General features: G+C 38.8%; 1 protein-coding gene, 1 long non-coding RNA gene and 3 other non-coding genes across 11 annotated transcripts in view; all 5 read left to right on the top strand.

The window, feature by feature from the left end:
- Window positions 1–8,152: 8,152 nt before the first annotated feature.
- Window positions 8,153–8,260, top strand: LOC131244910 (small nucleolar RNA R71). Its single transcript, XR_009170679.1, has one exon. It is a non-coding gene; the product is annotated as a small nucleolar RNA R71 (small nucleolar RNA).
- A 19,435-nt stretch (window positions 8,261–27,695) lies between these two features.
- On the top strand, window positions 27,696–55,004 carry LOC131243428 (barley B recombinant-like protein D). 4 transcript variants are annotated; one of them, XM_058242790.1, is made up of 4 exons: window positions 27,696–27,958; window positions 28,077–28,218; window positions 52,373–52,546; window positions 53,503–55,004. In XM_058242790.1, the coding sequence occupies exons 3-4, from the start codon at window positions 52,478–52,480 to the stop codon at window positions 54,436–54,438; spliced, it is 1,005 nt and encodes a 334-aa protein (XP_058098773.1). In that variant the 5' UTR covers window positions 27,696–27,958; window positions 28,077–28,218; window positions 52,373–52,477; the 3' UTR covers window positions 54,439–55,004. The 4 variants fall into 4 exon arrangements, with proteins under 4 accessions (XP_058098773.1, XP_058098775.1, XP_058098772.1 ...); XM_058242792.1 differs by having other exon boundaries at window positions 52,381–52,546; XM_058242789.1 differs by having other exon boundaries at window positions 28,077–28,188.
- A 13,254-nt stretch (window positions 55,005–68,258) lies between these two features.
- LOC131243429 (uncharacterized) overlaps window positions 68,259–72,089 on the top strand; it is an 8,237-nt gene continuing 4,406 nt past the window's right edge. For 2 of the 4 annotated variants that reach the window (XR_009170055.1, XR_009170054.1), the window contains exon 1: window positions 68,259–68,422. This is a non-coding gene — a long non-coding RNA (uncharacterized LOC131243429). Of the gene's footprint in view, window positions 68,423–70,492; window positions 71,252–72,089 lie in introns of all 4 variants that reach the window. The other 2 variants (XR_009170053.1, XR_009170052.1) reach the window with 2 other exon arrangements.
- On the top strand, window positions 70,132–70,213 carry LOC131244942 (small nucleolar RNA R38). Its single transcript, XR_009170710.1, has one exon. It is a non-coding gene; the product is annotated as a small nucleolar RNA R38 (small nucleolar RNA).
- Window positions 70,923–71,005, top strand: LOC131244941 (small nucleolar RNA R38). Its single transcript, XR_009170709.1, has one exon. It is a non-coding gene; the product is annotated as a small nucleolar RNA R38 (small nucleolar RNA).

A 72,089-nucleotide genomic window follows, 5' to 3' on the forward strand; every position in this document is an offset into this window, starting at 1 on the left:
CGTGTTGGGATCACGAGTGACTCACCTTACACATCATCATCTGGGGGCCCTCAATCTATCCATCTAGACCATTTAGTACAATCTTTATTCATATATCGAGTCATCTAACCGTTGATTCTCAAGAACGAATAATCATCTCGTTCCAAAAGTGTCATTGATCTTTATGAACCTACTATATTACTATAATCTAAATGGTGAAGGAAGTTTGACCCTACTTTACCAGACAGATTGAGTCATACGTTATCATTCGTAGGCCTTAGATCATCAGATCCACCATTCGTTGGATCCACAAAGTCCAACTTAAAGGCCCGCAACCTGGTCATCACAATCAAACCATCGGACCACCAATTCAACCATGGATCTTTGTCTAAACAAACCTTATGACCCTTAGGATCGTTAGAAGAGATCTCCATCCTTAAATCAAATGATTCGCCTGTTAGTTTTAAAGATGGACCATTACACCTTAGTGAAATCGATGAAAAACTTCAAAAGGCCTAGTTATGGGAATTTGATTGCGATGAAATTTCACTTACTACTCTATTGGAACAATTGAACCATACATCGTTAATTTCGGGACCCAGTTCAACAAATCCACCATTCATCGGATCCACAAATCAAATTTAATGGTTTATCACCTGAGTGCCACATTTAGGTGATCAGCCCATTAATCCAACCTCTTGATTTTATATAGGCAGACCCTAAGGTCCTTGTAGCTGCTGATTATTAGATTGAACGTGATATGGCCGTAGGATCGAGGCAAGACTACACATAAAGGATATAAATCTAAATGTATGGCCCACTCGGGCTTTCACCCTGCCTGATCTATGGTCAGGGGTCCTACTTGGACCCATGGAATCGGATGAACGGATATGATTTGGCGACACATCAATGTGGACCCCACTTTTAGTACTGTGAGTGCACTAGGGGGCGTGCACCGGCTGTGCACTGTACGTAATTTCCAAAGAAGGAAATATTCCTTCTTCCTCCTTTTGTCGCTAGCGTCCATTTCAAACAGACGGACGCTTTTGCTCGATCAATGGCCCACCATATGGCCTCTTTAACATGGTCTGAACCGTCCATCATGGAGTCCATGAAAATTTGATCAAAACTCAAGCGTTTCGTAGGCTGGAGAGCTCGTGCGTACACACGGCGTCGATCGCAAGAAGGCTGGAGTGGAGGCAAGTTGTGTTTCCAGGCCTCTTAAAACCAACCGTTTGTGATCTATATGGGCCACCTTGAGCCAATCTAAACCGTTAAGGTTGTAGGACTCTCAAATCCATCCAGGATGGTGGACCCAACGTAAATGCATGCATGCGTGTGTGTGCTGAAATTCGGCCCAAAAACACCCTCACACAACCCGTTCCTAAAATGGAAAACTATCCCCACCGTTTTCTCCAGCCAGCTGCTGTGATCTGTGTAAGGATCCCTCCTCCAATCATAGTTCTCTATTTTAGACCATTCCAAACTATCCTAGGGTTTCCTCCTTTAGCTAGAAAAGGTGGAAAGAGCCTTTCTGTGTCATGCGTTGGCACAAATCTCACCCGTTAAAGGGCTTCTAGAAGCCATGTTGAAACAAATCTAGACCGTCCGAGCTAGGATATACCATCCTAGAAATACCCTAAAACCTAGCCATATGAAGAGAAATCGTAGCCGCAATGACTCCCAGTTTTTTTTTTTTCCAAAAATCGAGCCGAGAGCTTCCAAGCACTAACCCACCAGGAAATCTTCGTTGGACCTTCGAAATCCTTCTTCCACAAGCTCCTGTGGACCAATACGAAGTGTCCAACAGAAGTAGAATGGAGAAAAACTCACTGGTTGGAGATTCGCCATTGGAGCCGCACCATCTTCTTCGCCGCATCTGCCGGGTTCGGGGCAGGTCGTGGATTAAGTTGCTCGAGTCCAGATCCTCCTGGATGTCTCAGAAGGAAGAAGGAGGGTTCAATGAGAAGAACAAGAGAGAGAGAGAGAGATGAAGAGAAGTGGGAGAGAGAGGGTGCATTGTTGCACCAGCTCGAATCGGGCCGAGTCGCGATTGTGACTCCGGTCGAAAACGGACTGAGTCCGCTGATTTGGGCTGCGCCTGAGATGAGTCCAGCCACCTCGGTACTTTCCAGAAGTAGAAAAGAAGAAGAAAAAGGGTGAAAGAAGGGGTGCATGGCTGCACCCGCTCGAACCAAACCAAGTTGTTGGGTCGAGTTGTGTGAGTCGGGGCTAATGTCCATCCGAGTTGGGTGTGGGTTGGTCTAGTCTAGACTTTTGGGAAGTCTAGGGAGAGAAGAGAAGAAGGAATATTCCCTTCTTTGGAAATCATCGGGTCAAACTCGGTTTGACCCCATTTTACGTACAGTGCACAGCCGGTGCACGCCCCCAAGTGCACTCACAGTACTAAAAGTGGGGTCCACATTGATGTGTCGCCAAATCATATCCGTTCATCCGATTCCATGGGTCCAAGTAGGACCCCTGATCATAGATCAGGTAAGTTGAAAGCCCGAGTGGGCCGTACATTTAGATTTATATCCTTTATGTGTAGTCTTGACTCGATCCTACGGCCATATTACGTTCAACCTAATAATCAGCGGCTATAAGGACCCTAGGGTCTGCCTATATGAAATCAAGAGGTTGGATTAATGGGCTGATCACCTAAATGTGGCACTCAGGTGATAAATCATTAAATTGGATTTGTGGATTCGATGGATGGTGGATTTGCTGAGCTGGGTCCCGAAATTAACGATGTATGGTTCAATTGTTCTAATAGAGTAGTAAGTGAAATTTCATTGCGATCAAATTCCCATAACTAGGCCTTTTGAAGTTTGACATCGATTTCACCAAGGTGTGATGGTCCATCTTTAAAACTAACGGGCGAATCATTTGATTTAAGGATGGAGATCTCTTCTAACGGTCCTAAAGGTCATAAGGTTTGTCTAAACGAAGATCCATCGTTGAATTGGTGGTCTGATGGTTTGATTGTGATGACCAGGTGGCGGACCTTTAAGTTAGACTTTATGGTTCCAATGAATGGTGGATCTGATGATCTAAGGCCTACGAATGATAACGTATGGCTTAATCTGTCTGGTAAAGTAGGGTCAAACTTCCTTCACCATTTAGATTATAGCAATATAGTAGGTTCATAAAGATCAATGACACTTTTAGAACGAGATAATTATTCGTTCTTGAGAATCAACGGTCAGATGACTCGATATATGAATAAAGATTGTACTAGATGGTCTAGATGGATAGATTGAGGGCCACTGGATGATAATGTGTAAGGTGAGTCACGCGTGATCCCACGCACGTGAAATTAATTTAGATCCTCAAGGTAACACCCGAGTACTTAAAAGTACGGGTGTTACACATTGCCATTTGTCAGATTCTTTATCTCGACGGCCCCTTGAGGATAGATATTAGTAACAATGAAAGGACCGGTCCAATGAGATCGAAGTTTTTCTAGAAAAAGATGTAATTGAGAATTGTATAGAAGGAATTTGTGGCTAGATGTGAATGATTTCCAAAGGATGTTCCGGTCATGAAACACCTTCAGATTCTTTATCTCGACGGCCCCTTGAGGATAGACATTAGTAACAGTAAAAGGGTCGGTCCAATGAGATTAAAGTTTTCTCAGAAAAAGATGTAATTGAGAATTGTATAGAAGGAATTTTTAGCTAGATGTGAATGATTTTCAAAGGATGTTCTAATCATGAAACACCTTCATCTTGTCCTTGTAAATTCTCAAGTTCTCGTGTGCAACATTTCGAATTTCTTCGAGTTGATTCAATTGAAGTTTGTGTAGCGAGTCAGCATTGTCCAAGTTAAAATTTACATTTTTGATAGCCCAGTAGGCTCTATGTTTCAACTCTACAGGCAAGTGGCAAGCTTTCCCATAGATGAGTCTAAAAAGAGACATTCCGATGGGGGTCTTAAAAGCTGTACGATAAGCCCATAAAGCGTTGGTTAAGCGGATTGACCAATCCTTATAGTCAAGGTTAACCTTTTTTTTCAGAATTTGCTTAATTTTCCTATTGGAAATCTCAGCTGGCCCGCTTGTCTGTGAGTGGTATGGAGTGCTTACCTTATGAGAAATGATATATTTTTTCATTAAGTTCTCAAATGGCCTATTACAAAAGTGTGAACCTCCATCACTAATGATGGCCCGAAGCGTTCCGAACCAGAAAAGGATGTTTTCTTTTAAGAATCTAATAACCATTTCGTGATCATTATTTCGGCACGAGATCACTTCAACCCACTTAGTGACATAGTTTACTGCCAATAAAATGTAAATATTTCCAAAGGATTGGGGGAATGGCCCTATGAAATCGATGCCCGTACAATTGAATGCTTTAATGATAAAAATTGGGTTTAGCGGCATCATATTTCTACGGGACAATCCTCTCAATTTCTGAAAATGCTCACAAGCTTTACAAAACTCATGAGTATCTTTGAACATAGTGGGCTAGAAAAAGACACACTGTATAATTTTGGTCGTGGTCTTTTTAGCAAAAAAGTGACCACCGTAGGCCTGAGAGTGACAAAAAGAGGTGACACTTTGATGTTCATTGTCTAGCATATATCTTCTTAGAATTTGGTCTATGTAATATTTAAACAAATAAGGATCATCCCAGAAGAACTTGTGTGCCTCGGCGAAGAATTTCTTCTTATCTTGGGCAATCCAGTATGTCGGTGTGAAACCTGTGGTAAGATAATTCACAATGTCAGCAAACCAAGGTAATTGGGAAAGTTTAAACAATTCTTTGTCATGGAACATGTCATTTATCAATGTCGGTTCAGGAAATTAGGAAGATCAAGCCTAGAGAGATGGTCAACCACTACGTTCTTTACTCCCTTTTTATCTCGTATTTCTATGTCGATCTCTTAGAGTAAAAGGATTCATCTTATCAAGCGGGGCTTGGCATCATTCTTAAAAGAAGGTACTTTAGTGCCGCATGATCAGTGTAAATGATGATTTTGGATCCAATCAAGTAGGACCTAAATTTATCTAAAGCGAACACTACGGCTAAGAATTCCTTCTCCGTAGTAGAGTAGTTCACTTAGGCCGAATCTAGAGTTCTACTTGCATAATTAATCACATAGGGCTTCTTCTCTTTTCCCTGGCCTAACACCGCCCCAATAGCATAGTCAAACTCATCACACATAATCTCAAAATGTATACTCCTGTCGAGTGACTGCATGATAGGAGAGATAGTCAACATGCCCTTGAGCTTAGAAAAAGCTCCTTAGCATTCTTCACTCCACTCGAATGGTGTATCCTTTTGAAGTAGATTACATAAAGGATGAGAGAGATAACTAAAGTCCTTTATGAATCATCTGTAAAATCTAGCGTGTCCTAAGAAGGATCACACATTACGTATGCTCTTGGGTGGAGGTAGGTTAGAGATAAGATCAATTTTTGCCTTATCTACCTCAATTCCTTTGGAAGAAATTATATGTCCAAGAACAATTCCCTTGGGAACCATGAAATGACACTTCTCCCAATTCAAAACCAAATTCTTCTCATCGCGTCGCTTCAGCACATTTTTAAGATTTTTCAGACACTCGCTGAAGGATGGACCAAAGACAGAGAAGTCGTTCATGAAGACCTCTAAATATTGCCCCACCATATCAAAAAAATACTCAACATGCATCCCTAAAAAGTAGTGGGGGCATTACACAGTTCTAATGGCATCCTTCGATAAGCAAACGTGCCAAATGGACATGTGAACGTTGTCTTTTCTTGATCTTTAAGGGTTATTTCCATCTGGTTGTAGCCCGAATATCCGTCAAGGAAGCAATAGTGAGAGTGAACAGCTAGCCTTTACAAAATTTGATCAATGAAGGACAAAGGAAAGTGGTCATTCCTTTGACGATATTCAACTTCTTGTAGTCAATGCACATTCTCCTACTAGTAGTAACTCTAGTTAGCATGAGTTCATTATCGGCATTGGCTACGATGGTGATTCTAAACTTCTTAGGAACCACCTGAGTTGGACTCACCCATTGACTGTCGGATATAAGGTATATGATACCCACATCTAACAACTTAAGTACCTCAGCCTTAACTACTTCTGTCATATTTAAATTGAGTTGACGTTGTGGTTGCCGGGAGGTTTTCGCATTATCCTCAGGATGACTGCAGTGAGTAGAAATCAAAGGATTAATTCCCTTGATATCCGTAATCGACCATCCAATAGCTCCTTTATGCTCAATGAGAGTAGAAATAAGTATACTCTCTTGTTCCTTCTCAAAGTGGGAAGAGATTACCACCGGGTATGCCTCAGGTTGACCTAAGTAGATATATTTAAGATAAATGGGCAAAGGTCTTAGGTCAAGCTTCAGTGCCTCGAGGCTAGACGGTAAATGCACTACATCTATTTGGGGAAATTTCTAAAATTGTTGCCTCCACCAATTAACTTCATGTACTAGCGTAGTATCAAGCAAGGCATTCATCTCCTTAATCATGTCATCGTTTAAATCAGGAGAGTAGGCCAGACACATATCTAGAGTGTCAGAGTATAGAGTCAGGAGTGCTCTATCTTCCACGAAAAAATCGATCACGTTAATATCGTGGGTATCGTCATCCTCTGGCTGTTTGTTCTTGTTGAAAAATATGTTGAGCTCTAATGTCATATTTCCAAAAGATAAGTTCATAATTCCACTTCTACAATTAATTATGGCATTTGATGTAGTAAGGAATGGGCGACCAAGAATGATGAAAATTTGAGTTCTTACATCTATGATGGGTTGAATATCCAGGACAATAAAATCTACTGCTTAGTATAATTTATCAACTTAGACCAACACATCCTCAATTATCCCTCTCGATACACGAATTGAGCGACCGGCAAGTTGTAATGTGGTCCGTGTGGGTTTTAATTCACCCAGACCCAATTGTTCGTAAACCGAGTAAGGGATTAGATTTACACTTGCCCTTAAGTCAAGAAGTGCATGCTCAATCCGGTAGTTCCCAATTACACAAGTGATGGTTGGGCTACCAGGATCTTTATATTTTTATGGCATATCTTGCTTGAGGATGACACTCACTTTTTCTGCGAAAAAGATTTTCTTTTGTATGTTTTGCTGTCTTTTGGTCATACATAAATATTTCATAAATTTGGCATATGAAGGAATTTGTTTAACGGCATCCAGTAGAGGGATGCTCCCCTTCACTTGCTTAAGCACCTCTAGAATATCTTGAGAGTTAGAGAGAGGTTTTGGTGCAATCAACCGTTGAGGGAATGATGCAATCGGCTTACTTTAAGGTTCTGGTTCTAACCCATGTGGAGCATTGCTAGGTCTATCATTCTCATCTATTTCCGGGTCCTTAGGCTTTTCAGCCCTCACCAAAATAGATTTGTCAGTTGTCTTCCCACTCCTAAGAGTGGTGATAGACTTTGTCTGCTCTATCTATTTTGAAGATCTTGGGTCACTAATTTCATATTGTTGTTTTGGGTTGGGGAGAGGTTGAGCCGAAAGAATCCCTTTCTCCCCAATCGAAATTTTTATTTCAAGCCCTTGTATGGCCTTTGTAAAGTCTTGAAAGGCTTGCAGCATACCCTGATTAAAAAGATCTTAGTTTTGTATATGTTTTAAGACCGGATCCTCTTAAGGTTTCCTTTAATTCAAAAATTGGTTAAGGATCCCTTAAGGATTTGTCATTTATCTGTTCCTCCAACTGAAGTTTGGATGGTTCCTCCAGCTTGAGTTATATATATTTGAGGTGGGTCCACTGAAAGGTTTTTGGTAGTTGTTTACAGCATTTGATTGCTTATTCAATATCTCTTGAAAAACAGGAATTGTTGGGAAATTCTTAGTTATATGTATGTTACAAGCACAAATACCACAAACAACTTCCGCAATCTTTTTGGGTTCTACCTTCTTAAGTTCTGGCCTCGACTTTTCTTGTGAGTTTGGCCACTCTTCCATGTACATCATCTTCCTCTTTTAAAACATAAATTTCTCCCCTTTCCTTTGATTGAGTAGTCTAAGAAGTGGTAATTCTTTAAGAGGTATCCCATGATTACACGTTTTCAGCAAGTTTATCAAAATAATCCCACGCATCATCGACTTCCTTATTCATGAATTCCCCATTACACATCATCTCTACAATTTGGTGCATGGGTGAGGTAAATCCCTCATAGAAAAAGCTTGTTATACGCTACGTTAGCCATATTGTGGACATGAATTTATGAGATCCTTAAATCACTCCCAACATTGGAAGAAGGTCTCATCCTTTTTTTGCGCAAAATTCATTATTGTTTTCCTTAAGGTATTTGTTTTTTGATAGGGGAAGAACTTTTTAAGAAACTCCCTCGTCATCTTAGCCCACGTGCTATTGGACCTTAGCATTAAGAAATGTAAGCATGACTTAGCCTTTTCTTTCAAAGAGAAATGAAGCAATTTCGGTCAAACTATGTCCTCAGACACATTTGGGAAGTGTAATGTAGATATGATTTCATCGAACTCTTTCATATGCAAGTATGAACTTTCATATTCCAATCCATGAAACTTAGGGAGGAGTTGAATTACCCCTGGTTTAATATCCACAGTTCCTGCATTCAATGAAAATATCATGCAGGAAGGTGTACTCACCCCCACCGGTTGTAAATAATCTCGTAGCGTACGAGGCAAGGGTGCATTCCACACCTCATTTTCATCTTAAATTTCTCCAACTGGAGGTTGAGGTTGATTTACAGCCATCACTTCTATTGACTTAAACGGTCTTAAATGGTGTCTAATCCTATGATAGATAGGCAACCCTTCAACTAATCCTCTTTCACTTAAGAGACGTCGAGTGTTGTCACGAACCCACTTGGGCATGAAACACTTGCAGCCCTCAAGCAACTAAATAAACTAAACCTAAGAAAAAGAAAAATAAAACCTACAGCAAATAAGAAATCTAAAAAAGAAAGAGATAATTGGAAAGAGGTTACCGGATTGCAGTAGCTATGTTATAATCCTAAAAAATAGAAAATAATGTTAGTTTCTAAAAATAATTGTAGAAAAAAATCCTAACTTAAAAACAAAGCAGAAATTAACCATAATCTTAATCTAATTCCAAAACTAATTAATCTCAGAAAAATACAGTTGTAGTCCCCAGCAACGCTGCCAAAAACTTGCTCACAACCCCAAGTGTAAGGTCGCAATCTAGTAATAACTCGGTAAGACCGAGGTCGAATCCACAGGGACTAAATTTGTATGTATTCTAAAAATAACTAGAACTAGAAAATGATCTAAATTGAAATCTGAATAATTGGGAGTAATGGTGAGTAATGTTGATTAAAACTTATGAATTTAAAGGCAGGAACTAGGGTGCCAAGGATCCACTTATAGCTATCAAGATGTTACCTTACTTGATTTAAGGAATACAATTAGAATTTGATTCTTATCCTATCCAATTGGAAGATAAAGCAATTTAAATCAAATCTGAACTTTTCATTGACCTAATTCTCAATGGAGGAGAATTGTGATTATTGGAAGGGATTCCATCACCCTATCATGCCTGGGCGACAATAGTGAACAGTGGGATTTATCAATCTCACTATCTCAAAATAGGAAAAGAAGATATCCAAAACTATCAGAGCATCTATTGTAATTTGAGTTACAATAAATCATAGAAAACTGAAAATATTCCCTTAATATCAAATTAGAAATTAATGAAGTTTAATAAGAGCAAGAATCAAAGCAAAATAAACATCTAAACATGCTATAAGCTTTACCTCTTAGTCTTAACTAAGAGGTTTAGCCAACTATAGACATGATTGAAACCAAATCTCTTAAACAAAACATGAAAAATAAACTAGGAAAGAAGAAAAACTCTTTGGCAGCTGCTCCACCCTTATGTATGCTCCTTGACACCTTTCCAAACCCTAGAAGATGCTTTGGAGCATCATAGATATTCCCATTTATAGTTGTGGAATTTCAACTTTCGCACTGAGTTGGAAAATTTTAGAAACTGTATCAAATTTACGCACTCTGTGTAGTTTTTCAAAATAGACTCGGAGTTTAAACCACCTCAAATTTACGCACTCTGCGTAGTTTTCCAGAATAAACTCAAAGGTTCAGAATATGTTTTTTTAGGACAATTTCAGGAATATATTTGTTTTTAAAACAATTTTAGGATTCGTTTTCTCCACTTCAAATATTTGATTCTCTTCATTCCTCACTTGATTTTCTTGGATCTTTGGAATATGAATTCTTCATTAATGACTTTCAAATCTCCAAATCTTCATTGTGTAATCTTTCGAGCATAAATCTTCCTTTTGACATCAATTTCATCTTAAGCTTTGGAAATCACCCCGCAGATGAAAATATGCATAATTAAATCGATTAAGTATTATCATGTTTATAAAAGCAAGGTATAAATAGAGAAAAATATACAATATTTCACATGCAACATTGCTGAAACTAGTTTTACATGGCTTGGAGTTGCCCCTGCATTCTAACGAGCACTTTATATCGTTCATACGTGCGATGTTGGTGTGTCTCCAGTGAGACGAGATTATATATATATGTGGAAAAGGTTCTATGCAGTCGAGCTGTGTGGGCCCCACCGTGATGTGTGTTGAACATCAATCCCATCAGTCAGATGCACCATTCCATGATAGGCCTAGGGATTAAAATTCAAGTCAATCTGTGACTTTTGTGGGCCACACCACATACAAAAGTTGAGAGGGTTACCCTCCATTAAAACATTCATAATCATTTTTTGGGCCCACCGAGATGTGGTTCACAAATCCAGCCCATCCATTATGTGTGTCCCACTTGGATGAGGGGTCAGACCAAGTTTCAGGCGCATCAAAATTTTACATCGGCCCCACCAAGTGCTTTTATATGTTTTAGGAATGTCTTCACATGAATTTAGATGGAATGGCCCACCTGAGTTCCGTATACGGCTGATTTTTGGGATATCCCATAATTTAAAGGGGACCCATCAAATGAACGGTTTTGATGTTTGACACGCATCACAGTGGGGCCCACACAACTCAACCTCATGGGAAGTTCCCATGAGCTCGACTGCATGGAACCTTTTCCCATATGTGTGTGTGTGAGGGAATATAACAGTGAGCATATTAGGTGTTACCCTTAACGCGGTGACCACCTTGGTGATTTGTTGTATATCCATGTGGTCCATCCGCTTTTCCAGCTCATTTTAAGGCATGGTCCAAAAATCAAGAAGATCTAAAAAATATCTGGCCCACAAAAGGTTTTAATGATCATTCACTACTGCTTTCAGTCATGTGTGGTCTACATGAGATTTGGAACTACTTAATTTTTAAGATCATGTCTTAAAATAAGCTAAAATAACAGATGGACGGTGTGGATATACAACTCATTCGTCAAGGTGGGGCCCCACGGTAAGGGTAAGGTAACACCTAAACTGCTTCCGTGCCTGTAGCCATTGGTCCATCCCACGGGTCACCGTGGTGAATGTTTCTCTCAAGGCAACTTCACTCATCAGGTAGACCAATGAGACCTGACAGTAGCGAAATTTCCTGTGCCTTCAACATTGACAAACTCAATTATAATTTGTAAGTAACTTATATATTGATTGGGTTGGGTTAGGCCGGGCAACCTTAGACCTCAACCTAAGCTGGACCAAGTTTTATTGGGTTGGTGTTTGTATGGCCCAAGCCCAAGACCAAACCCGATACATCCTGCCCAAGCCCAACCCAATGCTGGGTCAGTCAGGTTGAACGTACCTGACTTTCAGCCCTAGTCTAAAGAGCTCAGTCAAATAGATTTTATATTGTGTTAAACAAGTAAATAGGCTTTAGTTGAATAATGAGCCAAAGTCCATTTTGAAAGCCCAATGGAGCTGACACGTAATGTAGCCGTTAACATTTCAAAAAGTCTAGAAATTTTCAATCTTCAAGATTTTTAAGCACTGATTGTGTTTTGTTAGTTCAACAGTTCAGATCACTGACCATGGCCCATGCCCAACTGCTAAAGTTTTGAAATATCCTATTACAATAGATCAAGATGTACTCTGTGAATTGTGTGCCAGTTCCCATGTCCCATGGCACTGTGTCAAAGATCATAGTCATTCATTAGGTAATGTAAATTGATTCATATACTGAGAATTAGGGTAATGCGTCCCCAAGCGGGCCACACATGTACATTGAATTTAAAATGTTGGATTTTTATTTTTTTTTTGAGCTCACATTTTTCTCATATGAGCTCGACCTACCTAATTAACAAATTAACCAACTTTATTTTTGGTCTAGAGCATATGCGGTGTGCCCCACTGGATGGATGGCCCAGATCTCTTAAACGTATGCTACTCAACATTGAGAACCAGGCCCGGCGTGGGATCTCCCAATCAATCCCACATTCTTTGAAAACCCTTTTTTTTTTTATGATTTTATCTTTATTGTTATCAATTTAATTTGGTATTATTAAAAAGAAAAATAACCCACTCCAATCAGGACTTTGCATGGCCAAATACCATTCTTAATTTCACATGGAAAGAGAGCTATTAGGGGGAGGGGATTAGGTGTTACTTACCAGGGGGTCCACCTTGATGATGTACTGTATATCCACACCGTCCATAGGTTTTTACAGCCCATTCTAGGACGTGGTGCCAAAAATTAAGCAGACCCAAATCCCAGGTGGACCACCCCACATGAAACAGTGGTGATTGAATGCCCACCGTTAAAAATTTTCTGGGGCCCACCGCAAGCTGATCAGTAATGTTTATTTCCCATCCAACCCCTTGATAAGGACAACTAGACTTTGATTAAGGAAAAATACAAATATCAGCTTGATCCAAAACTTTTGTGGCCTACAAAAAGTTTGTAATGCTCATTCACCACTTTTTCCATTAGTGTGGTCATCTGGATATTTAGATCCGCTTACTTTTTGGGATTACCTCGTAAAATTAGCTCGAAAAATGAATGGACGGCGTGGATATACAACATATTCATCAAGGTGGGCCCCACACCGTAAGGGTAACACCTTAGTCACCTAACCTGCTCCCGATATTGGGTGGGTTAGTACACCTACACCTGCTCATATATACCTTACATGGCCAGGCTTCACACAACATCTTGTGTAAGACATCTATGCAGTGGGCCCCATCAATAAAAGATATTTCCAAGTGGCCTTGATCATCTTAAATACCTTCTTATGTGGGTGTACGTCAGGTAGGGGCCATTTTAGATCACATGTTGTTTCAACTATCCAAACTATTTATATGATGGCCCAAGGCACCAAACAACCAAGTTTACAAAATAAGCTTGTATAAGTGGGTCCATGTTTCAATGATCCGAATAATTAATATTATGGGTTCCACTTTGGATGGTCCGTGTGACAAGAAAAATCCTCGAACCAAAACCCTAAGCACTCAACTGGCGACCAACAAATAATTTTTTAATAAAAATAAAATAGAGAATTTTATTATGTATTTAACATTTTGTTTCCATTTTCAATAAGCTACTCCATTAATTTTAGCAATTAAGATTATAGTATTTTATTAGGGGTATTAAGAGCTTTCTAATTTATTCATAGGGTTTCAAGGGTATAGCTTGGGTGATTCGAGACTTGTTCAAATCGGCAATCTCTCTCTTGTAATTTTATGCATTTGGATTGAGCGAATATAGAATTATTATGGAATAACATGTAAGACTCCTATCAGGTGGGCCACACATGATCATCAGATCTGGTTGTTGGATTATTCAGATTGAGCGATTCAGTGGGCCCCACTTCAGTTGTGATCATTATAAATAAGTTTGGGACAGGACGTTTGAACCGATGTCCCTATACTCGGTTATTAAGCCAGATATGGAAACCTACGGTGTGAAGACCCTAGAGGTGAGAAGTGTGATGGGTAAGCTTCTAGCCATTGAAGGTTCTCCTAAAGGTGTAAGGTGCGGAAGATAAAGATTCTTGTCGGCGGAATGTCTTTCCAATCAAGTACGTTTTTAAATTGTGGTTTTAAATCTCCATTGTCGATGCATAGGCGATCCGTCAATTCCGCAATACAGGTATAACATAACATAGTTACCACATTGCTAAAATACATTATTCTTCCTAATGCAAGCAATTAGTCATTGAATGTGTGTTACCTTTGTGTTGTAGCATATTCAATAGGCAGCTCATAAATTAGCAACTATTTGATTATTGCCTCAATCCCGTAACAGTAGTCCCTCACCTATTTCTAGAGCTGTATACAAACTGAGCTAGCTTAGTCAACTCGCTCGGCTCGACTCGGCTCGATAAAGCTCGATTCAACTCGGTTCAAAATTGAGTTCGAGCCAAGTCGAGCTTAATTTTTAAGCTCAAAAATATTTCAAGCTTAGTTCAAGATGGCCCGAGCTCGACTTGACTCGGTTCGATATACAACTTGAACTTGGTTTAATTCGGCTCGACTTGATCAAGTGGTATAAAAATAAAAAATTTAAATCCTAAAACTACCTTACCCCTCTTTCTCACAACCAACCCGCCTGACAGCCGCCCAAGCTCTCTTTCTCTCTCTCTGCCTGCTTGACCTGGTGCTCGCCCGTCGTCACTGCCTTGCCCGACTGCTCATCCCTAACTGGTCCGGTGGTCCTTATCTGCCGGCCGTCTCTGCTTCTTACATGTGTGCCTTGCTCCTGCTACCAGTTCGACTATCGCACGAACTCAAACTCGGCTCGAAAACTCAAACTTGAACTTGACTCGAAAGCTCGAGGTCGAACTCAGCTTGAACTCGGCTTGAATTGGTCCGAGCTGATGACTGAGCCGAGTCGAGCTGGACAAGTAGCTCGGTGACCGAGCCGAGCTGAACATGAGTCAGGGGTAGTTGCTAGCCGAGCCGAGTCGAGCTAAGGCCAGCATGACTCGGTTTGACTTAGTGTACACCTCTACCTATTTCTCTAAACCTGATGGGACAAGCCTCTCTCATGTTAACTAGAAAAGAAAGTCATAAGCAACGCGAGCAAACAAGCTCTTTTTAGCTCTACTAGTGCGTCCTATGAACCATGGATATGGATTCCCTGCCTCCCAAGTAGCAGTCTTTTTAACCAATTGCCCGTGCTACATTCCTTGTATGGCCTCAATTAGGCTAATAATGATACATTACATGATACCGATGTTTTTTTATTCCATACTGGATATATTTCCATATCATAGTGTGATACATCCGTTGATACTGATATTCAAAACATTACTCAGGATAACTCATAAACTGCAATGTCTAAGCTTATCTCACCTCACCAAATTTTATTTTGAAAATGCATCAATGCTCTGCACAATGTCCAACTGCTAGATCTAGACCGTACACTAGGTCGGCCATAGACTTTGTACTCCACCATGCAAATTTGGTTGTAATCTAATAATTGTACCTCTTTGATTGTTAGCCTTTAATTTGGACGGTCTAGATCATGTACACAAAAAAAGCCCAATCAACAATTTGATGAATCTATTTGTTAAAGCCCATAATAAATTGCTTTATGGTTCGAAAAGGTCACTTTTATCGGTCAATCCTAACCATTACATCAGTGGGCAGAAAAAAAAAATGATGACCGGAAAATAAGAGATGGATTAGATCATCAGATCAAAGTGATTTTTGCATAGGAGTTTATAGACGGTTCAGATTAAGAGGCAATTATATTCAGTGTACTCACATTTCTAGTTTGGACTAGTGGGCCTCTTGGTTGACTGATCCAGAGCATTGGATTGTTGGACGCGTATGTGGATGGACGGTCCTATGAAATTTACATGGGAAGATCCTGACCACTAATCTTGGGCCCACTTTGAGTTGAACGTGGACTAGGAAGGCCAGTCCCGGATGTTTGAATTGGTACTATCAGTCAAACCCCGGGCAGAGTTATTTGACACTGGCAGAGTGTGATGGTTGATACCCAGCACTCACACGTGGCATTCTAACTCTCTGATATCAGGGCCCGCCTAAGAACGTTCATTGGCTCACATCATAAGATGGGCATTTGTTCTCTGATTCTGGACCATTGATAATTTCTAATTTGACCGTACATCAACATCAACCGCTTTACCGGTTAAAAAATTAAATCCGAGTGACGTTTATCTGTCATCTATCTAGACTGGGTCTTACAACTTTAACTGTTCAATTTGAGTTACCTATTTGCCACGTGTACGGTTTCTCACAGAAACGGATTGCTGCGGCAACATAGTAGGAAGTTCCTACTGTCCTAAGCTAGGTGGGGCCCACTTTGATGTTAGTGAGAAATCCACCGTGTCCATACGTTTTGCCGCCTTATTTTAGTACAAGAAACCGAAAAATGTGGCGGATCCAATACTCAAGTGGGCCACACATTGGGAAAATGTGAGGAGTGACATGCCTACCATTGAAACCATCTCAGGGTCCAATGGCCCCACGAAACGGTGGGCGTACACTTCCCAACCTCACGCAACGAGCTTTAGAACTGCCTTATTTTTCGTCTCATGTCTTAAAGGTGCAGGATGTAAGAACTCTATTTAGTGCGCTTTACAGATCTGGATTGTCATTCAGTTAGACAGGACGATTGAGTAAACTAGTGGGCCCCACTTCAGGTGATGCGCTGCGCAGTCTATCTGCGCAGCTTTGCGTACTAGGGCTGGAATGCTATAGTTATCTTACACAGACAGCAATTTGAGTTGATCTAGGATGCTGCAATGTGGAGCGTGGGAGAGAGAGTTGTAATGGGTTTTAAACTCTCCCTCCACAGATTCTATATAAGGGAGCTGGGTCCCCAATCCTACACCACGGCAGAAATTCGAGTCTCATTTTGTGAATTGTAGGAAGGGTGTGAAGGAGGGGAAGATCTTAAGTTCTACAGGAATTCTGATATTCTGGTATTCTGGTATTCTTATCCGGCTTCCAGGGTGGCGTCTTATCTAGGTACGTACCATAACCTTTGCACAGACAGATCCGTGGGCCTATTCCACATATATATTAAGTCTCACAATTGGTATCAGAGTCATCTGTGCATAGGTATGGATAATCACATCCATCTATATCTGATCATATCAGGGATTTTCGAATTCCTGAAACAGTTGTGATCAAGGATTTCTGAATCCCTGAATCCAGAAATTTTCAGATTAGGGATTTGAATTTCGAAAACCCTAAAGACAACTATTCGAATTAAGGATTTCGAATTCGAATCCCCAAATCCAGATGTCTATTGGGGGTTTTCAATTCAGAATCTCCAAAATTATGAAATTACGACTTTCAGATTTGAATTCCCAAATCGAGAAAATTAGGGACTTTAATCTCAAATACAACAATTAGGGATTTCGAATCCCAAATCCCAAATTAGGAATTTTGAAACTGAAATCCTAATCTGGTTAATTAGGGATTTCAAATTCCCAAATCTAAATGCCAATTAGGGATCTTCGAACTTCAAATCCAGATATTAGATATTTGGAATCCCATATCAGATTGGGGATTTTAAAATCGGTTCATCCAGTGGACCCTTACCTGCGATTTGTGGGAGACGACTACCATTATCAAAATCCGAACCTACGATTACAAGCGATGGCGTGCCACATTCCTTTCAACCATGTTTATGAAGCCGTTGTCGGCGTCTCATGGATGGATCTTCATTGCTGGAGGCCATATTTGTCCTTTCCGATGACACTGTTGGCACCACAGATCCATCTTAGCCCATCAGAACCGCTAGAAATCGAGTTGCAGAAAGAGAAGATTCACATCTTCTCATCATCTCGAGGGGATGGATGGCGAGCGCTGCTTGTCTCTCTCTCTCTCCCTCTCTCTCTCTTACAGCCAAGGAGTTTCGGAGATAGGCTCGGGAAGAGTTTAGGGCACTTTGCCCTGATACATCACACATATGGGATTCATCCCATACACTTAATAATCGGGTCCTCGGACCCAATTTCAGTTTAAATGGATCTGCTATTGCAGACCCGATTGTTGGTCGTTCGGATCTACTATTCAGGACCCGATTGATGAGCATTCATATCTGCATTTCAGGACCCAAACTGGATCGATTTGGATGCAAAACTTCGATTAGTGGGCCTTAATATCATTCTAAGCCCATTGATCCCAATATCTGATCCACTCAGTAATGTTCTATTTTATTTCGATATGGACCATCTATTAGTTCAATATTAAGAAAATAATCTTAAGTATTCAAGAGGATTTGGACTATTTATTTGACCTGGGCTGTCTATTTAATCATGAACTTTCATATGATATTAAGACCTTCAACTCATCAAATCAACCTATGGACACCCATATAAGTCTTTACTAGTCAAATTATATAGTCCATTCTATTTATCTATCATGTGAATGATGAAGCCTGGAAAGGTCCATGATACTAATTAATGATATCCAAATTACTCAGAGTACTGATTCGGCCTTATTATTGGCCCATCACCCATACTTAAGAGTTGATATAGACCATTGGAATATATGATGTGAAACTTTTCCATTTGTTTCACTTTAAAGTTCCTTTATTTCTAAAAGGGTTAATACCAACTAACTTATGGGCCGCATCGGACTAATTAAGATATAATCTATTAAGAGGCAGGATTATAATCTCAATCCTAAGTCCATATTTGTAGTTTTGAATTCGGTTATGTTAGCCACCATAGTGACCTCAATCGATGAATATATTACAAGTACAGACTTGTAACATTGGGATAAGCGGATTGCATACAGTTACGTTCACATTTTCATGCATACGGTAATGAAAACATAGACGATTACCGTTTGGCAGACACATGAACGGGTGAAGTAAATGGTGTTGGTAATGTAAAGCTGAAAGACTCATCTCACCCACAGGTGTTGAGTGTCTCGGATTTACATAACTGACATCACTTAGCTTCATGTTCAAGAGGATCACTAACATGTTATTATTACCTCCCACAGGAGGAATGATGATGATGTAATAGATTCTCACCAGGATGTGATGGTTGGGCCCATTTTCATCTTGGATGATTCAATTGATGCCTCCCTTAACAACTAAATCGATTAACTTTGCCTGATAATTTTATTTATCTTCACGAAATTGATTTGTGAAATTATGAACTAATGTGAGTATATATGTATCTCTTTTATTTCAATCTCAATTCAAACTAATCAGAATCAAGTCCCTGTCCTTAATGGATCTAATTACGTTCAATGGAAGAACGCCATTGAAGTTGTACTGGGCTGTCTTCAATTAGATCTTGTCCTGATAACATCAGAACCACCAAAGTTATCTGATAATGCCACTGAAGTTGAATATGATCGATGAGTTGCATGGTTTAAATCAAATGATACATGCCTGAAAGTCATTAAATATTCAATTTCTGAATCGATGAAGGGTGTCATGCCTGAAACAGATAAGGCCAAAGTTTTCCTGACTGAAATGGGAAAACGATTCAAGAAATCTGATAAATCTGAAGTGGGCATTCTTCTGAATAAATTGACTCGCTCGTCCTGCGATGGAAAAGACAACATCCGTAAATACATTGTAGAGCAGATCGAAGTTGTTTCTAAGATCCATACTCTAGGGCTTGTACTCACTGATGATTAGCTGATTCATTTGATCATGAACAACCTACCTCCCCAATTTAGCACGTTCCTGGTAAACTATAACACTCTGAAGGACATGTGGACATTGGATGAACTCATCACTCAGTGCATCCAAGAAGAAGAAGGGATCAGGCAGATGATAAAAGTTCAAAATATTAATATCGTGACTTCAGGATAAGGGCATGGGTAAGGGAATAAAGGTAAAAGAAAAAGGAAACAAATTTCTAATAAAGGATTCTCTAGTCCTCCATCTGGAAACCATGAGAATCAATCTGGAAAAGGATCTAAACGCAAACAGGTTAAAGGTAAACCATACTTCTTTTGTAAAAAGGCGGGTTATTTAAAGAAAGACTGCAAAGGTTTTCAGAATTGGCTCATAAAGAAAGGTAATCATTCTGTTTTTGTCTGTTTTGAATCTAATTTGACCGATGTGTGAGCGGATTTCTGATGGATAAATTCAGGAACTACTATTCACATATGCACTTCTATGCAAGAATTACTATAGGCCAGGCCACCAACTGATGCGGAGAGCTCAGTATACGTAGGCAATGGTGTCAAGGTTGATGTGGAGGCAATAGGAGTCTATAGACTTAAGTTGAAGTCTGGTCATTTTTTGAATTTAGTAGATACATTCTGTGTGCCGTCTATAAGGCGCAATTTAGTTTCAATTTCCTGTTTGGATAAGTTAGGATATTCATTCCACTTTAAAAACAAAAGTTTTAGTATTTACTTTAATTCGATTAAAGTTGGAACTAGCTCTATAGTAAACAACTTATACCAGTTAGACTTGATTGCCTCTCATCTCTATAATATTAATTCCTTGTATGGAAATGTAGTGGGATCCAAGCGAAGACTAGACTATGAGAATTCCTTCATGTTGTGGCATAGGCGGCTATGCCATATATCATGTGAGAGATTAGATAAGCTTGTATGAGAAGGAATTTTGCATTCTTTAGACTTCTCTGACTATAAAGTATGCATTGATTGCATAAAAGGGAAACATACTAAAATGAGAAAGAAATGTGCAACCAGGAGTGTAGATCAATTAGAGGTTATACATACGGATATCTGTGGACCATTCCCTACAGCCTCATGGAGTGGCCACAAATATTTTATTACCTTTTATAGATGACTACTCTCGCTTCTAGTACCTATACCTTATCAGTGAGAAATCAAATGCCCTGGATGCTTTTAAAATTTATAAGGTCGAGGTTGAAAATCAACTCGATAAGATAATTAAAGTTGTCGAATCTGACCGTGGTAGTGAATACTATGGCAGATATGACGAATCAGCACGCAATCCAAGGCCATTCGCTAAATACTTACAGGATCGTGGCATTGTCGCTCAATACACTATACCTGGTACTCTAGAACAGAATGGAGTGGTTAAGAGACGTAATCGCACCCTTATGGATATGGTGCGAAGCATGTCAGCAATTCGACATTGCTAGAATTTATGTGGAGTGATGCAATCAAAACCGCAGTTCATATACTAAATAAGGTTCTCAGCAAAGCAGTAAGTAAAACTCCTTTTGAGTTGTGGAATGAGAGAAAATTAAGTCTCCGATATCTACATGTTTGAGGTTGTCCTGTTGAGGCCAAAATTTATAACCCGCATGAAAATAAGCTTGATCCTAGAACCGTAAGTTGTTTCTTCATTAGATATCCAGAAAAATCAAAAAGCTATCGATTCTACTATCCTTCTCACTCTATTAGGATTGTTGAGACTGGGAATGCCAGATTCATTGAGGACACTGAAAACAGTGGGAGCACGAATATAAGAAATTTTGTATTTGAGGACGTCATAGTCAATCCAGATCACGTGGATATTAATAATGCAGTCGATTTCGCAGTCACTGCAGAACACCACGTAGAACCTCATATACAAACCACTGATGAGAAAAATCAAGATCAGACTCAATAAACTGAACCATTGAGAATATCTGAAAGAGAGAGAAAGCCCGTAAATCGAGACGATTACATCATATACTTACAGGAGCACGACTTTGACATAGGGGTGGAAAAGGATCTTGAATCCTTTACACAAGTCAAACAAAGTGTTGATCCTTCTTGTTGGTTTAATGCCATGAAAGATGAGTTGAAATCCATGCAGGACAATAAAGTATGGGATCTTGTAGAGTTACCTACTGGAATAAGGCCGATTGGTTCTAAATGGATATTTAAAACCAAATGAGACTCCAAAGGTAATGTCGAACGATATAAAGCCAAACTTGTTGCCAAGGGTTTTAACCAACGTGAGGGCATTGATTTTAAGAAGACTTTCTCACCCGTATCTAAGAAAGACTCATTCAGGATCATAATGACTCTTGTAGCTCATATGGATTTAGAGTTATATCAGATGGATGTAAAGACTGCATTTCTCAATGGGGATCTAAATTAAAATGTATACATGTTGCAGCTCGAAAGTTTTGTAGCTACTGGCTTAGAACATTTAGTTTGCAAACTTAAGAAGTCCATCTATGGGTTGAAACAGGCATCGCGACAGTGGTACCTTAAGTTTCATGAAGTAATTTCCTCATATAGCTTTGTAGAAAGCACTGCAGATGAATGCATGTACATTAAAACCAATGGGAGTAAGTTTTTTATGATGATTTTGTATGTTGATGACATTCTGTTGGTTAGTAGTGATACCAGGATGTTGAGCGACACCCAAAATTTTTTATCTTAAAGGTTTGAAATGAAAGACCTTGGTGAAGCTTCTTACGTCATCGGCATTAAGATTCGCCGTGACGGAACACATGAACTGCTCAGCCTGTCACAGAGGGACTATATTACTAGGGTACTCAAAAGGTATGTCATGCAAAATTGTGCTTCAGGAAAGTCGTCCATTGTGAAGGGCGACAAATCTGGTCTATTTTAGTGTCTAAAGAATGATTTAGAAAATAATCGAATGAAGGAACTTTCGTACGCATCAGTAGTAGGGAGCATCATGTATGCTCAAGTCTGTACGCGACTGGACATTGCCTTTGTCACTGGAATGTTGGGAAGATATCTATCTAATCCAGGAATGCAACATTGGATAGCTGCGAAGAAAGTATTAAGGTATCTTCAGAGAACGAATGACTTCGGACTCACGTACAAAAGATCTGATTAGTTGGAGTTGATCGGATATTCATATACAGACTTCGCAGGCTGCATTGATACTAAGAAGTCTACTTCAGGATACATCTTCATGATGGTGAAAGAGCTACATCGTGGAAAAGCGTGAAATAATCTACCATAGCCTCATCCACTATGGAAGCTGAATTTATTGCTTGCCATAAGGCATCTAATCAGGCACTATGGTTACAGAGTTTCTTCTTAGGTTTGCAGGTACTGGAGCATATCCCGAAACCATTGAGAATATTTTGCAATAATTCGGCTGTTATTTCCTTCTCTAGTAACAACAAGCATTCGTTGAGATCGAGACATATTGACATCAAGTACCTTGTTGTAAAGGAAAGGGTTCAGAATCATCAAGTGTCCGTGGAATTCATCGGCACTAAGCAGATGATTACAAATTCGCTCATTAAAGGGCTCTTTATTACGTCATTTCAGGAGCATGTAACATTCATGGGAGTCATTGATCCCACAGATGTTTTCAGTTAGTGGGAGTTGAGCATATTTTATTTTTTTACAGACACTTAGAGATGTCGTTTTATACAGTTTGTTTTGATGATTTTGATATAAAGATTTATTTATGCTTCTCTATATATATGCGCAAATTTTTAATTAAATAGAACTACAGTCGTGTCTCGTTGGAGACATGTAAAAGCTTCAAGACCTCTTAAGGATAGACACATATTATCACACTAAAGTGTGTAATCCTTATACCACATTTTCTAGTTCGTGATCTATGTCGTTAAGATTGAAAGTACTTGTGATCGCACTTAGTCTCACTTCGCTTAAATTAAATGTTGTGATGACTACCGCGTTTCGATACTGATAGTCTTAATGGACCGGATTGAATATCATTACTCATATTGTCCAACTATTTCATTGGTTAACCATTTAGATATTTTCTTAAAAGATCAAAACGTGTTTTCAAAATAATTCTATATGACTATCATTGACATTGCTCAATGAGGCCCAAGTGGGAGAATGTAAGAACTCTATTTAGTGGGCCTTACTGATCAACGGTCTGGATTGTCATTCAGTTGGACTAGATGATTGAGTAAACCAGTGGGCCCTAATTCAGATGATGCACTACGCAGTCTATCTGCGAGCTTTGCGTACTAGGGCTGCAATGCAATAGCTGTCTTACGCAAATAACAATTTGAGTTAATCTGGGATGCTGCAATGTGGAGCGTGAGAGAGAGAGTTGTGATGGGTTTCAAACTCTCTCTCCACAGATTCTATATAAGAGAGCTGGGTCCCCGATTCTACACCATGGCAGAAATCCGAGTCCCATATTGTGAATTGCAGAAAGGGTGTGAATGAGAAGAAGATCTTAAGCTCTACAGGAATTCTGATATTCTGGTATTCTTATCCGGCTTCTATGGCGGCGTCTCATCTAGGTACGCTATCTAAACCCCTGATCGCCATGACCCTTGCACAGACAGATCTGTGGGCCTATTCCGCATATAGATTAAGTCCCACACAGTCAAGATGAATTTCCAACAAACATTACCCCAGGTCCCGCCAAGCTTCTAATCAGAGTATCACATATTTCCATTTCTTATTGCCTTCCCTTCATTCATTTTCATATAGCTAATGTTGGGACCTATTTGGGAGCCTTGGATTCAATAGCTCTAGAGTTGAAACCCCCTGTTATGTTTAGTACTCTTGATTCAGAATTCATAACTATAACATATTTACAGAGGTTTAGATTTAATTATTAAATCAATTTTAATATCTCTAATACACACACACACACACACACACACACCCACGTGTGCATTTTTACACGTGTCGTGGGCCTCCAATCTGAATGGTCAAACTCTGGTGGGCCATAGTAAAGAAAGATGCAAATAATGAGAGGAAGCTATTTTCTTTTCTATAGCTCGTCAAAGTTTTGGATCAAAGTAAAAGTTGTATCATAGGAGTTTAATAGGGTGATGCATCACGTGGACCGTTTAGATTTTAGACTTACATAACTTATAATCAGTTTTTATAAGAATTGGTGTGCAGCTGAGCATTTGTATATGTATATATATGTGTGTGTGTGTGTGTGTGTGTGTGTGTGTGTGTGTCTGACACAATATTGTAATAAGCCGGTTGACATATATGCTTTACTTGAAAATGATGAAATTTCGAGTCTTGAATGAGCCACAAGCACAAGATTACATCCAAGTGACTAACCAATGATTTTTAACCATTTTATGTAGACAATGTTTGGACAGTATAGATCATTGTATTAAAGTAATTATAATGATGCAATGGATGATTTAATTGTTTTGAGATATCATCAATGGGTCATGTGCCCAATAAATTAATAGTATAGTGACACACATGACACACATGTAACTTTTAAAATGATTTTAGATGTAATTTTAGCTTTCACGGTGGATTTCAAATCTTTTTTTTTGAGAGGAATTGAAATGTAGGGGAGTTAAAATATTCTCAAATCCCCTCAAATCTATGGTGCCAAAGGACCCCTTATGGCATGTGATGAAAAATCATTTTTTAGCCCAGTCAGGCTTGGCCTCGGCCCAATCCAGTACTTAAGAACCAATGCCCAAACTTAAAGATCAGGTCCAAGCCTAACCAAAAGGTATTTTGCCAGGTCTAATCAAGGCCAACTCAATTCAACGAAACCTACCATGAAAATTAAAAAAACCCCCATTTCTTCCCTAGAATTTTTCTATCACATATACACAAAAATTTGATAAAATTCCTATTACCTTCTTTGAATATTTCTAGCTATCCAACCATCTAATGAGCCACACATGCATAAAACTTTAAACATTTTAGAGGAATGAAGCTAAGGCCCCATTTGTTAAATTTTAAGTCTAAAGCCTGAATCTGAAATCTGAAGCTGAATCTGAAATCTGAAGCCTGAATCTGAAATCTGAAGTCAAAAAACTTGTTTGGTAATTATGACTGAAGTTTGAAAATTAAGTATTGAATTTGAAACAATCTGTTTGTTAACAAACATTTAAAATGTCTGAAATATGTTATTTTGACATATTTGCCCCTATCTCCTGTTTGGAAATGTTTTACATTATAAAGAAATTATATTTTTATTAATGAAAAAAATTATTCTATGAAGAAGTTGAAGAAATAATTGATGATGCAATGGCGAAGTGAATGAGAAGCTTGTTGTGTTTTAGGAAAAAAAAAACGTGAAGTGGTACTACATTAGATGCAAATTTCGCCCACCAACTTTAATCTCCTACCGTTCGTACAACTCAGAGCTCAATGAGCCTAGAAAATAACAGTGGGATAATGATTTTCACCTTTAAAAATTTTGCAGGGCCCACTATAAAGTTTATTTTCCATCTAATCTATTCATAAGATCAAAAATATCTGGATGAAGAGGGAAAAAAAATCATATTGATCCAAAACTTTTGTGACCCTAAAAGGGTTTCAACGGTAGACGTTCATTCACCCACTGCTTTTTGCAGTGTGGTCCAGTTTATCTTTAGATCTATCTTATTTTTCGGCTCAACCCTTATGACGAGCTCGCAAAATGGATGGACAGTTTGGATATAACAAATACGTCATGATGGGACCCACATAACTCGCTAACGTCAATACACCAGCCAATCCGCTTCCCAATCCTGTCCCCGCCGGACGCGAATTTCCTACGAAAGCCTTTTTAGCAGGAAGTTCCTGCGTTGGGAACCCAGGTGGGGCCTACTATGATGTTTGTGAAAAATCCTTCCCGTGCATCCTTTTTGTGAGTTTATTTTAGGACATGTTGCCAAAAATAAACTGTATCGAAAGCTAAAGCAAGCTGAAAATGTAATAATTAAACATCCACAGTTGAAATATTCATGGGGCCACAGAAGTTTTGATTTATACTAGTATTTTTTTTTTTTTTCAGTTCATCCCAATAGGAATGAAGTTATTAACGATATGGGTGACATCTAAACATCACTGTTGAACCCAAGAAGGTTTCAATAGTAAGAATTTTCCTAACCACATTTTCTTTTAGTATGGCTCACTTTAGCTTTGGATACGGTTCATTTTTGGCAACATGTCTCAAAATGAACTCAGAAAACGGATGGACGGGGAGGATTTCTCACGAACATAACAGTGGGCCCCACCTAAGTTCCCAGCGCAGGAACTTACTGCGGAAGGCTTTCTCAGGAACTCTGCGTCCGTCCTTGCCCATCCGCTTCAAACGCGGATTGCGTCCTACCTCGCCCGGACGGATTATCGTCAAGGCTCTGTGGGGCCCACCATGATGTAAGTGTTTTATCTAAGCCATTTATCATTTTTCTTATATTATTTTAATATATGATCTTAAAGATTAAGCAAGTCTATGGCTCAAGTGAACCACACCAAAGGATGCTGTAGTGATAATGACATCCACCGTTGAAACCTTTCTAAGGGTCAGTGTGATGTTTTTTTTACTATCCAACCTATTCATTAGGTCATATAGACGTGGATGAAGCGAAAACACAAATATCAACCTTATTCGAAACTTCTCCATCTACCAAGAAGTTTTTAATGCTGGACGTTAAATCCCCACCTTGTGGTCCAATTAATCCTTGGACCTGCCTCTTTTTTTGGCTCACACCCTAGATGATATGAAAAAGTTGATGGACAGTGTGGATCAAACACATAAATCATGGCAGGGCATAAAGAAGTTTTACATGTTAAAAGTTGGTTTTGTATTGCGAAAACAATTTTAAGAGAAAAAAATCTCCATAGTAACTTGAAAAGGGATAATTTTGGAAACAAAAATTCTTGTTTAATAAAAAACTCATTGAGCGCATTCCGCGTTCACCATTAAGCCAGACTCTTATTGTGGAAAGAATTCAGTGAAAAACCACTTAGCGGCTAGCGCTTTCCTTTTTCCACGTTAACACCACTAAACACATAATATTTTTCCAATTATGCGTTAAGTGAAATAAATCAGCGTTAACAAACAGGCCCTAAGACGTATACGTAAAATCAGGTTAGAAATTAATTAGGCCACGCTGTAAGGCCTAGGCTCGGCCCATGGTTCAAGCCCAGTCCAAGGACAGTTCGGGTGGGCTACCCGGCCCATAGTCACCCTTAGGCGAGTGGGATTCTCACACCCTTCGGCGCGCGAGTATCATCTTCACGAATAAACAAACAAAGGAGGAAAAATGAAAAGAGGGTTTGGAAAAAAAGAGAGAAAAACGAAAACGAGACAGAAACCAGACCTCTCCGTACCGATACCAGAAACAGCAGCACCCCCTCATCACAACTACAAAATCCCAGATTTTCCAAACGTTCATCCAAAGACCATATTTAAAAACCGAGAAAAAAGAGCATTTGCAATTCCGATATCTCTCTTCAAAATCCCTCTTTTTTTTTTTTTTTTTCAATCTCTGTCTCTCTCATTCATCATCTGAGGTAAGCTGTTTCTCCACTCCAATTTCTGTTCTGATTTCTTTCATTTTTATATTCCTCTCTCTCCCTCGTCAATTAAAAATGATAAACAAGATCGCCTTATGAAATCTCCCTGTTGCAGCGGCATTCGCGCTTCCGATCGAGTTCAAAACCCTAGCTGTGATGTGTTTTTTGCGAACTAATCGATATCTATGGCTTTTGGAAGGATCCGATTCTCTGAACTGACGGTGGTGGTGAGTGCTCGTCCACCCCTCTGGAAATCAGTACGTTTGGGGTTTTCGTTTTTTGGGGATTCTTGCTGTTTCTTGTTTTGTATAATTGGTTCATTTCTAATGGAAGATTGGAAGTGTAAATGTTTGATTAATGCGCTAGGGTTTTTTTTTTTTCTTGGCAGTGCCCCTTCTACCGGTTTTTGGGCATTTTGAAAAAAAATTAGTGGGGATTCTGTGGGTGGTCTTTCATGATTCTCACAACAAAGGTTTATAGGATAAAAGAGGTAGAAACGTTTTCTGCCGCTCCCATTTTTTGTTAGGGAGTAATGGGTAGAGCGGGAACTTCATGATTCCCACGGCAAAGGTTTGTGGGATAAAAGAGGCAGGAGTGTTTTCTGTCCGCTCCCTTCTCACGTTAGAGACTAATGGGTAGAGCTGTAATCTGATGTTCTTTCATGGTTAATTGATGCAAACCCAAAAGGGAAAACAAATAAATCAATAAGAAAAGAAAGAGATTTTGGGAAAGATCCAACAATCCTCTAGCCGGATGCTAGAGATCACAAATGCAAGACTGTGAGCAAGCTCAACAGTTCTCTAGTCTAGAACTAGAGATCACTTTCCCCCCCTTCAACAGCTACCATAGAGAATAAGAAAATTTCATAAAGAGTATTAATCAGCTTGTGTTATTCCATAGGACATAGGTCCTATTTATAATCAACTTTACAATCCGTAATAAAAGATATAAAATCTAAAAATCTATGAAATAGGAAAACACTTAAGTAACAAAGCATTCTATAATTAAGAAATACCTAAAATAAGAAGATACTTAGATAAGAAAATATTTAAGATTATCCCCTGCCTAAAAATAAAGATATGAAAGAAAGAGCAGATTTCCTAATTTAGAGATTTGAGAAAAATGGAAAGTGATGATGGCTAAAAAAGGAAGGTGGTCCTTTTCTTGTACACACGTGCAGAGGGTGCATGTGTGGGATGCGGGACGATTGCATCAATTCCCCCTCAGCTTGAAAAAACTCGACTTTGTTGAGTTGATGGCAATGTACTCCTCATATAGTTATGGGTTGATGCGCCTGAAATCCTCTACTGAAATCCATATGCTGTCGGACCTTGGTCGACCTTTCCATTTGATAAGAAACTTCTGATACCCCCCTTGGTGTGTGGAAACTATCTGATCATTCAACACGTCCTCAATGATTTCTTCGAACTGGCGTGGTACCTCAGGTATCTGGATAGCCTGTTCTTTTGTGCTCTCGTTTGTATGATGTTCAAGATAAATTGTAAGGTCTTCCACATTAAAAATCCTCGATGATTTCTTCGAGCTGGCATGGTACCTCAGGTATCTAGATAGCTTGTTCTTCCATGCTCTCGTTTGTATGATGTCCAAGATAAATTGTAAGGTCTTCCACATTAAAAATGGGGCTGATCTTCATTTTAGGTGACAGCTTGATTAGGCATGCATTATCACCTAGCTTCTTCAACTGTGGCAAGGACTTGCCTTTTTGGAGTGGTGCTTTGTATAAGAGCCTGCTGGAAACCGCTCAGGCTTAAGTCGCACCATGACTTTATCTCCTTCTTGGAATTGTGCAAAACGTCATCAAATATTTGCATATCCCTTGTAATTTTCATTACTAAGGGTGTGATCTTTCGCCTAACTTCTTCATGTATCTCCTTAACATGTTGTGCAAAAGCTTCAACGTCCTGGCTCGATCGAGTCACACTAGGAAGTGGGACTAAATCGATAGGTTGTCGCGGTCGCATTCCGGTTGCAATTTTGAAAGGAGAGAGTCCTGTAGTGCGGTTCATAGAAAAGCGAACTCAACTTGTGGTAACACGATGTCTCACGAGTTTATATGATCACCAACCAGACATCAAAGTAGATTCCCAAGGCTACGGTTTACGACTTCAGTCTACCCATCTATTTGCAGATGATACGCACTTGTGAACTTCAACTTAGTTCCCATCTTAGACCATAAGGTGCGCCAGAAGTACCTCATAAACTTGATGTCACGATTAGATACAATGGTTTTAGGAACACCATGTAGCCGAACCACCTCTTTAAAGAAAATATTGGCAATGTGCATGGCATCCGATATCTTCTTACAAGGGATAAAATGAGCCATCTTTGAAAACCTGTCAACCACAACATAAATAGAGTCATAGCCATGTTGAGTCTTAGGCAATCCCAAGACAAAATCCATACCGATGTCTTCCCATGGAGCATTTGGCATAAGTAATGGTGTATAAAGACCAGTATTCTACTTGTTACCTTTACCAAGTTGACACGCTCGACATTGACGAACAACGATCCCGATGTCTTTCTTTAAACTTAGCCAGTAAAAACGATCTTCAACCAGAGCTATCGTTTTATCGATACCAAAGTAACCACCTAGGCCCCCCGAATGAAGCTCTCGTATAACAAGCTCTCGTAAGGAACTCTTAGGAAGATACAACCTCATGTCGAATAATAAGTACCCATCGTGTAAGCTATACCTTGGGTACTCGATACGTGCACCGGAAATGAGTGTTGAAAATACCTTTCCAAAATCATCATCTGTGGCATAGTCCCGTTTAAGTTATTCAAATCCAACAACGGCAACTGATAAGGTAGACAAAAGGTGCAACTTTCGGCTGAGGGTGTCTGCAACCTTATTTTCAATACTGGCGCGATGTTTGAGGTTGAAGGTGAACTCTTGAAGATAAACACTCCACTTAGCATCCCTAGCACTTAACTTCTTCTGAGAATTCAAGTAACGTAATGCCTCGTGATCAGAATAGAGCACAAACTCTCGATAAATGAGGTAATGACGTCAATGCTTTAGAGCTTGTACAATAGCATAAAACTCCACATCGTAAATAGAATACTTCTTTCGTGCCGCATTGAGTTTCTCACTAAAAAGGCCATCGGATGTCTTTCCTAGCTAAGAACACTTCCAATGCCTACGTGCGATGTGTTACAGGCAACTTCAAACACTTTTTCGAAATTAGGAAGCCTAAGAACTGGAGCCTCTGTCATTTTCTACTTGATTTCTTGCAATGCCTTTGTTGCTGCTTTAGTTCACTCAAATGGATTGAACTTCATACATTCAGTAATTGGCGCCATGATGGAACTAAAGTTCCGAATAAACCTTCGATAAAACGTCGCAAGCCCATAAAAACTATGAACCTTACGGATGTTTACGGGAGTAGACCATTCAACAATAGCCCTTATCTCTTCTGAAATGACGAACCCGAGAAAGACTACGCTAGAACTCATGAAGGTACACTTCTTTAAATTGATGTAGAGTTTCTCATGGCTCAGTACTCTCATCATTTGGGGAAGATGGTCTAGATGATCTTCTTGTGAATGACAATAAATGAGGATGTCATCGAAGTATATGGCGACAAACTTGCCAATGAATGGTCGTAGAATTTGCGTCATCATCTGCATGAATGTGCTAGGTGCGTTCGTCAAGCTGAATGGCATAACTAACCATTCATACAATCCATCCTTTGTCTTGAAAGCAATTTTCCATTCATCGCCATGACGAATTCTTATTTGATGATACCTGCTTTGCAAATTAATTTTTGAAAAATTGTAGCATTTGCCAACATGTCTAGCATGTCATCTAGGTGCGGAATGGGAAAACGGTACTTTATTGTTATCATGTTGATGACGCGACTGTCAACACATTTGCCAACTGCCATCATTCTTTGGTGTCAACAACGCTAGCACAACACACGGGCTAAGACTATCACGAATGAACCCCTTTGTTAATAATTCTTCCACCCGTCAACGAAGTTCTACATGCTCTGTTGGTTCATTCGATATGCTGGAAGATTTGGTAATGGCGCTCTAAGTACCAGATTAATAGCATGTTGAATGTTGCACATGGGTGGAAGCTCACTAAGTAGTTCATCAGGGACCAAATCTTGAAATTGGGACAGAATGTCCATAATCTTGGGCGGTTGAACAACAACATTATCGACTGGATCGATCTTGCATCCTACCAGAGCATACATGATTCCACGTTCATGACTCTCCTCCATGAATCGGGCCGTGCTCAACACTGTGGAAGCCGACTTTGCCTCTTCAAGTTCGTCATCTTTCATAGGGTCAAGAGTAATGGGCTTTCCTTTGTATATAAAGCTATGTGTGTTCTTGAGACCATTGTGCGTCACATCCCTGTCATATATCCATAGGCGCCCCAGTAATATATGTGTGACCTTCATTGGAATGATATCGCACCAAAGCGATTCTTCATAATGACCCAAAGGGAAGTTGACTAAGCACCTCTTAGTCACAAGGATGAACGTGTCATTCACCCATGCAATCTTGTATGGCTTGGGATGTGTTCGAGGTTTCAGTTTCAACTTGTCCACCATGCTTGTGAGACCACGTTCATGTTGCTGCCTCCATCAATAATGACCTTGAGAGCCTTTCCACCACACGATACCCGTGTATGGAAAATATTCGTTCGCAACCAATCTTCTTAGGCCTCCTCCTCTGGTGATGTTAGAATCCTTCTGACCACCAATGATAACTTGTTTTCATTTTGGCCATCGAGGCCTTCCTTAAGTTCCTACTCATCTTTTGGATCATTTGCGTGTTCATCTTCCACTTGGTCTGCAATGAAGTCTTTGTCTCACAAAATTGGAGATTGCGAGAGGGACACTCAGTCGCATAATGTCCACGCCCACCATACTTAAAGCAATTGTTGGTCGACCTTCCTTACGTTACTGCAATAGACTTTCCCTTGGTATCACCGTTTCGGGGAAGATGATTGGAAGCAGATTGGGCAGAGTTCTGATCAATTTTGTACTCCCGAGGTAAGTTAGTGCGGGGCACGAATGGTTGTGGGCATGAAGTGGAGCCACTAGTGGTGGAATGAGTGGATGCATAACTCCCACCTTGAAGGTTCTGCGCCTTATCATCAACTTCTGGTCTTGCACTTTTTGGGCCATTTGATACGCATTGTCTATGCTGTTGAGATGAACAGTTACCACCTCTCTTTGAATCTCGAATTGTAGCCCATTACAATAATGTGTCACTTGTTGTCTTCCCGTTTCTGTTAAGCAGCATTGAATAAGTCATAATAATGCCGTGTGTACTCCTCCACGGTTAGATTGTCTCGTTGAAGCGTGAGGAGCTCTTGAAGAGAGGTCGTCTCGTAATCTAACGGCAGGAACCTTCACTTCATTCTTGCTTTCATTTCCTCCCAATTGCTTACGGGAGGAAGGCCACACCATTGTAGATATTCTTCGATGGCGTACCACCGGTCTTGAGCTATGCCTTTAAGTTTCAAGGTAGCGAAACGCAACTTGATAACTTCTTCCATTTCGTACCAACAAAAATATTGCTCCATCAACTTTAGCCAGTCATTGAACACTATAGGATCCAAATTACCATCGTAATCTGGAATCTCAATCTTGATGTGCTTGGCAGGATCCGAAGTGTGAATATTCCTCCCTCCTTCGGGATAAATTGGATGATCCCGTCGGAGGTTGTTCATCCCCCTGGCTCTTGGTTGCGCATAGTGATGTTGTTGGGCCCCATAGCCAGGGTCATATTCTTCGTCTTGGAAATTTTCATTCCGAGCAGGATGCCTTGAGTCAACATATCCCAACTCCAATTCTCCATCAGGGTCATTTATAGATGTTTGGCGGTCTGGATTGATTTCCTTGCTCGTGTTTTCGAGAATAATAATACGTCCTTCTAAAGCATTCATTCTGGCTATGGAACGGGACTCTAGGTTATCCATTCGTTTTGTGATCAAATCGACCACTTGTTGCAGGGTTGTGATAGTTTCTTCTTGAGGTTCTGTGGCCATCTCAGGATTGTAAATCATCCCTCTTCTAGTGCGGCGCATAAGACAACTGACTTTGGTGAGCAAGCAATTTTTTTATTTTTTATTTGTAAGGAAAGAGAGGAAGGGCAAGGAATTGATATGTTGGGACGGGATTATGATGTGGTAGGGATGGAAGAGGTTTTTTTTTTTTTGTAGAGTTAGGGTTTGGTGATTTTGAGATGGGGAAAAAAAAGGAAAGAAAAGAGAAGATGACAGATGGATGAAGGGGAAGGGTGAAAGGTTAGATTGAGCTAGGGAAAAAATTACCTTCTAATTTTTCCAAGGGTAGAACTTGCTCTAATGCCAATTTGATGCAAAGCCAAAAGGGAAAGCAAATAAATCAATAAGAAAAGAAAGAGATTGTGGGAATGATCCAACAATCCTCTAGCCGGATGCTAGAGATCACAAATGGAAGACTGTGAGCAAGCTCAATAGTTCTCTAGTCTAGAACTAGAGATCACTTTCCCCCCCTTCAACATTTACCATAGAGAATAAGAAAATTTCATAAAGAGTATTACCATAGGACATAGGTCCTATTTATAATCAACCTTACAATCCGTAATAAAAGATATAAAATCTAAAAATCTATGAAATAGGAAAACACTTAAGTAACAAAGCATTCTATAATTAAGAAATACCTAAAATAAGAAGATACTTAGTAAGAAAATATTTAAGATTATACCCTGCCTAAAAATAAAGATATGAAAGAAAGAGCAGATTTCCTAATTTAGAGATTTGAGAAAAATGGAAAGTGATGATGGCTAAAAAAGGAAGGTGGTCCTTTTCTTGTACACACATGCGGAGCGTGCACGTGTGGGATGTGGGACGATTGCATCATTAATATAATCCACAAAGCATTGAAGATCAAAATCCCCTAGAAAACATTAAGGCAAAGATAAGTGCATGTGGTTATGCTAGCTGTCCTTGAGAAGTATCTTTTACTAGGGCAGTGGCCTGCTTTACTTTTGTAGTCTGGAATGGGCAGCATGTAACTGTACCCTGCAATTCGACAGAAGTTTTAAGCACCTATTTACACCCATGCTGTATTTGGGCAACTTGGCAGAAGCTATGCTACTTGAATGTACGGATATCAAGTACGTTGGAGTTCCAGCAGGACTAATCCTCTAAATCCATATTCTTAGGACATGGGTTCGTCATGTATTCTTTATTTCTTACAAGCTCATTCATGTAAATGTTTGCCATACTTCCCTAACAAAGTAACAAGCTGACTTGTATAAACAAGCCAATATGATTCACGATCATCATAATCATTGTTGTCCTAGACTTTTCCTAGAAGCATGATTGACCAAAAGTGTTTAAAACTAGCAGATTTAGAGTTCAAAATCCCTGTAAGTGTAGATTCCATGTGTAGATTTTGCACCCAAGTTGTATTTGGGTCACCTTGATACGGTTATAAGTATTGAGGAGTCAGGGATCTACAATGACTAATACCTTAAATACAAATTCTTAGGATATGGGCATGGGAAATATTTTGTTTCTACCCATAGCCCCTAGCTATAATCATCTTAATGTACTTCCCTACATGATCACAAGTGGAATTCTATCACCCAATCGGCATGAGACACTAGCAATTCTACACAGCTAATGGGCTTTAAACCTCAAAATCCACATAGGTCTAGATTTCAAGTCTCAGGGAAGAGAGTGATCCCTTACCCTGACTGGACTCTTTGACTATGCTACTTCGGGACTATTGTTCTTCATTGGACCTGGTTATTCTTGGCAATATTTTTAAAAGCACGAAGCATGGTTAAGGCGGTCAAACCCCAAGAGGCAGTGGCATAAGCTTTAAAAGAATTTAAAATATGGAAATTGGTAAAAAGTGGAGAATTCTGGAATTGAAAATAAATTGTAAAGGATGTACATGTGCAAGGTATGCTGGACGGCAGGATGCGTGATTCTATAATCTATTAACATAATTGATTATTATTTTTTATCCATAATGGAAATATTTCTGATAAGGAAATGCAATAAATAACTAAAATGAATATGTAATTAAAAATATTGAACATTAATTACTAATTAGTGGACACTAGTAAACTATTTATTCTTAGTCATAGCCTTCTCATAGCACTTTAAATTAGATTGCATGGAGTTGTATTTGGAACATTGACAAACCAGTCAATGAATCTGGATTCTAGACAGTCCATTAAATATGGCACAAATGATTGTTCACCAAGTGGCCTTTTATTATACCCCGCTCATTTTTTCCCTGCCACAGACTGGATGTTTATGATTATTTGATCAAGATGATTCTAAGAAATTATAATCAAATCCAAGTTGGGGGCCACCAAGTTTACATTAGTGATCATACCTATTTTCTTGAATTGTCTTGACCATCCATTTGCAGGCCATTGATTCGATGGTTGGAATCATCCAATTGGGGTGAGTTTTGCTTGATGGCCTAAGTGGTCCAGAGCCATTGTTTAATAATCTGTATCCAACTCATGCTCCACAAGTTACAAATGTGGTGTGCTTAAATAAGCTTGTGAATTGTGATACAAATATGGTGGGCTTAAATAAGCATGGGATCTCACGTGCACATGCCCTAGTATAGGGTCCACCGTTCACCCACCACTAACATGGATCATTTGTAGCCGACCTGACTCATTGCCACCCAATACATGGAGTTGAGCTAAAATTGCTCAATAAAACAAAAAGTAGAAAGAAAAGCCTTTTTTTTTTTCCAACGTACATTATAACGAGGCTTATGCCTTGTAATTCACAGGTCTCATCTAATTAAGACTGAAGAAACCAAAAGGCCTTTTTCTTCCACCTCCCCTTGAGGCGTACGCAAGAGGTACTCTATGATTGAAGGTTAAAAGTATGTCTACATTCATGGACATCAAAAGCATGCTCGTAAATGCCTTCAGACTATGCCCATTGCCCATAGAGAATACCTAGGTTCTTTCTTGTTCAAGACAAGGCATCGTGTAAGTTTACCCCTTCTATTGAGTGTAGGGTCTTTTTGCATGTTGAATGATTCACACCTATGGCCACGGATACTGATATCAATTTTGTCAAAATCGGTATGTTATTGCAATTGTAATCGGGGTTAAATCGTATTGCATTGCAGGTCTCATAGTAAATTGTAAGTTTTCTTCTGATTAAAAAAAAAAAAATGAAAAAATCTGAAAAATATAAATAAACCAGAAAAAAAATATCAATCATCCATTTCCCATTAGTATCATGATGGTGTTAAAGGATTCTCATCTTTTGTTTTATTGTTTGCCTTTTAAGAAATTTACCTTAAAAACATACAAGAATCCTTTAATAATTTATGTTCCCTTTACCTTTCTCGAGTGTAGAATCACATTGGAAAAAGCGACATTTGATTTTGTTCAATGATGAAAATGATATTTTGATATCTTTGCTTGGCATAGGGAGGGTCTTCAAGTTGAGGACGGGACCCAATGGCATATCTCCCTTCTAGTGGTTTGGTGGGGACATGGGCCAAGAGGAATAGATGTTGCTTTCAAAATTCGTCCCTGTCTATTGAAGTGGTCATAGCTAATGTTTCATCTGTTGTTATTGAATGGGGGACCCTTGTAAAGACCCTGGGCGATGAGTGGGTTTTTATTTATTTATTTATTTTTATGCTCTTGGTTGTTTGGTGAGCTTTTGGCTCCCCCCTCTTTTTGTTCCCTTTGTATTTTTTTTCTTGCAGGCTGTTGTTGGCAGGCCTCTAATAAAATTTCCGTTTTCCCTTAAAAAATCATAATCCCCATATCTTCTCTCTCTCAAAAGATAAAGATGAGGACTTCTAATAGGGAATGGTCCTTTACATGTTTAAAAAAAGGGTAAATAGAAGAAAAAATGTATTAGAAATTGAAAAAATGATTTTTTAAATGTAATTTGAGGCCCCAATTATGCAGTCCACAATTATCGTACGATTTGTATAATATTCATATGATTATTGCATTGCAATTTGGAGCGATGATTTGTATCTATATGTATTCGATACAATTCAAATTGCAAATCATTCGCTTCTGATAGTTGTGCATGGGTCTTTAAGTTGAAGTCAAATCTTAACCATTCTTACCATAATACATATAGGTCAACATGATTGTAACCATGCATAAAAACATTCCAAATAATCCATAGACCTATTTGGCGTCTAGACCAGTTAAAATGTTAGAAATAATCAGAAAAGCTCGACACTTTAATGTTGAACAAAAGATCTATCATTTCATCTATTATAAAGAATAAAATAAAATAATTGGCTTTTTTTAAATGATTCCCCCCACCAATTTAAAACATGGAATGAAAGCTAATAAAAAAGTTAAAAAATTAAGAAAAAAAGTATACTTTGAATTGTAAACTACAGGGTTCAAATTATAGAATCAGAGAATTCATCGAAAAAGGATTCAAGGATTTTAGTAGGTCATTAAGTCTGCAAGCAAAGTCTCTTGAGAGACCTTTTTACGAAGAGGTTGTGGATTTGCTAGGAAGATACAAGGCATTGGGCCCAGATGGGTTTTTGATTGCTTTCTTCTTGGTGTTTTGGGATATAGCGGAAGGCAAAATTATGAGTTTCATGGTAGAGTTCTTTGAGAGGGGTAGGTGGTCAGTTGATTTAAGAGCCTCCTTTATAGTCATTACCCCAAAGGTGTCTGGCGCTGAAAGCATAAAGGATTTTAGACCTGTAAGTTTAATAGATGGCCCTTACAAGATCTTTGCAAAAACTTTAGCCATCATGTTCGGGGTGTTTTTGGGAAGTATCATTTCCAAGAACCAGTGTGCATTTATAGAAGGAAGAAATATTTTGGATTGTGCTTCCATTGCTCATGAATGCATTGACTCGTGTTACAAAGAACGGTTTAATGTGTAAACTGGACATCGAAAAGGCGTATGACTACGTCGATTAGGAATTTCTAACTGCATGCTAGATTGGCTTGGATGTAGCGAGAAGTGGAGATGGATGAGGGAGTGCACTTGATAAGCTCGTTTTTCTATTATAATCAATGGCTCCCCAAAAGGCTTCTTTAGAAGTTCGAGAGGCATTCGGTAGGGGGATCCTCTATCCTCGTTTCTGTTTGTTGTAGTAGCTAAATCTCTAGGTAGAATGATGGAGAAAGGACATGAGGTAGCTCTAATTTGTGGATTCAAGGTTGGTAGAAGTAGTAACCCCATGTCTCACATTTAATTTGTCGACGATGCTTATTTTTTGCAATGTGGATCCAGATATGGTGGATAGAGGATGGTAATAAGATGTTTTGAAGTGGTGCAAAGAGTGAAATGTTGGGGATCATGATGTTGACGGAGGAGGTGGAGCAGTTGATTGGGGTGTTCGGTTGCAAGGCGTGTTCATTCTCTTCCTCTTGCCGTGGCCTTCTCATTTGCGTTGGGAAGGTCGCAAAGCATTTGTGGGAAAGTGGTAGAAAGATTCGAAAGGCAACTGTCAAGCTGGAAAAGTAGATACTTATTGACGGGTGGTTAGGTCATGCTTATTAAAGCATTCTTTTCAAATATGCCTCTCTACTTTATGTCTCTGTTTAGATGCCTGAATTTGGTGTTGATTCGATTAGAAAGGCTTAGAAGGGATTTCTTGTAGTGAGGCGCAGAAGATAAGAAGAAGTTTCACTCATGGTGTGCCAAAACGGTTACGTATTGGCCGTAACGGCCGATACGTAACGGTAACGGTGGGAACCGTTACGCGTTTCGGGGTCGTATCGTCAAATAACGGCCATATTGTTTTTCTTTTTAAGCTCTGTTTTTTCAGTTTTTTTGAAACCACTTTCTTCCAAACTCTTACTAAATCCTTCTATTACTATTTGTGACCAATCTTGGCTTGCCATTTGAGATAAAAACACATTATATTAAGGATTTTCTTGAATCGAAGCCCCGTGGGCCATTTTCCAGAAATTCGTCAAAAATAGGTCTTTATACTTTTTATTGAATGTTTTGTTGTTTTAATCATAGAATATGATGTGTTATTAATCATAGTAAAACATATTAATATGCATTTGGGCCATTTGTGGTCAGAAATTTGTTAATAAATAGGTATTTATATTTTTTCTATTTACACATGAATTTTGGCCTTTTTTTAAATTCGAAAATGCAATTTATTAATGGTTGTTTTGCTGTTTTAATCATGCCATTTGATGTGTTAATCATAGTAGAACATATTAATATGCATTTTACAGATTTGGGGTGCCATTTAATAAATTTTTTAATATTTTTTCTATTTACACATTTATTTTGGCCCCTTTTTTGAAAATTCCGAAAATCATTTTTTAATGATTCTTTTGCTGTTTTAATGATGCCATATGATGTGCTAATCATAGTAGAACATGTTAATGTGCATTTTACAGATTTGGGGTGCCATTTTATATATATTTTTATATTTTTTTCTATTTATGTATTTATTTCGGCCCTTTTTTTGAAAATTCGAAAAATCATTTTTTAATGATTCTTTTGCTGTTTTTATGATGCCATATGATGTGTTAATCATAGTAGAACATGTTAATGTGCATTTTACATATTTGGGGTGCCATTATATATATATTATATATATTTTTTCTATTTACGCATGAATTTTGGCCCTCAAAAATAATTGCAAACACCTAAATGTAAGATATTTTCATATGACATTCATTCTAATATATCTATCATTGATAGTAGATAGTTAGAAAATTAAATATATGAATTTTGTAGTCAAATTCAGGTTATCTGGTTCATAAATTCATCAGACAGTCCGATACAACTTCTCACCAAAGAGTGGATCATTACACCACCATAAACATGTTCCAATTTATAAATGAATGCATATTTGGAATGCTTAGAATATTCCGGATTTAATCCATATTTTTTCATATTTTTTTGGGAAAAAAATTTGCGTCGTTACGGGCCGTTACGCCCCCGTATCGCTGTTACACCCCCGTATCCGTATCGGTTTCGGAGGGCACCGTTACGCCAACCATACCGATACGGGACACCTTGGACTTTCACTTACTAGGGTGGGAGGAGGTTTAAAAGCCATATAAATGAGGTTTAACATAAGGGCTCGTTTGGGAGCTTGTAAATGGAGATAAATGGAATCCATTTCCCAATTACACTCGAATCAAGTGTAAATGGAATCCTCAACTGTGTTTGATAGCCTATGAATGAAATGCAATAGAATCCAAATATTCACATTTGGATGCTTGTATTTTGGTGTAATTGGAATGCATTGGGATTCTTCAATATATTCATAGGAACCTAAATTTGATTAACTAAATCAGCTTTAGTATGCCAAATTAATGTACATGTGATATTTGATAGATGGTTTAGCTTTAATATCCCAAAGTAGTGTACATGTGATATTTGATAGATCGTTAAAAAAAGTGATATTTGATAGAATGATTGTAATAAGGCCATTGAAATATATACTTTCGCAAAAAAAAGGGGAAATTCCAAGCCTCAGGTGGGCCACAAATGTAAGGATCACAAACAAGTGACGCTAACGTTTTCTAACCATCCATATAAATGATCAGCTTTTGGACGATTTGGATCATTCTATTGGTGTAATTTTAGTGATGCGGCTAATAATTGGATTGTTTGGGAGTATCATCAATGTGCCATGTGGACGGCATGTGAGGAGCGCAACGACACCTTTGTTTACTCGTGTGACTCTCCAAGGGAGCAAAAAAAGGCATTTCACACCAATTACACTCAATTTAGGGCAAAACGAAGGGATTTCAAAACACACCAAAAAGTAACTTTTTCATTCACCACTAATTCCATTTACCTCCAATTACACGGCACAAAATGCACCAAAAAGGTGCATTTACACCCAATTGCCTCCAAATACACCTAAATACAGGCATCCAAACAACCCCCAAGGGATTTGAGGTCTATGAATTTGGCATTGCTAGGGAAATGGTGGTGGAGGTTGGGGACAGAGGAAGAGTCCTTGTGGAGAGAGTGAACATCATCTAAATATAGTTGCGAGGAATGAGGATGGTGGATCAGGGAAGAGAGATAACATCAACTAAATATATTTGCGAGGAATGAGGATGGTGGATTAGGGACTCTTCATTGTATAGAGCGTTTGGCTTGTGGAAAGGGGTCTCATCTCTTGAGTGTGAAATTGAAGTCTAAGGAGGGGATTGGGTTTAATATTCGAAATGGGGGAAAAGTCCAGTTTTCAAAGGATGTGTGGTGGGTGAGATCACCCTCTAGAATGAATTCCTAAGACTAACGCGTCTAGCGGTGGATATTGACATTCTCGTCTCTAGGTGTTTGTCAGTTAGCAAAAATTCAGTGGTGTGGTCACCCCAGTGCCGAAGGGATATATTGACGAAGAAATTGAAGAATTAGTAATGCTCTTGGACAACGCAAGGATAGATCCGACCGATTCTCAATTCGATTGTTCTATAATATGCTCGTCTCCCGCTCGTTAGATGAGCCGGTAGAGATAGTGTACTGTGTGTGAGTGATCCAAGGTTTAATCCCTGGTAGTGTTACCTTTAAAATAATAATAATAATAATAATAATTTGCTTTGCTCTCTACAATTGGTAGATAGGCAAGCTTTGACTTCCTCGATGGTGTGTTATAGGGCTTCCCTGAAAGTGGCAGCTTATGTGTGGTTAGTATGGAGAAATTGGGTCTTGAACTTGAGAGATTCGGAATCAGTGTGTCATTTGTTTATTCATTGTCCATACACATACTTGGTTTGGTCTCTTCTTCTTCTTCTTCTTCAACTATAGTTGCACCACGGAGCGTGAAATAGACTGTTCATCTGGTTTTCTTAACGTTATCTGTTCAGTGACAAAAAAGTATTTTGATTTCTTTGTTTTGGCTTGTTGAAAATAAACACGCCACCCCCCCCTCCTCAAAAGACAAAAATGAGGATATTTAATAGAGGAAGGCCTTTTACATTACATGTTTAGCAAAAGGGTAAAAAAGAAGAAAAAATGTATAAAATATGTAAAGAAAATTGATTTTTATGTAATTTGGGGCCCTAGTTACACAGTCCACAATTATCTTGTGATTCGTATGGTATTCATATGGTTATTGCATTTTGTGATTTGGGGCTCCAATTTGTATTGGTGTGTATATTATACAATTCAAATTGCAAATTGTACAATTGTGACAACAGTGTGTCTTTAAGTTGTCAAATCATAACCATCATTACCATAATACGTATAGGTCAACATTGTCGTAAGCATCCATAAAACATTCCGGATAAGTCAGAGACCAATTTGGTGTCTCGGCCAGTTAAAAAGTAAGAAATCATAAGAAAAAGCTTGACAGTTAAATGTTGAACAGAAGATGCATAATTTAATCTATTATAAAGAATAAAATAAAGTAGTTGGCTCTTTTTAAACAATTCTTAAAGCTCCGTCAACTTTAAGCATAAAATGAAAGCTAAGTAAAAAGTTTTAAAATTAGGAAATAAGTATAATTTGAATTGTATCGGAGGATTCAAATTATGGAAGGATTCATCTAAAAGGGATTCAAAGTGGGATTCAGGTTGTAAATAGTAGGATTTTGCTTAAAGATTTGACTCCCATTGTAAATTGTAGGATTTTGACGATTATGGCTAATATAGTAGAAAATTGTTGTTGAAGCCTTTTTATTCATCTTAGGATGTTCTAAAGCCTTGTTTTCAACTATTAAAGACAAATAGTGACTTTAGTTTTTTCAATGGAAAAAACTATTCACAGTGGATTGTGATTCAATTTGTAGCTCTTTCCAATTGAGGAGGCTATTCTTTCTCAGAAGAGTGCCTCGATCTCGTATCACGTGGATCATTCATCTTTATACAGCTCACTGTTATTAGTATGTACAATGGTGAGTACATCCTTGTGTATATTTCATGCAGACATTTTTGTACTGCTCTCTGTAGGAATCTAGTGTAAGCTTCTAGAAAGAAAGTTCTGTACATTGTAAAATGCAACTCTAAACTATAGTTGAAGTGTGAAAGGAAGCAACAACAGATTTGGTTGCAGTAGGGAAGCATCTATTTTAAAATATTAGCGAGGCAAAAAAGCAAGGTAGCGGGAGTGTGAGAACATATCTAAAGTGTGATTCAAAGCTGGAGTAGACTGTTCTTGCGACAAAGCTCTAAACTACTCATTCAGCTTTCATAGTTAACCTCAAACACTTAATAACTGTCCTGTAAGAATCATGAGAACAGTTTTCTTAACCTTACTAACCTGTATCTAAACCAAGTTACTTCTAGATCAACTTAATCTTTATGACTAGGTTACGGAATTCTTTCTTTTTGAAATGTAATAAGTGCTCATCAAACTACTCTTGAAGTCAGGAAAAGATCATAAAAAAGTAGGAGAAAAGTCTTGGACATCTTTAGCTTATGGTAGTATGGACTTCAAAAGGAAAAGATTTAGTACCAAATACTAATCATATTAACTTTTATGTTTAATATGCTAAACATTTTTTATTTTTTGAAGATGCAAATTCATGATAATAGGATTAAGTTACATGGCAAGCGAATTCCAAACAAAAAGATGTTGGAGAGAGGAGTCCAAAATATATGAAGAATCCAGGCACGAATAATCATCCTTGATGACCTCCATCTGTCCTCTCTTCAGATTGCTTTTTGGAACCCCCATGAATTCCTTTAACATAGAAGCCCAAGAGATGATCCTTCCATTAGCTCTTTCCAATACTTGGTTTGTTGATTCCAACACATTTTTAAAGGCCTTGTTGTTCCTCTTGTTGCAGTATCACCTTACTGTCTCTTAGCATTGCCGCCTGATCTTCCTAGGCCCTTCAAAAGATTGGCTAGTCCTCGTGGACTCCTCAGTAGCAAGAACAAGCCAATTTGGGGCTTCCAAGCAACACGAGAAACTCATCTTGATCTAAAAGAGTGTGGTTTCGTGTTTTTAAGGATAATTTGGTCAGATCTGATGATGGTATAAGTGCTTGCTATAGAACGGTTTGTGGATTTTGAACAACTATAGTGGCTGAACCTAATAAGATAGCAATTACGACCCAAGAAGTGATAAGTGCTAATGTTTTCCACGTCGTTATCGCGTAATGTATCGCGCCTTTGGGATACGGATGCATATCGGTTATCGCATGGGTTATATCGGTTATCTCATGGGATATATTGGTTGTATTGCGTAATGTATCACTATTGTTGGGAAACATTGGGAAAATGGTCGAATTTTTCAATGAAACTTCAAGGATTGTTAAAAAAGACATCAATACACACCTTGAATTCAAAACATCACAAAAACCAAGTGCACATAATAGGTTTCATTAGCATGGGGTCCAAATCTATGCGTTGTTTGATTGAACTTATGCAAATATATTCGAAGTTCATTCATATAATTTTTAAATGTTGGAAACACAGGCGATACATTCAAAGGCAAAAAAAGAAGTAGAAGACTAGAAATATACCTGTGAATAATGTGTGGTTGTGCCTCAGACCCACATAGAGCTACGAGGTGGCTCAAAATCATCATCTCCATCTCGATGGGGGTGGGCATAGTATTACTGCTCTACAAACCAATAATACTATGCTTAGGTCATGGTGCAATGAGATCAATGAAGATACTCTCTAACATAACATTGATACTCATCCTCTTCAATTTAAAAAAAAGGGGGGAAATGTTCAAATTTTTTCTAATTTTTTGCAAATCACCTCATCTTCCCCTAAATCCCAAAATTAGAGTGTATACGATGATGATCTCATCATAAATTCTTGAATACTCTGAAATGGTGGCCAATTAACAGCTACTTGAAGTTGAATTTAAAAAAAGTTAAAATTTAATATTTTAATTATTTTTTTTCAAAAAATCCCCAAATCACCAACAATCACTAGATCAAGTTACATACATGTTTGATTTTGTGTTTGGACACAGATTGCAACCGATTTATGAGAAATTGATTTTTTTTTTCCTCTAATTTTCCGCAACTCGGTCCATCTCCTCCAAATCCGTTATTTTTCATGCAAAACATGAAGAATCATGGATTTGTAACCATTTGACATTGATTTAACATGATTTGCAGTAAAAAGAAAAAGAAAGATTGAAAATGCTCGCCAGATCGAATAGGTGGGATATATTGGCACTACTTGCGTGTTTCGTATCGCACGGGTGGGATACAAGATATATTGTCGAATATATTGCCCGATATTGTCGATACTGAAAACATTGATAAGTAGTTGGGCATGGACTTGGAAACCCCCTATTTGCCAATAGAAATGTTGGCCTATTTCCACACCGGATATATTGTATAACCCTTTTAGTGTTTTTTTTTTTAAAAATAAAAATATATTATATATATTCATTAACCTTTATATAGTTTCTGGAAATGGCAGATGGTACCACAAGCAGTGATCAAAAGACAATGTTATTGATGGGAAATAGTTCACAGTGATCGTCTCGGATTGGTAATTATCACTGTTAAATCAGATGGAAGGAATTACTTCCCAATCAACTAAGATGTATTTCGGTAGTAGAAAAATGGGTTAATAATTGTAAAGAAAAAGGATCCCGTTGCAGGTTATCTATTCCGCAAGGATTAGGAAAGTGACAATCTGACAGTGATCATGGCCTCTTTATAACATGCAGCCTAACATTAGTAATGGCTATGATTTTTAGAACTACAAAGGAAATAAGGGATACTGTTTCCGTAACTTATTTCTATGTGATGATTTGGGATGAGTTTTTATTTTTTGATGATTTGAGATGAGTTAATCAACTACACCATGCAATAACCAATTTTTTGTTATAGTGAGAGATGTCTGTAGAAGAATATTTGTCCTCAATGAGACAAAAATGGGAAGAGTTAGACCATTGTTAGCTACTTGCTCACACTCTTGAAGATACTAAGAAACAAACAGAACAACACATGATTTTTGAGTTCTTGGTTGGACTTCACCCTGACTTTGAGTTGCAAAGGGTGCAATTTCTTGGGAGGGAACCTTTGCCTTTGATAGAATTGATATATAACTATATTCAAGGAGAGGCTAGTAGGAGAGCTACAATATTCAAGTCAAAATGGTTCAAACTACTCATGAGCAAGGTGTTCCAAAACGGTAACGGTGGCTGTAACGGCCACCACCGTTACCGTTATGATATGGGCCGTAACGGCTGTTATGGCCCCCCATATCGGCTGTTTTTTATTTTTTGAAAAAACGGTTACATGACCATTACGGGACCGTTATGTGGCCGTTACGGCCTGTTTTTCTATAACGGCCGTTTCGACCCGTAATGCGTAACGGTTATGACTGTTACCATTACGTAACCGAATTTGAATACCTTGCTCATGAGAGGTTTGCCCTGGTTACAAATTCCAGATCAACTAAGCCAAGTGGCTTTGGAAAAGGATCGGGCTGGGTATTAGTGTCTTTGTTGAAAGGGACAAGTTGAAATATACTTTTTGTGGAAAATGGTGATACACCAAGGAATGTTGTTGGGATTTACGTCCTCACCTGTGTCCAAAGTTGAACTGTGTCGCCACTAACACAGATGCAGTTGAGGGGGAGATTCCTCTCAATTTTGGTAACGAATATTGGACGCAAGGGACCTAGCTATTTGCCTATGAGTTACAGTCATAGTTGGCTGCCCGAAAAGTCCCATTGCCTTCATTTTTCTCATTTAGATGTGCTACCGAGCAGCTAATTATCACTTCCATCACCAATGATGCTCATGTTTTCCAGTCCCATCCTTCAACATCTTGGATTATAGATTTAGGTGTTCGGATCATATGAAAGATAAGAAAGATGGTTTTTTGTCTTCTATTCTCTTATTTCTAGTGGTATAAGATTAGCTGATGGATCCTTTTCTAATGCCGCCAGGAAGGGTGTATCAGTTTACTCCGCCTTTGTCTTTTGTAAATGTTTGGTCTTTTCTATCTAATCTATTAGCCATTAGTTATCTTAGTGCTGCATTATTTCCACGTTACAAAATTGTCTTTTGCTTTTGTTTCAAAGTCATTTATATCAGTAAGGGAAGAGTATACTTGTGGCATACTCGTCTAGGTCAATTATCTTTAAATTCACTTTCCATTATTTTTCTCAATATAGATATTTTAGAGATTTAAAATTTCAGTGTAAAGCGTATCAGATGTTGAAACATTGTAGGACATATTTTCCATTCAGTAATAACGATAGAACTCCCCCAAGAAGGCAGACTGTTGCTCAGAGAAACTAACTCAAACTTCCACTGTATGATCAAATTCATAGCATGCGTTCATATGTGTAGTCTTGTAGGCCTTTTCATAGACCTCTAAGCAAACTAGGAATCTTCTAGAAGGAATCATTTATAAACAAATCCAACAATAGCATCCTATTGGCCCACATATTAGTTGCCAATTTATTCTAAAGGCACTTGTATAAGTAGAAGTATGTACACAGCCACATGGTGTATAGCTTGTACAGTTTGTGCTAGAGGTTGTTTCTCTTATATGAGTTGAGTAAAACATTAATAATATTGCCCAGTTGAACTTGTGGGTCCCACGGCCGAGTTGTTTCTGATTGGACCATCAATTCGTTCCTCATCTTCCATCAGGACCTTTGATGTGTCCAGCTCTTCAATATAGACCCTTCAATGTGCCTAATCTTCAATATGGACCCTTGCTTGGGCCTGATCATTTAATCTAAACCCTACAATGGGCCTGATCTTCAATTGGGTTGCAATAGTACTTAGTTTGGATGCATCAATTCCCTTTCCTGGAGAGAACTCAATAATGAATTTGGGGCCAATGTTAATACATAACCCCAATTTTCCTGGGTCATCTTCTTCCCTTTGGTTGAAGTTCGTGATGAAGTCTCACTCATTGGTTCCAGTGATTTAAATATTGATAGTATCGGGTTGGCCGATACTATCAATATCACATGTGGCTGATATGATATACAAGGGGGGTATTAAATTCCCCTGTATTGCACAAAATATCATGATGTATTGCTGATATATTGTGATATATCAATACATTGCGACTCCGATACTATCAATATTGCATGTGGCTGATACAATATACAGGGGTTTATTAAATTCCCTTGTATTGCACAAAATATTGTGATGCATCGCAATATATTGATACATTGTGATATTTAAACCCTTTATAAAATTTCCTTGCATCATAGATACATGCGATGCATGGCGATACATTGTGAAATGCATCAGCGATACATTGTAATACATTCCCCTACAGGAATTTTGGGAAAAAAAAGAAGAAGTAAAAAACCCCACAAAAAATCATTCTCTTAAATTTATTTTGGGGGAATATGTTTTTATACTTATATCGTATTATTTGTGAATTATATGAACTAGTTTAAGATATAATTGCATCATATACGAAGAAAACTTTTGTGTATAATTTTTATTTTTTATTTTTAATATTTTTTTTTGAATTTTAAGTGCGTAGTCATGTCTCTTTCAACATATCTTAAGTTTTCATTGAAAATTTTCATCATTTCCCAATGTTTCCATCAAACAGCGATACATTCCCCAATACATCTGATATTTCCCATGAAATACCAATATTTTCCGTTTCCCAAGGCTGTGATACATGCATCTATACCGATATTTAAATCACTGGTTGCTCCAATGCAATCCCCAAAGGATTATGTTCTCTTCCTCTTATATCTCTTGCAAGCATTGTCCTCCATGAAGTCTTCATAATTATTGCCAAATGTAGTGTGACTTGTCCAGTGCTATCATGTGCACTGATATTTTTCATTGCAATTTCTACTGGTGTGATTGTGTCACTATCATCTATTTCTTCATGAATCAAGATAAAGGCCTTTGCCTAGTCCTGTAGCAGGTCATCTCTCTTCAAAATGATCTTCTTGTTGTGGATGAAGAGGTACATGTAGGCAGACTCACACGAACCAGACTTGGTGTAAAAGAAACCAAGGGTGTCCTAATAAGATATGGCAGACTCATGGGGCTGGCATCACACGAACCAGACTTGGTGTAATGTGATCCCATTAAGTGGTTAACCAAACAATGGCTGTATATTAGAGTGCATACATCGATTACCTACACAATCCAGCGTGTATTTGACTCTCTGCTCCTTGGGTGCTTCTCCACCTAAACCTCTAGCTTATCGACCAACTTCTGTGGGTCTGTATTTGTACTTCTGCCATCAATTAAGGTGTTGCATTGTTTTCCTTACTCTCCATTCGTGTATGGAAGATGTTTATGTGAATCCAATCTTCTATTTAGGCTTCTTTATGTGCGGTTAAAATCCTCACAATAAATGTAGGAGCCATGCGATATTCTAGAGGCTCAAGTTTTAGTTCTTCAACATCTGTTATTGCGGCTTCCTCTTGGACTTAGATTGGCTCTTCTTTTGGATATGACTTTGCTGTAGTTCCTCACAATATAAATTCTTTTTATGGAAGGCTGACACAAAATGTCCTTTTCTTCCACACATGAAGTAGGTGTTATTCTTTCTACATCAGTTAGTCATGGTGAATCATTGTTTTTGTGTGGACCATTAACCGCCGCGATTAGTTGCTGTGGGAGTGGGCTGACGATTGTATGCAGTGATAGTTTTGTGGAGTACTAGGTCCAGTGGCTGCTTTGCAAATACCATTATATGATAAGGCTCATTTATGCAATCAAGTCTTATCGAGTTGGCCGATCTCATGGGTGATCATTGTGTGACCCTTAATAGGGTAAATAGGGATGCCAACGATCAGGTGGATAGTCTTGCAAAAAATGGGGTTTGTATATTTGTATTAACTCTATCTCCATTGTTGGTTGGAGATAGTCTTGTTGTATGTCTAGTTTTCTCTTTTTACAATAAAAGTTTTCAATTACACCTAAAAAAAACAAAGGTTTATCCATGCTATGATGTCTACTTGGGTCATTTCCCTTTAATGCTCCCCTTCCAACCCGTTTCATTAACAGGTTACAACTTGATGTTCATGCGTAGTTACCTCTCAGCGGACTGTCAGATCATAATACTTCTTAGTGTATTCCTCGACTGTGCAGTTTCCTTGTTGCAGTGAGATGAGGTCTCTGAACATGACCTCCTCATAGTCCAGGCTCCTCATCTCCTCTTAGTTGCTCATGGGATGGTGCCTGCCACGTAAGTCATAATTGCACCTCAAAATGGGCAGCATTATTGTTTGGGTGTTGTTGTGCTCTTCGTTTTGTTTTGCCTTCTTCCTGTTGTTTTTGTTTCTCTTAATCCTTTCTTTTCCAAATAAAATTTTGAGATATTCATAAAAGAAAGAAAAACATCAGTCCATGGATGAATTTGGGTTACACTTGCATTGTGTCCAACTGTTGGCCAATGCCATGACAATACTTAAACCCAACAACCTCAATACCACATGGATTTGCATGTTGAAACCATCATTTTCTCCATTTCTGTCTATTAGGTATTGATACTGTCCTCCCTCTCCATATCGGAAGTTTGTATCCATGTAGATTGTAGCTCCTGTCTTCACCTTGAGATTACATGATATTGCAACTGCTGCATATGTCCAGCTCCTCCATACTAGTCCATACTTTTGCTGCTCTCGTTACGGTTTCATAGTGATACGGCCCATAGGCTCCTCCATATTCTTGTTTATAAGTAGGGTGCACCCCACATGTCATTTGCTCACCTGCTGGCCTCAATCCTGTGGGTGCAGTGCCATTTCCACTTTTCTTGGGGTATTCATCTTCATCACCATCATCATTTGCATCGCTTTCCCTGCAGTCATCACGTCTCACCCCATTCCATATCATATAGACAGATGTCATCTCAACAACCATGATCAGGTGCATCTCAGTTTTTACCTTTCTTGGTCAGCATCATCACATCAGTTCTGAAACCACCACCGTCAATAGGCTGGGTAACACTACTGCTGTGCCTACTAGGATTATGTTTGCCGTTGTCATAACTCATAACCATCAACTATCTGTGGCTGATACTGTGAAACACCAGCTGCAGTAGATCATGGCCCTATGGCACCTTCTTTGTGTCACCATGCATATTATACCATTCATGTTTACATCCATATTTTTAGGAAAACTCGTGTTGGGGAGAGTAGGAACTTCCGTTGCAACTATTCACCTGATGAATCATCCCCTTCAAATTATAATCCAAATTAATCAGATCTGTAAAGCTTTTATTTTTTTTTAGGTTGTCGGGATATTGGAAAAAATGTTTAATTGGACACAAAAAGGCTAGAACAAGAATTCCCAGAAAAATTTTGGACTCTGTTTGGTAAAGTCAGTCTGCTATTCTGGAACAACTTTAAACAAATGTACTATCCTGGGACTGAAATTACATGCTAACCATTTTTGCTTTTCCTCTTTTGTTTTGAATTGCTTTGTTTTATTTTTCCTGAATTGCCAGTCCCTGTTTCGCAGCTCAATCTAATTGTCTTCTTCTTCTTCTTTTTAATTTTTAAATTTTTTTTTTTTTTTAATTTGAATTTAAGAATCTCAGTCTGAAAGTTGGTTTCTTGCTGAATGCACTTGACGAGAAAGCTTCATCGGGGCCCAACGACTTATCCTTGCCTTGATTGCTGAAAAGGGCATGTGATATGGATGACGGCGGGCAGCGGGAAAATGGGAGACATAAAGCGGATCAATACAAAGGGGTCCATCATCAGGTATGGAGAAGAATTTGGCAGACAGAGAATCCAAAGCACGCAATGTTTCATTCTCACCTCGATTATATAACATTAGACCACATATGACAAGAAATGAACAAGGGGTAAATCTAATACAAGACGTGTATTGATCCTTGCCTACCAAGGAAAAAGAGTAGGGTTGAGACTGGCCTGTGCTCAGCCATGCCCAGCCCGAGTTCATTCTGTTTTAGGATGATCGTCGAGGTCCAGTAACTAATTTGGCTGGACCTGGCATGTTTCTGCCTAAAGGGCCAATATGCACATCCTGGCCCGACTAATTTAAAACTATGAACCGAGTATTTGGCCTTGCCCTTGCCCTTGCCCTTGCCCTTGGCCTTGCCTGAGCCTGATTAGCTTAGTGGGCTGGGCTGGGCTGGGCTGGCCTAGGCTCCTCAGCCTGTAGGTTGAACATGGACAAGCTTTGGTTTGCCCAGCCATTTCCAGCCTAAAATGAATCAAGCAGAATATCTAACGTTGTCATCTCAGCAACCTCAGCAACATAAACAGTGTGTATGTAAATGCTTGTACTGATGAGGAATTATAGGCTTCTGCTCGTTCTGTTCATGTGGAACTATGGTTTGGTTCGAAACCATTGATTTATGGGCTCTGTCATTGATGTGAGGGGCCTTTGTATCCTCCCAAATTGGAAGGTTTCAACTCCTTGATTGTTGGGCTATTCTCTGTTACGTTATGGACTTTGTGTATTCTCCTTAATCATTTTTAGGCCACTGATTGAAGGGTTAGGGTCTTCAAATCTGGGGGATTTTCTTACTTGTCCCTCATCCATGATGAGGCCCATCAGATACACTGGTATGAATAACTGGACCGTTGTACTACATGCATGGAGTCCTGTGCTTAGCAAACTGCACTATTTAATAGTGAGCATTACCCCTTTATCCCTCCCTACTAACTATCCTATCCATGGATGATTACAGTGGATCCCCCAACATCAGATGAAGGACCCCCATAGCCTGAAAATTCTTGCCCTCGCTGCCGAGAGGGATGCGGCAATCCAGGAACGGAATTTAGCCATTGCCGAGAAGAAGGCGGCCTTGGCTGAACGAGACATGGCGATCTTGCAGCGTGATGCCGCTCTTGCTGAGCGGAACAATGCCTTGATGGAACGCGATTCTGCCATTGGTGCCCTTGAGTATGCCCGGGAAAATGCCATGAATGGCAGTGGGCCAGCAACCTGCCCTCCAGGGTGTGGGCTCCCACGTGGAACTAAGCATGTCCACCACCCACAGCATATGGCTGATGCTCATTACCACCCAAGAGAGATGCATATAAGCAGTGAGGCCTACCCGATCTCGGCAGCTACTGATGAGGCCATCAAACCTCGGCGGGCCAAACGTCCGAGGAAGGAGACGAAGGGCCAATTCACGACCAAGAAGACATCAAAAGCAAGGAAAGGTAAGAGAGGGGGTGAAGACTTGAACAAGCAAGTCCCTGGAGCCAAGCAGCTCGATTGGAAGGGTCAGGAGCTGACTGGTGGTGAGGATCTGAACAAGCAGCTCTCGGTGACGAAGCATGAATGGAAGGATCAGGACCTGGGTTTGAACCAAGTGAACTTTGACGACTCGACCATGCCGGTGCCAGTTTGCTCGTGCACCGGCCTCCCACAACAATGCTACAAGTGGGGGAATGGAGGGTGGCAATCTGCTTGCTGCACGACCACTATGTCCATGTATCCGCTGCCGGTCATGCCCAACAAGCGTCATGCCCGTGTGGGTGGCCGGAAGATGAGTGGCAGTGCCTTCACCAAGCTGCTCAGCAGGCTAGCGGCAGAGGGCCACGATTTGTCGACCCCTCTGGACCTTAAGGACCACTGGGCCAAGCACGGTACCAATCGCTATATCACCATCAAGTGACCAACACACCTATGTGTTTCCACCTCAAAATCACACAAGGCTGTTGCCAAAGTGTTCTGGTGATGTTCTGGTCAGGGGTCTTGTATCTTTGTAGTTATTATGAAAGAAAAGATGCAAGTTGTTTGTTGTGGGGAGGGGGGTTGCATGTAAGTGGCTTTCATTTCTTTTTTATGTGGGATTTTTGGCTTCTTAGTGGGGAAATGGGGCTTTGCAGCGAACATGAGAGCTGCTGGTGAAGAAATGGAGAAGGGTTATGGATGGGTTTAGCTCTCAGTTGCTTACATTGAAATGGACCCTTGAAATGTGAATCGTTACTCAAAATATCCTTAGGGAAGGGTTAAAAAAAAAGTTAGTAAAAAAGAAAAAAGAAAAAACACAGGGTGAACCCGCTCTTTATAAAATGCGGTGCTACAGAGTTGTACTTGATGTGTACATATTTCCTATTTATGTAACAGGGCTAGGTTTTAGTGCTGGAAATTATTGGAACTGCTTCAAATGAACTAAGACGAGCTTTTGCTGTTATGATCGTTGTTTTATACTGATTTCATCAGGATGATTGTTGGTTTTTATCTTTGATTGAGACTTTTTTTTTCACATTATAAGGATCCTCATTGAGATGGTACAAGAAAATCATATGGTACAAAAGGGCGAACATGCTGCTTTTTCCTCTGATTGACTGGTAGACTCAAACTGAAACACTTGCTTGGAGCAGTTATTTTTCCAGAAAAAAAAAAAGAGTAAAAAGTCTTGGACCTAATAAGAGGGAAGGATGTCTACCCCCAGCCTTCGACTGCTTTGGAAACATGGTTCCTTTGCTACTTTATATATTCACGAGTATTTTAGGTAAGATTACACCGAGAAAAAAAAATCAATTTAATCACTAAACATGTTTCCTTTGGCTAATGGGTGGTATGGACCTCTGGGTCAATTGGCCATGACTGCTTTTGAGGTGGGTTTGGGCCAAGCTAAATGGACAGGAGGTTGGGCTCAGGCTAGAAATGTGACCCATTTAAGTAAAAATGGGTCAGAACTGACCCCAAGGAGAAGCTGAAACAAAATATGGAAGAAATGCATAGATGTTTATTTTTTGTACATGTCTGAGATAGGTTGTGCATATAGCCCAAGTGTCCCATTCGATTCTTAAGTTGGATTGGGTTGTGGTGGGTTGGGTCAGGTCAATGAAGCATGATTCATTTTTGTGAGCTGTCAGTTCTCTGAGATTGAGGTCACCAAGTTGGTCCCATTGTGTAGTCCTTTAGTTCAAACCTCAATGCCGGTAATCCAGCCATCAAATTGCAGTTTCCAAAGGCCTAACAATCAAAGAAGAAGATGATTGTATGGTCCCACATTTAACGAATGAACATGATAACTGGATGTTCAAGTTCGTCCAATTACGATGACTTGCAAGCTATAACCCATTCACACCAGCCCCAACAGATCACAGTCCAATCTGCCATGACACAAGCTGCATGATCTCACTTCTATTCTTCCAGCGGTTTTCAGGCACGGATTTTGAAGATCTTGAGGGTGTGTTGGGACTGTAAGTCGTTTTGCTTAAGCCGCTTATACCTCAAGTAGCTTATCTTGGTTTCTACTTATTAAGTAGGTGTGGACGCTCTCCTGATAGGTGGGATTGCCTTCATGCACGATATGCACAACACATGTGATGTGTGTATGCATATGGATACGAATTGACTTTAGTAGATAGTATACTTGACTTAAACTCACCATTGGCCAATAAAAACTAGAATTTACAATTGGCTAGAGACCATAGATTCACCTTTGGTCAGGTGATAAGATAAGGAAGGGGTTAAGCACCTGATGAATGATCAGCGAATGGAGATTCTAGGCAAGGACCTTGGTGACATATAAGGAAGGGATTAACCACCCTTCAGTGCTCGGATTTGTGTACGGTTTCTACTTTATAGAACTTTAGGAGTTTAAAGAATTTTTATGGTACCCGATGATCTTATTAACTAATTGGTTAGTGGAAAAAATTTGAAACCGATTAGAAAACCACTACTCGATTCAATGTGCTACCTAAGAGATTGCAATATTTCAACCTCGATGGGAGTTGAAGAGATGATAGTTGCAAAGGGAAAAAAAAATGAAAAGGTAAAATATTAAGTGACGATTAGTTTTTGATGCGCCGGATTCAATGGCTCAATAAGGCGTAGAGCATACGTGATGCTTGAAAGAAAAACAAGAGGTGTATGAGAAGGAAGATGCATGATGCAAACAAAGAAAATTAAATGGACGGTTGGACCGCCTCCCATGAATATAGAGATATGAGAGGAGAAACAAGTGCTACAACACTTCTTCTAAGAGAAGATCATCGTTGATATCAAATTCCTACCATATTTTGATCAACTTAAACCATTGAGATGACTTGGATATGTGTAAGGGCTAGGCTAGATAGTTGAGATGGGAATGGATAGGATGGACAAGGCTTCTCTCTCTTTTCCTTCACTATTCTCTCTCACTTTTACTCTTTGAAGTTCACAACCCCTTTGTAGAGAATCAAGTCTCATAAAATGAGAGGAGAGCATGGGTGTTTATGTTGAATGGATGTGTTCAGTATATGTGGAATCAGGGGATATCGATCGATCGACGACTTCGCTTGATTGAATGAACCTTCCCGGAATTAGATAGATTCCTCATTAGACAATTTTGGACTATGCTCAATTGATTGAGCCTTTGGGTCGATTAATTGACAATATTAGAAAAAAAAATTCTTACTCTATAGACATTTTTTGACTAGTTCGATTACTCAAGCTTTGGTCTATCCAATGAATTGAAGGGTGCTCGATTAGTGTTGATCGATTGACATAGAAATTGACAGTGTACGCGAAAGTGCGTAAATGCATGATTTGTTTCCTACTCCAGTTGTGACAGTATATATATTGGGTGTAATCAGGATTATTGTATAACAAGGGTTTGTTAAGATGTTTCTAAGGGTTCTAGAGAAGAAAAGCTAGGGTTTTGGAAGATTTGAAGGGAGTTTTCATCATTGTAAATGTATTATCTCTTGTAATATCGCTTCATAGTGGATTTCTTGTCACTTTGTGACATGGTTTTTTCTTGTAGGGCTTTTCCACATAAAATTCGAGTATTCTTTGTGTTTTGTTTACGCTTGATTTCATCTTGATTAACGATCCCCAACAATTTTTAGGTGAGGTAATAACATTTGTGTATGATGTGCGAATTTAAGGTGTAAAAATGTCATGTAAGGGGGTCTGGTTTGTTGAGGAACACATGGTATCTCTATATTGGCTTGATAAGTATTAAATTGTAATTTTACCACATTCAAGGAGAAATTGATTTTTTTTCCATCTGGTGACAATCGAATTATTGCCCTAATGATCCTGGAAATATCCGTACAACCTCTTGGAGACTCCAGTTGAATTTTGTTTGCCAGTGATAATCCGATTCCCATAGTAATTGCCACCGGCACATGGACCAATAATTTCTCCATACAAGCTACTTTTTGTGAGCCAGGGTGTCCTTCAATAGACTCATATTGACCAACATGGTTCCAACAACAATCTAATGGTCGTCAATATGGAATTTTGCACTTCGCCCTTTTTGTTGGGTTTGGGTGGATCTGTAAGGCTCCTATGTTATTTTGGATTGGGGTTGTGGGATGTTTTGGTGGTTTGTAGCAAATGAGTTCCTAATTGGATTTCCAGGTTGCTAGTTTCTGAGGAGTTCATGATTTCAGATAAGTTATTAGTTTTGGTTCAATATCGAGTGCGTAGTGTATCAATGTGGGGTGTCTATATTAGGTAATTATGTTTATTGAACAATATAATTATCAACTAAAAAGTAAAAATGTTTATTTGGTTTCCAATATCACATAAGTAGTTTGTAAATCTATTACGTTAGTATCTTTTTCTCCTCTTTCTTTTCTATTTTTAAAAAATTTCTTCCATCTCTCATTCTCCTATCTTCTCATCTTCCATTTTTAAACATATCTTCCAATTTTTACTCATTTATGTGGGATCCACCTTTAATATTTATTGTACATCCATTGTGTGGGGCCAACCTTGGATATGGACCATTCATTATATTGGGCCCACCTTGGCCTGTCTTTAATCTGAATTGTCTATCGTGTGAGACCTGAAGCGCCTAGATTCAATGTGGACCATTCACCCTGCGAGGCCCACCTTCAATGTGGGTTATCCATCATGTGGGGTTCATCTTGGATAGAGGTTGTCCATCATGTGAGACATTGGACATGAATCGTCCGTCATGTGAGGCTCACCTTTAATGTGGATTTTCCATCTTATGAGGCCCAACCATCAGGTGGGGCATGCCTCAAGGCGTGATAGTTCACACATCCAGACCATGATTCACGTATCTTTCAATATAAAATCTTTAATCCCAGGGCTCGCCTCCTCCCATATTCTTCTTATCGATCATCCATTTATGTGCTTCCCTATTAAAGTGATGGAATTGTCCTATTAAAGACCATTTTTGTGGCACGACCCATCCCCTCTGCACCAGCACGACAGTGGTTTGTTCATTGAAGCATAGCCCCGCTACATACGAGCGTACTAGCTATTTAGTTGGTTTCATGGTACCCTAACCATGGCCCCACCTTGATGTATGTTTTGTTTATCTACAATGTCCATCTATTTTGCCAACTCATTTTATGTCATGATCCAAAAAACGAAGCATATACAAATCTCAGGTGGACCACACCACAGGAAATAGTGGTCATTGAACGCGCACTATTAAAAGCTTCCTATGGCCCACTATAATGTTTATTTGCCATCCAATATGTTGATAAATCCAAACAGGCTTGGATGAAGGGAAAACACAAATATCGACTTAATCCAAAACTTTCATGGCCCACATTAATAGTCATTCACCATTGTACATGTGGTGTGGTTCACTTAAGATTTGAATCTACTTCAAAATTTGGCTCATGCCATAAAATGAGTTGGCAAAATGGATGGGCGACATGGATATGCAACATATACATCAAGGTAGGTCCTATGCTTATGGTACTAGATAGTAGGTTTGAGAAACCGTAGGTTGTGTTTTGTAGGTACCTAGTTGCCTTACTTTTTCAAGGGTGGAAATTTCTTGAGATTCACCCTATCCATTAGGTAGACGCGATTTGGCTAGTGACCCCAACACCAATTAGCTAGCTGTTGTCAACCCTTTATGGGCCCCACCATGATGTATGTGTTTTATCCATGTTATCCATCAATTTTCAAGCTCATTTTAGTGTATGAGCCAAAAAATGAGGCAAATCTAAAAATTAGGTGGACCACACCACACAAAAACAATGGGGATTGAATGTTTACCATTGAAAACTTCCCGGGGGCATAGAAGTTTTGGATCTACTTGGAATTTGTATTTTCCCTTCATCAAGGTATGGGTAGCCTGATCAATAATTTGGATGGCAAATGAATATTATAGTGGGCCTCAGTAAGTTTTTAATTATGGACATTCAATCAACACTATTTTCATGTGGTGTGATCCACCTCAGATTTAGATTTACCTCATGTAATGACGACACCCTACCCAAAATGAGATTAAAACTACTCTTTGACTTCAATTTAACTTCGATCAAAAGTGTTAATATGACTCAATACTCATTGCACAACCATATAGGTTGGACAGGGTGTGACCTATGATAGAGTTCAAAGGTAGCCAATGTGCCGGATCATCATATCGGAGGGCTCACTGACCCATTTTCATTCAAAATCACCAAAGGTCTCCAGAATGCTCAAACATATATTATTATGATAAAGCTGCTCCTAGGCCGCCCAAAAATCACTAAAAAGCCCAATGGGCTAACTTAGGAAGGTCCTTAACATAAACCATAGACGATCAACGAAGCGAATTGGCAAACCAACAACTCATTTAGCTTGATCTTGCCACTCGCCTAAAGGTATCTGTAAGTCGCAAATCAATTAAGACACATTTTTTTACTGCAACGGTACCAAAAGCCCACAAAAAGCTTGCCGAAAGGGTCGTCAATACCCCTCAAAGATAACCACTAGATCAAATCAGCGAGTACCAAAATAGGCAAGTGACAAGATCAAGATGAACACACTAGCTCCGATGGACCCCAAGAACACCGAATGCATTAAGTTCTAATGCAAAAAAAAGTGTACTTCTAAAATATGGCCCTTGAAGGACCAATTGCAGAAAGCATTCCTAAATGGCAACGCATTTTCTAAAAAACCTATTTGATAGCCTAACTTATAAAGCAAAGCTATAGACAAAAAAAAAAAAAGACAATTAAGGGTCATTATTTGACCTATTTAAAGACTACAACTATGAGCCATTTTCGAGAGGGGGTGGTTTGGAGGATGGAGGACCGAGAGTTACAAGGGAATAAATCATTAAAAGCGTCCAGGGCTGGTTAGGGGTGCATTGAAGTTGGCACGCTGCCACTTAATCGAAGCAATGCACGTGCTACGGTTTGCTCCAATCCCCTATCATCTTAGAAAAAGCTTGATTGCATCGCCATCCTACCTAACTAAAAGCACGAAATTTTCAGGGTCAAAGAAGACACTAAAGTCAAAAGAGTAATGTTGAAATCAGAGATACATGATCATCCCTTTTGCATAAAAAGCGTGTCGGGTTTCCGCTTTACCCTTCTCACATTTGAAATCAACTTGTATTCTTGTTTATACATTCCAAACACATTAACAGTAAACACACTCACCTTTTTATTTTATCTTTGTGATCATCTCTCCTATCTATATTCCTTTTCATTTTGTTTGCATAGCTAGGGTCTTAAACCCTACGAAGTAAGGTTAGGTGTTGTTTATTTTATTTTTTCACTTGTCCAGAGTTTTAACTCTTCAAAGCACATCTAGATATAGTGATGCATAAATTCTACTTAATCTCCAAAAAAACTATAAATTTACATAAAGTAAAGACCATATACTGCGCGTGCAAAAAAGGGTGCCTAACCCCTTCTTTTCCTATAACTGAAGGCCTTATTAGGAATCTATGGTTGTTGACCAACTGCATGAGTCACTTGAGTTGGAGGATTATGATTCCCTAGCCCTCGAGCAATTCTATGGTTTCTATCCAGCCATAGATTCTAAGCTTCATTCGACTAATAACAATTCTGTAAATGCTATATTGTATAAAGCATGCCTTTGTCTGTCAAATTTTGTTTAGACAAAACAACTTATAGGGTGGTCCGTCTAATGTGGATCAAAATGAAAAGTTCAAGATTTTACTTCAAGTCAAGATAGTTCAAAATCTAGTAAGTTCAAGACTCTACCGAAGTTCAAGTCATGAAGTAGATCAAGATGGAAAGTTCAAGCTTTACTAAGTTCAAGATGAGTGAGTTCACGTTCTACTACACTTCGACTAGAAGATCAAGCTCCATCTTCAACTACAAGTTCTATTGAAGAACCAAGTAGAAGAACAAGGTACATGAAGTTCAATCATCTCATTTACTTCAATGTTCAGTTTTTTCAAATATAACAAACCCTAGAAAGACCTTAGTCTTACTTTCTCTTAAGATACAAACTTATATGGGTTTTTATACTTATGTTAGGATATATTTCAACTAGTCTAAGCTGTGGCTCGACTAGTCTAAGAAATCTTCGACCAGTCCAAGTTTAAACGTAGAAAAACGGATATTTTCATTACTTCTTCGACCAGTCGAGTATACTGCTCGACCAGTCAAAGAGGGGCCTTCGACCAGTCGAGGGTTGCTCGACTTAAAGTCCAACAACTAAAATCTGACACCCTTGACTAGTCGAGCAGGGCCTTCGACCAGTTGAAGTTTTGTTTTATCCGATCGCGCTCAAATTTTAAAATTTTGTTACATCTTAGACGAGTCGAAGAATGTCTTATACGAGTCGAAGCAACAACTTTTCAACCTATAAATATAGGCCTTCTCTCAATCCGAAATTACTAGTTCAAGCTGATAAAAGCCTTCATCAAGAGAGAGATAAGCTCCCATTATTGTCAAACTATTGCATGATATTTTTAATAGTTTTTTTGTTTTAATTCGTAGATCTCCTATTTTATGATCTTATTCTATAAAGAGAGTAAATACTCTTTTTTGAGATCTTGAGGAATTTAAACAAATAGTCATTGGTTTGAATCTATTTAAAATCAATTTAGAATCTAGAACTCTTGTTTATATGACTGGACATTGAACAATGTATTTCAAGAGAAACGGTTTTACAGACTACATTAAGAGATACGTCTTCAAGGTGAAGATAAGTATATCCTATCTTTTGTATTTTGGTTTTATTAAGATAGCCAGAAAGTCTCATTTGTTAGTTTTTCTGAGATAGCCAGAAAATCTCAGTGAGGGGTTTTTTGTTTATGATAGTCCTTTAAAATCACAGCTATATTAAGTTTTAAGGTAACCCTATGAAAACCTTATTTATATTAAAAGTCAATATCACATAGATAGTGATTATTGAGAGTGGAGTAAGTGTGGTTATTTGAGAACAATTGTTGTACACACCGAACCACTATAACTCTTGGTGTTGTGGTGAATGTTTACCTTTTGCATTTGTGGAGAATGGTTATAATTTTATTTATGCAAAAGTGGTGAATGTTTGTAATAGATAGCTTTATTTTCTCTTCCTTAGTTTGAGATCTTGATCCTTACAATTGTTTGTGAAATAAGGTTGTCCTTCCTAAACTTTGTTTTGGGTGTAGATTATCCTACGAACTAGTTTGAATCGATTTTTCAATACTAGTACGATTGAATTTTCTGATTAATTTATTATTTCAGTACTTTTATTTTTATTTGGCATAGTCCTATTCACCCTCCCTCTATGACTATTAATCCCGTCTTTTTCAAATTCCAAGTCAGATACACTTTTATCTCTTAGTCAACTCTACATTCAAATCAAAATCAAACTAAATAAAAAACAATGGAGAAAGAGAAAGCCAAGGAAGTGAGGGAATACCACGCTGCTCGTGCGAGGGAATTTCACAAATTTGGTGACTTCACCGGGGTGTTTCTAGCCACTTTCCAAGGCCCAACTTGAAACATGGGATTTTACATTTTTTGGTACTTTACAATTTTGGCGCATTTACTTTCCAGCTCTCCAATGAACATTAGTCCATTTCCTTTCCTGCATTCTAGAGAATCTTGGTCCCTTACTTTCTTGTCAAACTAGTTGGCATTCCAGTAAATAGTGGTCACTTGCTAACCAATCAACTTACTAACATTCTAGTGTATGCTAGTATATTTATTTTATGCTTATATCGTAAATTCTAGTACAAATTGGTTCATTTACTTTCTTGTGAGCATCCTACATTTCAGTTCACACAGGTCCATATATTTTACTACATTTCAGTACATATTAGTCCATTTACTTTTTGCGAGTGCATTACAATTAACACTCCTTCATTTACTTTTCTACTTTTATATTATGTTATTCTAGTATATATTGGTCTCATTTACTTGCCTACCTATACATTTTGCAATTTACCTTTTGCTATAATTATCAAAAGTAAAAATAAAATAAATAAAATAAAATTGAAAAAAAAAGAGAGCAAGGAAAAGTAGAAGCAAACTAATGGCAAAAGGAAACTCGTTGTTTACTTTTTTACTTTAGTTTACGCTCGGCTGGTTGTACTTTCATACAATATTCATATTGTGTTTATTTTACGTACTTTTCTCTTGCTGTATATTAATACATTAAAAACAAAAAATAGAAAACAAAATATAAGAAAACAAAAGGAAGAGAAAGGACAAGAGTAAACGTAGTCTAGTAAAGAGAAAGCAGAAGGCCCATATAACAGCTTCAGACCAAAAAATCATCTACGGGTTTGCCATCTACCAAAGTACGCTTCCACCCACCACGACGTTTTTCAATCTCAAGATGTTAGAGGAGATTGCACTATGGACATTGTGTCTTAGGGATAGTGTATCAGGAGTCTATTGCACTAGTCAAATCAACTAAGGGGTGTGTGGAACCCTAACCACACGTGAGAGCCAGCCGGCCCACTACAACTGTTTCCTAGCCATTTTGCTCGTTTGATGCTAATGGGGGTGGTATTGACTCTCTAATGATAGATTATTCATTCCGGAGTTATCACTAGCCAAATTAGTTTAAGGTTTTCAACCAGCTATAAACCGTAGAGTCACTTATGGAATAAAAGACCTGAGGATCTCGCGAACCAAATGACTCATGCGGGTGGTTTATGGCTGAACATTCTAAGTAAGGGCATTGATGATGGAAATGTAAGGGGTTAGACACAACTTTTCACCTACACAAAGTGCAGTATTTACTTTACAGGATTTTGGATTTTCCAAGGATTTAGGAAGTTTTGGAGATGACTACATATGGGGTTTAGTGACAAACGCTAGAATTAAAAAAGAAAAAAAAGAAAAAAAAAAGAGTTAAGCATGAAGAGAAGAATGTGTGGATAGTGTGTGGGAGAGTTGATGTAAACTTAAAAGAGATGCGAGAAAGAAAGAGGAAAACCAAGCACTCTTGTATGGAAAGAGATAGTTGGGTGTCCCTGATTCTAACCTTTAAAAATCAGTGAATTCCTTCAAAAATTGACATCTATCCATCGTGGAAGATTTATCCTTTATAACCTCTTAGGCGAGTGATATCCTCACCGGAAAGACCTGTTACTACTGCTCTCTCTCTCTCTCTCTCTCTTCCAAGACTTGAGTGCTCTTCAACGCCCTTGGCATATGTGGGATACTAGGAACCGTTCTCGGATCATTGGGGTTTTTTTTTTTCAAAATATTGCAAATGAAGAGATGAGGCCTAATTTTATAGGCTAGATAGGTTGGCATAAATTTTATTCTTACTGGTGCTTATGTTTCACATTTTCATGCTTTTCGAGGCGTGAAGGGTGATAAGTCCTCCCTCGGCTGATAAGAGCACTTTTTGGGGGAGGGGGCACTCATCTCAACGCATTTTTACCGTCTCGATAATCCCACTACCCACCTTGCAACTAGACCCATTGCCACCCCTAGCATGTTATGTGTGCCACAACCTATCTTTAACTCCAATCCTGCCAGTCTATCTAGTCTATGGTCAAAGGTCATTGACAAATATGAAATGGAAAAACTAGCCATTTGTGTGTGCGCTGTATATCTACACCATTGATCCGTGTTGCTAACTCATTTTATGGCATGAACACAAAATGAGGTAGAATCTCAAGTGGACCACAGCAAGGAAATAGTGGTCATTGAATGAGCATCAATGCTTCCCATGGTCCATTGTAATTTTATTTGCCATCCCAACTATTGATAAGGCCAGACCTAGTTGATTCAAAAAAAATAAAAATAAATTGTCACATACCACTGTCATAAAATGAGTTGGCAGAGTAGATGGACAACATAGATATGCTGACTCGGTTTGGATAGTGACCCAACACCAGCCAGATAGATAATGTCAAGCCCTGTGGGCCTCGCAACGATGTATGTGATTTTTATTTATTTTATTCCTCACACACCCCATACACACCCATGCACTTGCACCACAATGGGCGCTTGAACCGAAGACCTTGTGTTGAAGCTCCTGTAAGTCTACCATTGGAGCATAGGGTTACATGCAATGATGTATGTATTTTTTTCATGATGTCCACCTATTTTTCTGGATCATTTTAGGGCATGATAAAAAAATTGAGGCATATCCAAATCTTAGGTGTACTGCATAGAAAACCAATGGGAATTGAATGCTTAAGGTTGAAAACTTCTTAAGTGCTGTAGACGTTTCAAATCAACTTGATATTTGTATTTTTCATTTAAGTTTGTGTTACCTTATAAACAAGTTGGATGGCTAATAAGCACTACAATGGACTTTAAGAAGTTTTTATCGGTCGGCATTCAATCAACACAATTTCCTAGGGTATGGTCCACCTGAGGATTAGATTTGCCTCAAATTTTGGCTCATGCACTAAAAAAAGTTGAAAAAATGGATGTAAGGCGTTTATAAAACACATGCATCATGATAGAGCCCATCAAATCAACGCAAAAGCTGATACATGAATTTTGAACCCTTCCTCTAGGAAGCCAATATCAAATCTCGGCCATACCTCAGGAGGGCAATGTTGATTAGACATCTACTATTAAAAGCTCCCTAAGTTTCGTTATAATGTTTATTTACCATCAAATCTGTAGATGATGTCACAAAAATATGGATGAAGAGAAAATACAAATATTATATTGATTGGAAACTTTTGTGGCCCCAAAAAGTTTCAACGGCAAGCAATCTATCCCCGCAGTTTTATGTAGTGTGGTCCACTTGAGATTTGAATCTGTCTCATTTTTGAATTCATGCCGTAAAATGATCTCAGGAAAAATAGATGAACAGCATGGATTAAATACATACTACATTATGATGGAGTCGAAAGAGCTTTGACACCTACTAGATGGGAAACGGACTGGCTACTCCCCCTCCTCCAGCCAATGGCTGATGGTTGGTGCTCTGTGGGCCTCACTATGATGTATGTGTTTCATCTATACTGTCCATCTATTTTTATAGATTATTTTATTATATTAAAAAAGAAATGAAGTATATAAAAATCTCAAGTGGACCACATTACAGGAAATAGTGTTAAATAAACGTTGACCATTAAGAACGTTTTGGGGGTCATAACAGTTTTGGATCAAGTTGATATTTATTTTTTTCCCTTCATCTGGGTTTTTATGACCTAATCAAAAGATTGGATGTCAAATAAACAGTACATTGGGCCTTAGGAGGATTTTAATGGTTGATATCCAATCATTATTGTTTTCATGTGGTGTGGTCCACCTAATATATATATCTCTATCACCTTTTTTGTATCAAGCCATAAAATGATCCGTAAAAATGGATGAAAGGAAGGGATGAAACACATACATCATGGTGGGGCCCACAGAGCACTGACCACAAGCCACGGGGCTGGTTTCAGGGGGAGTAGCCAATCCGTCTCCGGGAGTGTTGGGGTCATTGGCCAAACCGCGTGCACTGTTTTCCGATGAAACACGCTCGCCATTTACGACGCGGATTACCAATTAATCGGTGCAGTGCGGCCGCACCAATGATTGTATTTTATCCATTCTGTTTGTTCATTTTTTTGGATTATTTTCCGGTATAAAAAAAAGGGAAAACAAAAAATGAAGAGGAAGATTCAAATCTCAGGTAAATTATAATAGAGAAAACAAGGTGATTGAATGGTTACTATTAAAATTTTTATGCATTATTGTAATATTTATTTGTCATCCAACTTATTGATTATGTCGTACAAACCTGAACGAAGTACCAGTTTGATCCAAAACTTCTGTGGGCCTACTAAGTTTTTAACAGTGAACTTTCAATCACTGCTGTTTAATATGGTGTGGTCCACCTGAGATTTTTATCTGCCTCGTTTTTTGGAAAATACTATGAAACGATCTGAAATAATGGATGGACGGAATGGATAAAAGACATACATCATGGTGGGGCCCAAAGAGCACCTGGCAGCGTCAATGGTAATCCGCGTCCGCCATGGATCCCTCCGGTACCAAAACCCTAATCCGCATAACCCATCCTCGGCCCGAGGCAAAGCACCGTATTCTGGGATTCAATTTTGTATACGTGGGGCCCACGCTTAAGTGATCCAGTCCATTGTTTTGGTTGCAACATCGTGGGTCCAATATATCCCATAGATCTCCCAATCGAAAATCCTGCTTGTAGATCATGCACCCGTTTTTCAGTTCTACTTCTCTTAATAACCGTATATTTCAAGAAGGAAATTGAAAGGACAGGATCATTCTATCAAGAAGATATCTGTGTCATGGCCCATCCGCATCTTTCCCCATCAGACCAACGATCATGATCACCGGAACATGTCCCCACTGCTACAGAACGAAAACCCGAGTAAACTGTTCAGACCGAGGATGAAATACTTTATCCAGATGAAAAAAAAAAACCCTAACATCTACTCCTCTGCCTATAAAAGAGCAACAAAAACCTAAAACCCAAAACAGCAGCATTGAGAGAGGGGAGAGCCTCTCTCTCATTTCTTCTCTCTCGAATCCAAAAAGGTATGGTTCTGATTTTCCGCTATTTCTGTTTTTGTCTACATTCTCGAAAAACATCTTTAATCGGTTGGAGATTTGCGAGCACGCGCTGAATATTGAGAGATTTATCGCTTTGATTGAACATCCGATTCGTGAAATAGGTGGGCCACCCCATGATGATCATCTATTAACAACATCAGGAGGACACGCTCAAGATCAACGGACAGCTGGTGGTATGACTCGGAGCACTGGTGTCTCCCACCCGATACGTGGATCTGCTGTGGCCCACCTTTTGAACGGATCAGATACTCATACGCATCCCACACATTGGTGGGAAAGAAGGGACTGTATGTGAAAGTTCATATGCGTTGGGGGGAAAGAAAAGGTTGTATGTGAAAGTTCAGATCCAGACGCTGTATATGATCATTTCGCATGTTATTGTTTAGTTATTTTTCATGATGAGGCAAATGACGATCTCTATTCACATGAATGTATCCCATTTATTTTGGGTAGCGTGATGTTAATTTCGATAGGAAGACCTGATGCCTGTCTCCCTCTCTCTGTATACACCTAGAGTTTTAAAATGTATGTAGTCATATGTGGTAGTTTTTTTTAATTTTTTTTAGTTTAATGGGCAAGTATGTTGTGTTTGTATGACATCTAGGACGTCTAAAAGGTTAGCACCATGTGGTGTGACCCACCTGAGTTTTGGTCCGCTTGATATTTGTCTAGGACAATACGATGGATGTATCAAGCATCATACTCTGCCAGATTTTTGCCGATGGGGAGCAAGGCAGGGAGAGAGAAATGCAATGGAGCATGTATGAAAGCTCTCAATTCCTGAGGATATTGGGAGAGAGATGTTGTTGAGGGTATGTGAATACCCTTTTTTAAGGAAACCCCTCCAATGGTAAAAATCTAATTGTTGGAGAGGATTCTAATTTCTCCCCTATATGATTCATGGGTTTTGGAAAAGGCATTAAAAAACCCAGTTTTTGAGGATTCCAATTACATCCAATTCTAAGTTTCCAAACGCCCCTGGTTCTCTAATTCCTCTCCAAGCTCCCAAATTACCCCTTGAAGATTTGAAAACATCTAGCGTGTGTGTGGTAGGGATGGGGGCAGGAAGAATGCTTTCATTAATTTAGGGCATGTGAATGTTTATCAATTTATATTGCCCATTGGTTCCATCAACCCTTTACACGCCACCTTTACAATTGTGCTGGCTTGGTGATCTGTTCCATTTGCTTAATTGTGTGAAGAAACGGATCACTAGAACCCTTAGAAAAAGAGTACATAAATCTCAACCAATCATTTGGTGGGTCCCATGTTGGATGGCTTATGGTTCTAAAGAACTACATCTTAGAACTACATTGGTAAGATGATATGATACTTTCCATTCAATCTATCACTTGAAAAATTGATGCTTATACAGAAAGTACCAGCAAATGGATGGTTTGAACCTGTAGCCTAGAAAAGATTTTTCCAGTGTGGTTTCTGTCAAACGCAACTCAAGTATTTCTCGGTGAAAATAGAATTTTGAACTGTGATGTTTGGTCCTTTTTAATGATAACTAGCAATACCTCTAGCCGTTTACTTTGCTTGGGTTATGTTGGTAGGTAGGTAAATGGTATAGATGATGTGTTGGCTAAAGAGGCCGTAAGTTGTTTGGCTTTCTATTTTGGAAATTCCTTCGATAATGTGTTGTGCTTTTGAAGTACTATTTTCTACAGCATTGTGAATGACGAGAATGTGAAATATACAGTTATCCCTGTCTGATTAAGCGGTGCTGATCTTTCTCAATCTGACACTTCAGCTGTAGTTAATTTTCATTTGAATGTGGCACTGTGTTTTGATATCTTTTGAACCTCTGATTGGTTTGCTACCATGCTGTGGATTTTATGCTACCAAACTTTGTCTTACCTAAAACAGCGTTATGAATTATTAGAATGAGAAATCAACAGTTATCACTTAATAATGCTGAACTTTCTCAAATCTGACACTCTTCAAATGTCGTAGTTGATTTTCTTTTGAAGTTGGTATTGTGTTTAGTCTTGGCATGATGTGCTAATTGGTCCCCAAGCCAGGTGGCAGGGATGGTTGATATCTGTAAGTTGACCCATGTAATGGTGGCCGTCTAGCCATAAGGAGACTGGCTCAACCCATCCTCCTGGTATGGTGCTCGGATGTCCTCATCACTTCTACCTTTACGAGATCATGATGGCGATTATAGCAAATGATGAATTTGGTAATTTCTACCAATGTGTATGTTGAGGCATCCTTAAACCATTTATTTGGAAGGGTGAATCTTGAATGTGCCTCAGTGGATGTACTTACTTGGGAGGTGGAGGCTTTATGTTGGCAGACCTATCCATTACCCTAAGTGATTTTTTATAATTTTTTCTTCTAAAATCTTTTGAATTACTTAAAAATGTTTTTTCTCCCCCATTTGTTATGTTCCTTACCTCTAGTTGACTTACTATTATTGATCTTATGCAACCAGACCCATTGCTACCTTGAACAGCATTTTGAATGATGAGAATGAGAAATGAACAGTTATCCCTGTCTGATTCAGTAATGCTGATACTTCTCAAATCTGACACTTTGCTGTACTTATCTTTCATTTGAACCAATTTGATAAGTCATATTTTGTAAGCCTCTAATTGGCTTATCTTGTAATATCAACCTCAGGTTTTGGTTGTTACCTCAAGATTCGTGCATTCTGCTCTCTCTTGGCACTTTAGAGTTCAGACACCTTGGCACTCAATGCTACATGACACTCCAAACCATGCATAGCCTTTTTGCTGTGCCCAGCTGATGTCATTGAACAATGTTTCATGCTAGGCACTTTAAGTGAGTTGCTTAAATGTATCATAATGATTATCATCATCTAGCCTTACCCCTGCAAATTGGGGTTAGGTATACAAATCCTGTTCCACTATCTGACTCTACTAGGGAGTACATCCTCGGTTAAACCATGGGTCATCAAATCTTTTATGTTAACCTCTACCAATGCTCTTTTTGACCCTCCCCTTACACGTCATAACCTTGTATGCCTTAATCATGTCAATATATCCTCTTGAGCAAGGTATTCAATAACGGCGACTGGCCATAACGACCAGCCTTATGGCCATTACGATATGGGCCATAGCGGCCCTGTAATGTGCCTGTATCGGATCATTGTCCATAACAACCATTGTGGCCATTACAGGTCTGTTATAGGCCATTTTTCCCCTCAAAGCTGGCGTTACAGACTTGTATCACCTAATGGGTGCTACTGTTACTGTCCATAACGGTTACAGCTGTTACATAACCATTTTTGAATATCATGCTTTTGAGATTCCTTTCTTTCTAACACGCACTAGATTATCAGTGTATATCCTTCATAAAGTTCCCTTTTCAGCTTTTTTTTTTTAATGTTTCAACCATTTTAACTAGTGTTTTCCCCCAGAAGTATATATCCATCATAATGTTCCCTTTCCAATGCAATGCTTTTTCATGCTTCAACCAATTTAAAATAGGTTTCTTGTTTTTTCCTGAACAAGCTTAAATAGGTTTTTTCTAATAGATATACAAAGATCTTTCATTCCATGCCTTTTGCAGCTTGCTCTCATGGTGTCAAGCACAATTCGCAGCAGCTCCTTTTAACACCTAGCCTTAATACTTTACACTTTGAGACTTAAAGTGAGCA

Source organism: Magnolia sinica, chromosome 4, assembly GCF_029962835.1.
Source record: "Magnolia sinica isolate HGM2019 chromosome 4, MsV1, whole genome shotgun sequence".
Taxonomy (NCBI): Eukaryota; Viridiplantae; Streptophyta; class Magnoliopsida; order Magnoliales; family Magnoliaceae; genus Magnolia; species Magnolia sinica.

Bases quoted from the DNA above. Each gene is read 5' to 3' on its own strand.
- LOC131243428 (XM_058242790.1), top strand. From the start codon at position 52,478: ATGGATGACGGCGGGCAGCGGGAAAATGGGAGACATAAAGCGGATCAA. The intron at 52,547-53,502 runs GTATGGAGAAGA...GGATGATTACAG, and splicing joins ACAAAGGGGTCCATCATCAG to TGGATCCCCCAACATCAGAT.